The sequence below is a fragment of the Marmota monax genome, unplaced genomic scaffold, assembly GCF_021218885.2.
Source record: "Marmota monax isolate L192 unplaced genomic scaffold, Marmota_monax_Labrador192_F-V1.1 WCK01_AAM20220418_F8-fsc00699, whole genome shotgun sequence".
Lineage (NCBI taxonomy): Eukaryota > Metazoa > Chordata > Mammalia > Rodentia > Sciuridae > Marmota > Marmota monax.
Genome location: NW_026692948.1, coordinates 15,768 through 87,856, shown reverse-complemented (window position 1 = coordinate 87,856; position 72,089 = coordinate 15,768). Strand labels below are relative to the sequence as shown.

The following is a 72,089-nucleotide window of genomic DNA, read 5'->3' as shown; positions in this document are numbered from 1 at the left end:
TGTAAATACCACATTTTTCTGTTTCTTGCTTGGCCACTGCAAGTGTTTATGAGCTATTCAGAGTCATAAAGAGTTGTTCCTGGTTGCAGTTAGTCTATACTCTGATACTTTGAAAAAAGGTCTCATGGACTTAAATTTTAAATCAGAATATTATTTCTGTTGATCCTTCTTTTGCAATCACCATGAAGTAAGTAAATATGAACATGTGATAAGATATCCCATTTCTAAGAGGGAAAAACAATAATGATATGGAGGCTTTGTTTAGTTAAAAAAAAATTGTTGCAGTGTTGAGCAAAATAAGCTAAACTACAAATTTGACTGTCTTGGTGGCTATAACCAGAACAAGAAAGTTGACTTACAGATAAGTCTCTTCCAACTACCCACTGATTGCCACTTCATGTGATTTGTGAATTCTAGGAAATACCCCTTTAGTAGTTACTGCTCAACTTCTACAGCAGGCATTTATTAATTACATAAATTACTGAAATAAAAACATCTTTCATTACTTTACAGAGAAAGACTCTCATGTCAACTGACTGGAGACTGCTGAAATAATCCCTGGGCTCTAAAGTCATTTTCATTAATTCAAGAAGCTTGCCATTTTTCTCTGATAATATCATGTGGCCTTACTGAAAGTCTATTAGCTTTTAAATGAAGCTTTATCAACCTTCTCTGATAATATTGGTTTTAAGTATATAAAGTTAGTAAAGACATAAGATAGTTGAGAAGCTTTTTCTTGTCAGTTTCTATAATAGGTATTTCATGTACATTCTCATTTTTTTTCTTTTTAACATTAAGAAGTAGGAATCACTGTATGCAGAGGAAAGTGTCTCAGAACAAGTAATTCCAAATGCTTTTTGTACATCTGAATCCTGTAGTTTTCCAGTTCCTTGGCTGAATTTTAAAAGAAATCAATGAAACTACAGAGGTTGAGCTCTTTCACTCTGTGTGACTTCTCTCAACATTACCACCCTCAGGTGAACTTGTCATTTCAGAAATCTGTGAAAGACTTTGCTTTGGGAACTGCAAGAATAATTTTTTCCCTGATGGGCCTGGGAGAAAAGTATGAGTCCATCTTATCTGAATTGAAGAAAAGGACTCCAGAGCTATAAGTGAAAAAATGTGTACAATGTACTTGAAAAAAATGAATGAGAAACTCCTCACTGTCTTTTCAGCAGAACAAAATTAATGAGACATGACAGTATTCAATTTTGGGGTAGCGATAAGGTCAGGAACCTATGTTTGGGCTGGGGTTGTGGCTCAGTGGTAGAGCTCATGCCTGGCATGTGTGCAGCACTGGATTCAATTCTCAGCACCACATATACATCAACAAATAAAATAAAGGTCCATTGAAAAATTGTTATTTATAGTCAATATTTGGCTTTTGATTCTTTTTTTTAAAAAAGTTCTTATCTGAAACAACAGATAATTCTGGAAGTTGGGAGCAATTGAAGTCTGACTGGCTAAACTGTCTAGTAAATAGTAGTTAGAGAAAGGGTGTGATGTGATTTCTAATATGCCTATTTTTTAAATGACCTAATATCACTAGAAAGTATCTATTTGAGTTTTCATGTATTTAAATATCAAAACATGATTTTGAAAGGATAAAAGTTTTAGGAAGTAAAATCATGGTTAAAACTTGTGATCCTGATGTCAATAGGTACAATGATGTATCTTGTGTTTTATATTTATTATTTAAGTCTCAGTGGTTACAATAGTAAAGGTAGAAAATACCAATTAAAACAATTATCAGAAACTTAAAAATTTCTCTGTGTTGTTCAGTTTTTCATCTCATTGACAAGAACAACTTAGAGGACCCAAAGTTGATTTGTGTTCCTGGATTCAGAGGTTTACTCTATGGTTGGTGGACTCTGTGGCTTTGGGCCTGAGATGATGCAGAACATTATGGTAGAAGGGCCTTGTGCAGAGAAGTTGGTAAACTCATGACAGCTGGGAAGCGGAGATAGTAATGTGGCACTAGGGACAAAATATAAATTTCAGAGTCATGACCCAAGTGACCTTCTTCCTCCAGCCAAACCCTACCTGCCTACAGTTCGTATTTAGTTCAGTAGTCCTTTCAAATTATTAATCCATTAAGTGAGTAAATCCACTGATTTAGCTTATACTTCTCATAATCTAATAATTTCAATTCTGATCGTTCCTGCATTGTCTCACACATTTGTTTTAGGGGGACACCTCATATCCAAGCCATAACAAGCTCTCATAAATTTCCCCAATTCTAATGTTTTCCTCCTGTATTTATGCATATGTGATTTAACCAATCTAATCCTAATAGTATATGGTAACCTATTTTTGTTTCTATATTAGTTTTCCACTTAATAGTACATCATAAGTAGGTTTCCATTGTTCCAGTACTATTGCATACTGTGGATGAGCCAAAGAAATTTAATTGGTTTTCTGTTATTTAACAATTAAGGCTTCAAAAATATTTATATACATCTGTGTACCATGGTTTTCATATAAATTTCAAGTATCTTTTCAATACGTTGTTTTTGACAGCAAAGGACACGTTTGTACATTTTTTATGTTTCTGAATTTTTATGAATTCATACATATGTATGTTTTCTTTGAATATTCTGCAATTCCTGAAATGCTCAAAAGAGACTTCTGGGTGTTTACTATTTCTCTAAATGTGTCATCCATTTCATAGGGCATGTGTCAGATAGTAGTTTCTTTTGGGGATATGACATTTAGTGTGTATGCACTTTTTTATTGCAGAAGGCTCATGCTGGTGTAATTGAGGTATGAATGCTGCATATTTTCCTGAATGGGAAGGCATACATATTGGTAGGCATTGTATCAGTGCTGCAGATTTTTTAACATCTAATTTTGTTTCCCAGAGAAAAGATCATAGGTTTATATTTTCTGAAATAAGTGCTATGTTTTCTATTTTGAACACCAAACATCTTGAGACCAAATAAACATAAATAAAAGATTTAGAAAGAAGCAGAGAGGAATATTGTGACAATTTATTTGCTATTAATGAGTGCACAGTTCTCTGTAAAATAATCGTGTTAACCAGTACACTGGCCTTCCTGCATCATCAACATTTCCTTAATAGTCTGTCCAGCAATGCTGTATTAAAGATAGCACTAAAGAAATTAGAGTCAGCTCCTAAAGCTGAAATGTTTACATCCTACAAAGTCCTTAAAAAATAAAATGATAAAAACAAGCTTCCATTCCTTTGATCATGCTACTGGATGAAAGGAGCTTGTGGCTGTAAATAAATTTCCTTCTCTTGAACAAACATTCGAGGAGAAGATCATAATGTCTCCACAGCTAGTTCCTTGTGGATCCACATTTGTGCCCTTTCCACGGTTTCAGCCATCAATATCTGATTCAAGGAAAAGGTAATGTAGGGTAACTCTTCTACCGAGGTTGCTAACTGTTATACCAAGGGTTGATATGAAGCAAACAAGGTTTGAATGCTTTTGTTTACATGGATATTTAATTGTTCCTTACTTAATTGTTTCTCCAAGATGGAGTACTTTTAATAATCCATAGTTGTAATGAGCTTATATTGCATGCTTTAAATATATTTATTTAATGGTCAACAAGATATATATGTTAAAACTCTTTAGCATTAGTAATATTCAATTCAACAGTTTCTTTTTAATGTACTCTAAAATAAATGAGTACATAGTGTACTCTTAAATTATAAAGTTTCTCTAATTCGAAATAATGTCTTTTCTCTCACATTATTATTAAAATGGGAAGTATTTATGTTACATTCAACATTTGTTCTAAAACACTAATCAATCACATTATTTATTTTAGGATACATATTCAAAGTTAAATATTTATGTATAGTATAATTGTAGCATGAAGCAACCTCATGCCAAATCATATCATGTCTGACTTTCTAAGCTCTTGGATGGCTTGGGTAACTTTGTCTCAAAATGCCTGCTTCTGCTCCTTTTATCAGTATGTTTCAGGCCAGGCTGCCAGCATTGCAGATGGGGTTGTTATAAATACATTGATGTCACCAGTCAAGGGAATAATTCTACCTAATGAGCAAGAGAAGTGCTAACCAATTTGTATTACTGACAAACAGTCATAAGCCAGCAAGAAGGAAACTCCCACAAAAGATAAATTCCTATTCCACCAATGACTGTGGTTTTTATGATCAACCCTTAAAACTAAAATGCTTCTTCCTTAAATGGACTATGTTAAAGTAAGTGTTTGGGTAATAATCCATAATGATTATCGATTTATTGCATCTTACTGGTTTCTGGTCAGTTACATCTACTTTGGCTTTTATATCATTGGAAAATAAGAAATCACTGCCTGTCATTTCTATTTGATATTTACTTGAACACTTCTAAAAGAACTGAGGAAAGGGATCACATAATTTGTTTTGCAACTGAAATGACAGTTTGGAATTTTCTATTATGTTCAGAAGAAATCATAGAATAATAAGATTTTAGTATCTAAAGGCCATTTCTCAATCTTTGTAAATACTTAGTCCTACTTAGGGTTGTAATATTGAAGGTAAATTGTCTATTCAGAGTACCTCTACATCTGATTCCAACTTTCTAGCCTATACTGTCATGTAAAATCAAAAGGACTAGTCAGTCTATAGATTTACAAGGGCAAAAAAGAAGACAACAAATTAAGAAACTAAAGATAAAATGAGATTTTTTTAAATGTAAAAAGCATGTGCTTGTAACTTTTTATCTGGAAGTAGTTATAGTAGACTTGGTCATTTTCCTAAAGAAGCGGTTATGGGGATTATGATCAGTGGCAAGATGGCTCTTCTTCCACTATTAGACATTAGCCTTTTTTTTTTTTTTAAGCTTTTACAAAGTAGTGAATTGGAATTCACTGAGACTAAGAAAGTTTGAAAGTTGAGAGGAAGGAGGAATGGCAGGAGAAATTTGGTTCATTTTCAGAAGTCACAATGAAAGATCCAGAGATGTTCTGTCCTTGCTCTGTCAGTGGATAAAAGAAGGACACCTCTATTCAAATTTCTTATCTATACTGGGCTTGAGTTTCCTATGAACAAAATTTAGTTCTAATGGATGCCTTGAGTAGAAGGAAGACCTTGAATCTTCACATTTGCAGGAGTAAAGTGTAAGAAATGGGGAAGTGAGTCTTCAAAATGCTTGTTATTTTTATTGTAAAGTTGTACTTCTTTTGATCCCAGATCATGACTTACTAGAAAGGTGATCTTGGGCAATGTGTTGAACTTCCTTAACCTCACCAATTTCATCTGTATGAGGATAATGATTCTTAGTGCAAAGAATTTTTGTAATGTTAAATGAAAGAAAAATCATGCTGGTGTACAGCAGCCATGTATTTAAAATGCTATAATCTACATGGCTACCTGTAATAGTATGTATGATTGATTACTATAACACAAGTACTCTTTGGAAGTGAAAATTTTCATTTTAATTAAATGTTTCTCATTGTTAATATTAGTTATTTGGGATTTTTCCCCTTTTATTTCAACTTGACCCTATATATCAACTTTCTGCATGATTTCAGTTTCCTATATGATTAGGATAAAGTGGTTGGGCTAGGTAATTTTTGATGATACATGAGTAGAAAAACAGAATAATTTTTGAATAGTTTTTGAACTCCAACTTGAACTTTTTAATGTCCACTGCTGAACCAAAGAAATAGCTTTAGTGTTTGCTGATTACAGCAAGAAATGAATTATTTTTAATGCATTCTAAAAAATATGTAGTAGGTTCCTTCATGTGCACCAGTAAGTATGCTTCACAATTGTTTAAACTAATGGGAATTTTTAAATTTGTAACTTTATATTTATTATTTAAAGGAAAGTTTCTGAGTAATTATCCATATATTCTTCATATGCTAGAAACATATACTACTTTCATGGAACACATGCTGATTCACAAGTAGAATAAGGGTTTCCTATTAATATTGTTCTCCATGAAAGAAATTCAAGCAGCTTTTAAAGTACTTGAAACTGTAAAGATAGTGGTCTCATTTTCTGAAAGTTTATTTGATTGTTAATATCTTTCATTCTATGTTACTGTGTTTTGCTATTGTTACCATTTAAGTGTGAAAAATTCTGAACACATTTCTGTTCATTTTACCTAATTTTATGGTGATATGATGCATCTATATTTGCACTTTCAGTCTTTGTTTTGCTAACATCTTATACTTAATTTCTGAAGCCATTAAACAACTCCTCATAAATGGTATGAGATCTACCCTTTTCTATTAAAATGAATGAAAGAGATATTTTGTTATTTTAAATAGACTTTGGCTTCTTAAATAATGACTTTTGAGGAATATACTATAGAATCAGTGCAATGAACATGATGTAAATGTGTAGGAGACAGTTTATGATTTCATTTGAAGAACAGATATGAACACATGAACCCATCCAAATAACACTACGTGGTAGGTCCTAAGGGTCAGAGTAAGTGATGTTTTAAGGACAGTCATGAATCACATAATGATCGGGACATTTTCAGAGTAATGCATTATTAGGCAATATCATCTTCTTGCAAACAACTTAGAATGTGCTTACACAGTCTAAGATTGCTCTGACATCACTGGACAATATAAATGTATGGGTCTACTACAGTGTATGCCATCCTTGATTGGCCAAAACATTGCTAGGTGGCACATGACTTACATAATATATGAACACACATCACTGTCAATTTGAATGTTCATATATATTCATATATATTCACGTATGTTCATATGTATGGCATCTAGAATATAGGAATATAAAGATTTTGCTTAATATTAAGAATAAATCTTTATATGACCTGGATGAGCATCATTATCTTGCATCACAAATCTTTCATGAACATTTGAAACACTGACATTAAATGATATAACATTATTTTGGTCACCTCACTTGTAGCGTTTTAGGAAATATGAAGAATTATCATAGAACATGATGGTAATGAAAATATAATTTTTATTTGCATTGTCCTCAGCGTGAATCAGTTATTTTGCACTGATGAATATTCATTCTCTCAATTTAGGTAACAATTTATAACTTCTTTTGTAAGAGAGACAGTCTCTTTATGCTGCCAAGCCTAACCCTGAACTCCTAAGCTCAAGTGATCCTCCTGCCTCCTCTCAGCCTGTCTACTAGCTGGGACTATAGGCACACACCCTTGTGCCTGACACTTGATTTCTCTCTGCAAAATTACATTTTTTCCTGTAATCTCAGTCCATGTGCTTAGATTCATCCTGTATTTAACCCTGTCCATGTCCCAAATTTGAGACTGAAGAAAGAGACTACAATTATTCATGTATAAAATTATTTAAAATATTTTACAAAATTACCTTCAGACTATGTGTATAAGGTATATAGGAAACACAAATAAATTTCTTGTTTTAACTTCCTTCCCATTCCCAAGGTATCCTGTGACATACATGCAAATATTCCAAAATGCAAAAAGTATCAGGGATCTGAGTTCCAGCATTTCAGATAAGAGAAATTCAACCTATATTTAAATATAACACATACATTTATTTGAATATTTGAGTATGTTTACATAGTATACATTTTTAGTCACATTTTATCCATAATTTGTATAAAGTAAGATAATTATTCTGAGAATATCAGTAAGGAATGCATTTCTTTTTCCATGATGCTTCTCCCACACAGAATATACTACTGCTTCCTTTGGTGGATTATTGAGGAGATGTTGCAGGACATTTGTAGTAATTCCAAATAAGCCCCAATATTAGTATGTATCAAGAAGGGATGACTGAACATTAGAAAAAAAATGTTTAGACATATGGATGCTTGTCACTGTGATTTTAAAAGTTACAAATAGGGAGAAGAGGAAAAGGCAACCTGCATACAACACTCAGTAAAAGTACTGAGATTGAAGAATACCGAACAAGTATATCTGGCACCATGTTACGTTCTGAGAACACAAGCAAAATGAACAAACAGGCACAGTTCCTGCCCTCACAGTTTTAGATCCAAGTAAATCCATTACTGGCAGCTTTGAAGGGACACACAGCAAGAAACATGCCCTCAAATCAACTCTTGATAAGGCTCTTAGTTGGATGTTATTAATGATGCATTTTTGTCTATTTTTGCTCATTATTCTTTCAAAGCACTAAGCTAAGCTGCTTCTACTTTGCTTAAGGAAAATATACATTTTCAAATTGAAAATAGCTAAATTAGTAATTATATAAATATAGCTCTTTTTCCTTCTTCATACTGATGAGTTTTACATCCTATGGCATCCCATTAGTTATTTGATCTCTAAGGTCCAATTGAAGAATATAGACAATAAAACAGCAATTGCATTATATTGTAATATTGTGAATGGAAGGGGCCCAATAAGCAAGTAAACGTGCCATTTAATTAATACTTGGGTGAAGAAGAAGAAGGTTCCCAAGGCATAAAAAATGAGAGGTAAAGGGAGCAGGGTAGGTCTGGAAGAAAGATGAAAGAAAGTTTAGTTAATTCAGTTGTTGTTCATTTTTCTTAATGACCAGCTGAATATTTTTTTTATTGGAAATTGATATGATAAAGAAGTCTGGTTGAGAAAATAAAGAGGTACGATGGTAAGCTAGAGTATTCATATCATCCATCACAAATCAGAAGCATGAATTCTCAAATTAACAAATGTGTTCTCCCTTTGCAGCAAGGTTATTTGGGAGTTTCTGTTTCCCAGCATAGATGCCAGATGGCAGTTTCCACAGATTGTCAGCCCCTGCATGCTGATAGTTGTCGACTTTGTATGCTAACAGGGTGTTAGATTTAACCACTGCAGAGTAACTTTTAATTCCATATATATTAGTGAGCATCCCCTATGTTTGAAGTACTGGACATAAAATTTTAAGCGAAAATGGGTATTTCTTTAGTGAAGTTTGACTTTTAATGAGGCTTAAAGAAGAGAATGGCATTCCAGGAGAAAAGCTAAAGAAAAGTCTGCTATTGTTATACAATCATGGTATAGAAGGCACAAAGAATTACAGAAATATATTTATATTAGATCTTGTATTGTTATTTTTCAGAGAAGATTTCGGTCCTTTCAAGCCCAAAAGTTATATAAAAGAAAGAGTCTGTACTGACTATCCAGAAGTACTACAAAGCATATCTTAAAGGAAAGATTGAGCGCACCAACTGCTTACAGAAACGAGCTGCAGCCATTCAACTACAGGCAGCTTTCAGGAGAATGAAGGCTCGGAATTTATACAGACAAATTAGAGCTGCTTATGTTTTGCAATCATATGGAGGATGCGACAGGATAAACTTAAATTTTTAAACCTTAAGAAGATTGTTATCAGATTGCAGGCACTCCTAAGAAAACACCAGCAATTACGGAAATATAAGAGAAAGCAGCCATTATAATTCAGACTCATTTCTGAGCTTAATTTCATCCAGGAAAGTTTTAGCAACCTATCAGAGAACAGGTTCTGCTGTCATTGTTCTACAGTCTGCGTATAGAGGGATGCAAGCCAGGAAAACATTTATTCATATCTTAACATCTATTATAAAGATTAAATCATATTATCATGATTGTATTTCCAGAAAGAAATTTGTGAGTCTAAAAAATGCTACAATAAAGTTGCAGTCAGTTGTCAAGATGAAACAAGCACGTAAACAATATTTACTTTTAGGAGAAGCTGTACTATTAATCCAGCAGTAGTACCATACACAAAAAAAATGGCTGCATGAAAGAGACAAGAATATGTGCACATAGGTGAATCTTGTATCAAATTGCAAGCTTTTGTTAGAGGATACCTGGTCAGAAAGCAGATAAGATTGCAAAGAAAAGCTGCTGTTTTGCTGCAATCTTATTTCAGAATGAGAAGGATGTGGCAGCACTACCTGAAAACTTTTAAAGCAGTTGTTGTCATTCAGAATTACTATCGTGCAATCAAAGTACAAGTCAATCAGAGGAAGAACTTCTTGCAAGTCAAAAGAGCAGCTACTTGTTTGCAAGCAGTCTACAGAGGTTACAAAGTACGCAGACTATTGAAACAACAATCTCTAGTGGCTCTTAAAATTCAAACTGCATTATTAAATGAAAACTTCAATTCTTCATCATAAATTGAAGAATTTTGGTTATTATTTTGTATATGAACTGCAATGTGATATTAATCATCAGTACCAATTTTCTGATAAACTAAACTCAAGAATCTGCTTAAATACAGCATTTTCATAATCCAAATATCCTATTTTGCCTTGTCATAAGAGAGATATAACTTTTTAGTCAGTAAAGACCAAGCTAAAACATTTAATTAAACATTAAATTGAAAGTAGCTGAAAAATTTAATACTGTAATATTTATTTTAGAATATCAGTAAGCATTTTATCTTCATATCTTTTAGTATTCAAATTTAAAATTGGTTTGTGACTGGGCAACTATCTATATGCATATTTTAAAGCTTGCCCAAAATATTTGGTTACACAGCATATCTAACTTTTACAAAATTTTTATTATCATGTATCCTTCACCTACATATTTAAATTCATTTATTGCAATTTAAAATACTTTTTAAAAAACACATGTTCTAATTGTAGTTTTTCTAAACATAAAAGCTCCTCGAATTCATTTAGTGATGTACATTTAAATACAAAATGTAAATGAATATATTTTCCTTATTATATTAGTTCTCTATAATAAAAGCATCTCTTAAGTTTTAAGTTATAACAAAATGATTTACATCCAACTAGAAATGCTATGAAATGATTCCTAAATTTGCATAATGGGAAATTGTTACCTAATATTGCAAAAGTTAGTCATGTTTATTCACACAAATAAGTTTATTGATGTTTTACTAGGGTGCTAGATAGGGTACCATGATAGATATTACAGATGCAGATATAAATAGAACAAAGCTTTTTCACCCCAGTCTACATAAGAAAGAGCTTTTAAAATCTAAAGTGAATAACAGTAGCCTCCACTTTAAAATAGTACAACTAATAATACTACAAATTAACATTTGAACATTTCACTTGCTAACCTCCCTAAATTACTTGAGCTTTTCAAACTTCATGCTCAATTGAAAAGCAAATGTAATAACATTAACTTCTTTACTGCCTATTATGAGAATTAAATGATCTAATGCTCCATGAAATGCCCAGCATAGAATAATGTTCAAGGAATTTAAATAATCATTTTGTTATTTACTTCCATAACTTTACGAGAGAAATGGAGGCATAAAAATGAGTCAAATATAAGGAGCAAATATATACATGAAACTACTGCAAAACCTTTGTTTTCTATTTAAAAAGAAACAAATGCTGCTATTAAACAACGGAGACAGAAATTACAGGGAGCTCTTCAATAGAAAACAGTGTGTCTATTCCTCTTTACTATGGATGTCAACAGGATAACAGTAGCAGATAATCATTTAGTGATGTACAATGAGTAGCTGTAAATTTGTCCAGTCCTTTGAAAATTCTGCAAGTCCCCACTGGTATGAAAGTGGAAATTCAGGTGGTCAGAGAAGGCTCCAAAAGAGAAGAGTTAGGCAACTGGCAAGTAAACCCATAATCTTTACTATTTAGAAAGAGTAATCATGCTGAGATTTGTTGACCTTTGGAAAGTTCACTATCATCATTTACAGGAACTGATGACAAATTCTTGGTAAAAGAGCAAGGGATGAAAAAAAAAGAAGAAGAAAAAGTTAGCACTGTTTCTACTCCAGAATATTAATATTAGGGTAGTGACTTATTTTAAAGAATTAGTTATCACTAAGATTACTTGAATGAAAAAAATTTCATTAATAACTGTATGCAAATAAATATGTTTGTATATCCACTGTGTATATATTTATATAGTTCAATGAACTCTGTAAAAATTAGTATACCATCACATAGAAATATTTTAAGACTGAAATGTTAAAATATAAATATTTTTTATAAAAATTCCCAGTAAGACTTTCTCTTTTTATATTACTTTACAGACACTCACAATCAACAATTTTATAGGTATATAATTTTATGTGACTTGAACATTTTATATTTAATAAAGGTTAAATATACCTATCTTTAAAATCCTATGTGTTTTAGCAACCAAATAATTCATGCTATATATAGTATGGCATGAATTCTTTGGTTGCTAAAATACATATATATGAATATATTAATAAAATAAATTATTTGGTTGCTAATATACTAATTTGCTAATTTGGTTGCTAATATGTATATATATGTGTGTATGTATATATATATATATATATATATATATATATATATATACATACACACATATATATATATGCACCTTATTTAATTTGGTTTTTTATGAATACCCATTGATTTTAATATTTATCTTAAACAGCACTACTATAGAGTAAAAATTCTTTGGAGATTTTATTGAATAGTACTATTGAAGTTTTTTTCTGAAATTAAAGTACTATACATTTAAATTGTGCAGAGTAGAGGTCAGTCAAATACATACTTAAATGTCTACTCAAAACTTAATTACTATGAATATTCACCAGAAAATTAGGGAAATATCCTTGGAAAATTCACATTCTTGAGTAATTCAATAATTGTGGTCAAAAGGTTGAATATATGACTAGAAATGTATGAAATAAATATAGATCTTAAAATTAATGTTTTGATTGCTTTTAAAGCAATAGTCGCTGATTTTTGGATATGGCCTATGAATATCAGGGGTTAAAGGAAATGACTAATGGTGACATAAAGTAAGGAATATTAGGAAAACTTTGGGAAAGGGAAGAATAGAAAATTATTTCATATTTTGACTTTTGAATTTAACATTCCTGTTAAATGTACATGCCCAATCCTTTTAGACTTTGTATTTTATTAATATATGCCTGTGATAAGCCATTCTTATACCTTTAAATTTATACCTGACTTGATTGTAACTTGCTCACAGTTTTCATCTATCCAGCTCTAAAAAAGCAGTAATATGCATTTGCTATTAAAATTTTTATTATTTAATAAAAAATATAAATGAGACATTATTGATATAATTACACTCATACTATCCTTAGGTAAGTAATAGTGATAAGTACCCTTTATTTATTTATGATTTGTTGTGTTTTAGTTTTTAACTAAATACATTTTTACTTCTAGTTTGAAAATTTATTGCTTTAGGATTTTTATGTTTTTATATCCATTAGTTTTATTTAAGCTGGGTCTGTAGTTCTGTATTGCAAATGTAAAACCAATTTGACAGCATATATTAAACAGATTCAAAGTTCTGCAGTCAAATAGTTTGACATCTCTAGCTTAAGCATACTTTTTTATCAAAGGATTTTTCAGATCCTTTTAATAAATGAATGTTCATTGCAATTAATTTTCAGAGTATTTACCAAATATAGCTAAAAAGGTTTTGGTCTTGAGGTATTATCTCAAATGATTGTTATTTTATAAACTAAACTATGAAAACTTGAGCCCATGGTGTATGCTTTGTCAGTGTTTTAGAGTCATTGAATAAAAGAAGGTACTTGGATAATCTTGACCTTTGTCCATGTCCTGTACTATCGGACTCTGCTGAATGAATTTAACAGTGAAAAATTTCAGGCCCTGAAATGTTTGTTGTTAAAGATGATCAAAATATACAACTTAAAATGCAACATTTTATAAGCACTCCATCTCTCTCCTTCATCTCAATTTAATACTAATTAATACCCCTAGTGAGCCTTTTTGGCCTGACCTGACAGATCACAAGAATTAACATGTTTCACTCATGACTCCTTGGACTTTACGAACTTACACAAATCTAAAACTAAAGCACTTTTGACAAGTACAGATTACAAATTCAGCCCACAGGAGCCATACTGAGCACAGTATAAGCACAGAAGTTTTGCTACACTGCTTACATAGAACTGGGAGAACAGAACAGATTTGTTCATAGGTACTGCAATTATTTGAAATATGGATCACCAAACTGAGCATGCCATATGGAAAGGAAGACTCAGAATTGAAACTCGTTTAAAAAACTTAAACCTCCACTTTTTTTTTTGTTAAATAGAATACTGTTTAAATCTCATTAAGAACAATCTTAGTTTTTTTAAAAAAGGAACTATTCAAACACCTATACAAAATTCTCATCCATATTAACTGAAAAATGAATAGGCTTCACTGTACAATAATATTTAGAACCATGATATGTATCATACCAGTCATTTAATTTTTGGTTATCCAATCAAATAAAAAGAAAGCATCCATTTACTAAGTCTCATTTTAACTAAATATTCTTTCTTTGAGAAAAGTTAACTCCTAAAATTATGTATTGTTTATTTTTATATTCATACTTGCACATGTAATTTGTTTAATCTATTTCCCCAGTACCTTGTATTTTTCTCCCTTCTTTCCTCCCCAGATCCTCTTGCCATAATATAGTAATCTCCCTACTATTATTAGTAGTAGTGGTAACAGTATTTTAATTAATGCATTATTAATACACATAAGAAATTCATTGTGGTATATATGGAAATGAACATAGTGTAATTTGGTAGATTTCATTCCTCAGTACTTCCCCATGGTGTCCCTTCCTCCCTCCCTCTGGATCCCTTCCCTCTACTGTATTGGGCTCCCTTCTGTTTTCTTGAGACTTTATCCTCCTTTATTTTCCTCTCTTTCTCATTCTAATCTCCCCATGTAAGAAATCATTTAACCCATGATTTTTTGATCAGGTGTATTGCGCTTTGAATGATTTTCTCCAACTTCATCTGTTTACAACCAAATGACATGATTTCATTCTTCTTTATGGCTGAGTAAAAACATATATACCATATTTATTTTAACCAGTCATCCATTGATGGGCACCTAGACTGGTTCCATAATTTGGCTATTGTGAATTACACTGCTATAAATATTGACATCCCTGAATCACTATAGAATGCTGATTTTGGTTCTTTTAGGTAAGTATCAAGAGGTGGAATAGCTAGGTCTTAGGGTGGTTCCATTTTTAGATTTTTGAGGAAATTCCATAATCCTGTCCAAATCTGGGGTTTAACCAGCAATGCATAGGCTCATCTTTTTCCTCACATCCTCATGAGCATTTATTGTTATTTATATGCTTCATGGTTATCTTTCTCAACTTAGTGAGAGGAAATGTCAGTGTATTTTTTAATACATTTTCCTCACTGCTAAGATTGTGGAATATTTTTCATATATTTTTTGGACATTGTGTTTTTCTTCTTTTGATAAATGTCTGGTTAGTTCATTTGCTCATTTACTGATTGGGTTGTTTTTGTGGTGTTTTTGAGTTCTGTTTATTCTGGGTATTAATTTTAAAAAAAACTATTTTCATAGATTTTAAAAACTACTCAACTTGTCAGAGGAGTACATGACAAAGATTTTCTCCCAATCTGAAGGATTCCTCTTCATTTCCTTAAATGCTTCCTTTGCTATGAAAAAAGTTTTTAATTTTATTCCATTTCACTTACTGATTCTTGGTTTCATTTCTTGAGTTTCAAAGGTCTTAATAAGGAATGATGTGTCTGCAACCATACCTGTGAATATTATCAGTATGATTTCTTCTAGCAATTGCAAAGCTTCTGGTCTAATCTGTATGTCTTTGATCCACTTTGAGTTGATTTGGGGGCAAATCCATATTCTTCTGCATATGGATATCCAGTTTTCCCAGCACCAATTGTTTAAAAGATGTCTTTTCTCCAACACATGCTTCTGGCACCTTTGTCAGGGATCAAATGACTGTACCTATATGAATTTGTCCCTGTGTGTTCTATTTTATCCCATTGGTCTTCATGTCTATTTTGATACCAAATTCATGCTGGTTTTTTTAAACTATAGCTCTGTAATATAGTTTGAGAGCAGGTATTGTGATGCCTCCAGCATTGATTTTACTGCTCAGTATATCCTTTGCCATTCTGGATCTCTTATTCTTCCATATGAATTTTAGGAGTATTTCTTCCAGTCCTGTGAAGAATATCATTGGTATTTTGATGGGGATCATATTTTTAATCTACATTTGTTTCTTTCTTTTGCTCACCAAGTGAAAGAAGAATCACCAGTGTATCAGAAATCATCTACAGTTACACAAGCCATATTAAACAGTTCAGTTACATGGATTCCTCATTGTCCACTGCTGGTCTTATAAAATATATTTTTTTAAATAAAATTGTGTTAAATTGCCTTCATTACATTTTCTCTTGTTTAATCATTAATGATTTAAGCAAAATGAAAACATCTGCTGAACAGTCTGAAAAATTTTTTACAGACTAATCAGCCTGTGGGTTATTTCTACTGAAATGTATACTGATAACAGTAGTGTAGTTTTTATTCCTTGAAGGAAGGATGGATTTTCATTGCATGGTTTTGTTCTATTTGCATTCCTTAGTTTATATGCTACACTGAGCATGTATCCATATTCATCTAAAATATTTATTAAGAAATATGTACTGTATCTAAACATAAGATGCATTTCCCCACCAAAAAATGTGAAGTAAGCAAAAAGATAAGACAATAAAGAGATTAAACTCAGTGAAAAGGAGAAGACTAAAACATTACAAACACATTAGAAAATATAGTCAAGAATCAAGCAAAATCATGATGTCCCATTCTGAGAACTCTAACAAAACCTTTTTTGAGAAAGATAGGGATGATGCTTATCATCAACAAAGTTATTATAATTATTTTTGTATTTTTAAACCAACTAACATGACCACCATAGTAGATAAATACAATATGTTACTTGAACACTTTATAATCCCTATTAGTAAATGAAAATGTTTTATTTACAGATTTTGCTCCCTGGAATTTAGTATTATCCTCTCTTGAAACTACAATATAAGTGCTTGTAATTTTAACTGTATTATAGACCATATGCATATGAAAAAATTTTGCATTATCTGTTCCCTATTTACTGAATGCTACCAAGTGTCAGGCACAGTACTAACTACTAGAAAAAGTGGCATGTAAAAATTGGTATGAGATTTTTTTTTTATGGGATGGAGACTTTAGACAAAAGGCAGAAGGTGATTACTAACATAATTATATGCAAATATACAAAGGATAGCCCCCTCCATAATGATGATATCCTGTTGCAGTGGAATTTGAGCAATTTGGGTGAGCCAGGCTTCAATGAGTGCTATTTCACATAAAAAGGATAGTTTAGACTTTATTCTGTAGAGAAGGAAGATAGAACATTCCAGGAAGTCATGAAGTTAGCATGATGAAAAAGTAAATAGTAACAATAATATACAAAACAGAACCCCTAAGCAGAGAAAAAACAAAAGATATGACATTAGAAGGAAAATACAGGGAGAATTCTGACGACAGAGGAAATTTATAACGCATTAATGATTTTCGTATATGCCCTTAAAGATATGTAAAATTTTAATAAGCTTTAGGTGTGCAATGGCGCAATCATATGCATACTTCACAGAGGTCACACTGGGCTGGTTGTAGCTAGTAGGGACAGAAGTTGATATATTTGCAGGATGATTAGGAGGTAAAATCTACAGGATTAACTGATTGTGTATCAGAATAGGAAGTGGTAAGAATGACCCCTAGATATCTGCATTACCAAAAAAAAAAAAAAATGGGTATTAACTGTTGTTTCAGACATGTGGTCAATTTGGAGAAGAAATATCATAAAATTTCATTCAGGCATATTTGTTTGAAGAATCTAGGATGAAATATCACATAAACAATTAAATATAAAGGCCATAATTAAAGCCATAGAAACTGAACTAAGATAATTATCTTTTCATAATTGTCACATTGGTTTTGGAGCAAATTTTAAGCTCCAATGGAAAGGTGAAAAGTTGAAGTTTCACCAACTTCACTGCCAAACATACAATGATAAGAAATCTAAGGACAAGTAATGCACATAAAACACTCATTAACCTGTTTTGTATGACTGAAGACATACTTGGTTCTGTGTCTTTTCATATATATCAAAACAAACTGAAAGAAGAGTTTATACTGCTGAAAATGTAATTTGCTAAAGGCAGTTTCAGCCAACTGCTTTGTGGAATCAGAGACAGCACCCTGTTAAGTGAAAACAGACTTGAAAAGGTCTCTAGACCTGAGGCACCACTTCCTGAATGGTTAGGCTGCTGTGCTCACCCTGTTCTTATAATACAATTATGCAAGGGCAGAAGTAACCAAATAATACTTCCTTGCCAACCACATGCCTTCAAAAATATTTCTAATTTCCCTTGTGTTAATTTATCAGTGCTCTGGCACAGATTTATTGATGCTTGAAACTGGCAATAGCCTGGTATATTTCCGATTTGAGTCCTTCACATGTTTATGAGCCATGCTTTGGATTTTAACTTGTATGGGAATATGTCAGATATACCACTCTACACATCTGATATAGTCCCAGGTTACTGACAACATGACTAATGTAATATACAATTGATAGTATATAATATACATCCTATATTGATAATAATGTCAAATGCAATGTCTAATATCTAATATTTTATTAATATCTGACATTTATCTATATGATATATGTAATGTTATATTAATGTATTAGATAGTAGGTATAATATATCATATTACATGCTAATATATTCCTAGGAAAAAAATACAAAATGAAATGATAGAATTATGAAATAGACTGCCTAGAACTACTCTATGAAAAACTATATGATGTAATGATGATTTATTGAAGAAGATGAGCTTGAAAAGGACAGTAAGTGAGTATGTGGCAGGTAAGTGTGCACTAGGGAGTGTGTATGCACACACATACACCTGTAGAGTGTGGGTCTGTAAAAGGGTACCACTTATCCTCAAGCAAGCTCATGACCTTCATGCACATGGGAATGTACCCATGTAAATTTTTTTGACTTTAATACTGAACTGGCTAAACTGTCTTGAGTTTTGCATTATCAGAGATGAAGTCATCTAGTTAGAGCTACTTCAAAAGTATAATGTCTAAGGTTACATTTCTATCACTGAATTTGTTCAGGCAGGTGGTATGCTTATCTGTCAGAAGATACCAACTTAATAATTACTTAACCATAACTACAATGTCATTTGAAGAAGGTCTTAATCCGATAAACGAAATATGAAAAAATAATTGCTCTGATGTTGCAAATGTTGCTTTAAAATCAGGTACAAAATATTTAAATAATCATTAGATTCTGATAGGTATGGTGGGAGATGGTATTTGTTGAGGCAATGGGTAATATTTCACAGAAGTGATGGATAATATTTGGACTGGGTCTTAAGAGATAAATAAGAGCTTGAGAACTGGGAGGAGGCACAGGGTTTGGTAGCAACCGTTTTCTCTGTAGTTTAGGAAATAATTCATCATCCACAGGCAAGTGAAAGATATCTTCTATAACCCAGAAGGTAGAATTTGGAAGAGAGCAGTGAAATTTGAAACAGGAGCTGGGAGAATGAACCAGGTTTCTGACCAGGGCTATGCAATGGGATTGCCTGGAACTATCAGAATTTCCTAATTGCACCCAGTGAAAACTTGGACGGTTTTGTCATTTTCCAGTTGTACGAAATAGCATTGGGACAACAGTGGAGAGAAAGATTGTTAGCAAACTGTCTGCAGCATGTTATTTCAAACATAAGTGGCACAAATATTTAATGTTTATTCCTCACCCTTCCCTTTCCAAACTGGTATGACAACATGCCTGCTATTTGATAATAAATACTCAGGAGATGTAGTATAGTGGGCTTAATAATGCTTCCCCACTCCCCCTAAAGATACCCACATCCTAATCCCTTAAACCAGTAATATTACTTTATATGGCAAAAGGAACTTTGCAGATGTGATTAAGGATCTTGAGGTTATCTGGGATTATTCATTTGGACCCTAGATGTGATCACAAGTGTCCTTTTTAAGAAACTGAAAGGAGATTTGACTGCAGAAGAGGAAGTAGGCAATTTGAAATGCATAAACAGGCTGAAGTGAACCTGAACCAAGGAATATTTGCCAAAAAAAAAAAAAACATTAATAAGCAAATTAAACCAAATAGAAGAAAACCAAAATTATCAGTAACTTGTTTGAATCAACTGCTATTAGTGATTTAGTTAATGAAAGATCTTCTAAGCTTTTTTCTATTCACATCTAAACACACATATATAACATAAAGATGCTGCCATACTGTGCAGACATTATGTATCTTGTTTTTGCACTAAAAATTTTGTAAACATATATATTTGAATGGCTAAATTCTATCCCACAGTGCAGGTACATAAAAATTAATTTAACTGATAACTTTATTGCTGGATGTTTAGCATTCAACATATTTACATTCCAAACAGTACATTTTTGTAACTGAATGTTTGTACATTTTTAAAATCTTTCTTTTTCATTTAAAAAGTTAACTAAATGTATTTTGCCATGTTTTAGTTTTTTCTTATTTTTCAGATTTTCCAAACTGGAATTTCTACATAAAAAGATCTGGAAATTAATTTTTTTCTTAATTGCCAATCTGTCCTTCAGAAAGTTTATTCTGATTTATAACCCTACCATTAATGAATTAAAGTAGGAGGTTTTTAATCTTTGTCAACTTTGACTATTTTAATCTTCACATTTTATTTTTAATTTAATAAACAAAATTATTTTGATTTACTTAAGTATCAGCCAATTTGGAATTTTTTTCCATTTTCTAAGTGGCCAAAGATTTGTTTTTTTCCACTAGTAATTGTTCATAGCCTAGCCATTTTTCAGACTCATAAGGTATATCTACATAAATTCAATGGAGTATTTGAGAATCATGTATACTGCAACCATTTCATTTTACTTTTATTTTTATTTATAGTCTTTGAAAATGTAGATGCTTAAGTCTTAAGCTTTTAAGCCTTTTGTTCATAGTTCCTGTCTTTCAAGCAAGTCTTAGGATGCTATCCTATTCAAATTCAAACATATCTTCACCTATAATTTTTCTATTACTCTCATAATTTTATGTTGAGATACTGGATATTAAGTTTCTCATTATGTGATTGATATTGCATTGAATAGGAGTACAATCATCTTGGAGGACAGAGACTAGATTGAAATAGAAATGGAAAAGATAATAATGAAACAACCTCATAAGGAGTGACAAGGCTTAACGAAATCTGTCATTCAGTATCTTGATCAAATGCCTCAAGACATTTAGGCATGATGTTGATGAACTGAGGCAAATAGTGATGATCAGTCACTGTCAGGGCAAGAGGAGAGCTTGCACGTCTTGATTATCCACTGGGATTGAGCATGTTATCTCTACAAATTCATGCAACAGTGTGAAGAGGAAAAGATTTTTCTGTCTGAATTATTATTTCAGATGGGAATCTCTATAACCTCTCCTACTTGTCTTCCTGCTCTCCTTCACTCTAGTGATTCTAGATTCCTTCCTCTTCCTCAGGCTAGGCATGCTCTCACCTCGGGGTTGTTCCTCTGTCAGGTACACTGTTTCATCAGATAATGACACTTGTCAACCTTCACATTTTTCTGCAGACACTTACTTAGCCTACCTAGCCATCTGACTTGGAGTGTAGCCTCCTTACCCCCAGCACTTTTGATAGCTCCTTCCCTTCACCCTTTTTCCACCTAATTTCATATGCTGTAGTTTAAGGATAGTTACAAATTACAAAATTCATATATTAAGTATGTCTATTAATTATTGTGGGGGTTTTGTTTAGCAGGTAAGATCCAGAGGTCAGGAGACTGTAGATTGCCCAGTGTAGCTTTTAAGTCAACTTCCTAAGCTCCTTAATTCTCTCTTTCTGTACCAATCAAGAATCAGCAGCTGCCTCAAGGGAAAAGCCAATACAGAGCACCAGGCTCATTTTTATACTCCTCCCCATTCCTCTCACTTCTTGGTTCCTCAAGCCTTGGTTGCTATAGCAGCCTCCAAACTCCAATTTTTCTATACTCAACCCTATGAGATTTCTGAAAAGCTCTACTTGCGCTATGCCTGTTAAGGTCCATTCTGTTCTTGGTCTTTTAGCTGAGCTGACAATTAACAAACACCCTAAGAGGAAAATGACACATAAAATGTTGAACTCATCTAAATTAACTTTTCCAGGACTTCAGCTCATTGACTTCCTTGAAGGTTCTCTGCTGCCTTGAAATACGTGTTTTTTGTCTGTTTTCCAGATTTTCTGATCCTTGGTAGAAGTGCTGGTCTGATATTAGCTATCCATCATATCAGGAGGTCTATAAGTCAATTTTTAAGTTATTTTAATTAAAATCTCATTTTTCTGTAAAACAATGACATCCTAAATTATATAGCTCCACTTCACCTCATTTTCAAAACTATTTTTTAATGATTCTAAAGTCTTTTTTAATAATTCTTTCATTTTTATTATCTGTAGCACTTGTAGCCAAACATATAAGCATTCAAAATACTTGAAAAATATCTGAATAAATGTTTGTTAATGTATTACAGGGATATTAATATGCAGTGTTGGCAAGCCTGAATCTTTTTTTTAACTTATCTTAGAAGTTATTCTTTAATGTTACATAATCCTGGAGGCAAACAAGGATATAATAAAACCAATTTTCCGAAATATTTTATTATTTGAAACTTAAAATGTCAATATTTTTATGATGAAAAAAATCATCATAAAATAATTTTGTTGGAGAGCCTAATGCTTTTAATTTTTGTTGTTTTATTTTAATACATGTGGAAATGAGCAAGGTAACAAATTTAAAACAATCAAATCTTCCTATTCCTTAACTGGAAATTTAAAAGAGAAAACTCTTAACTGCTTTGGATGGTATCAGGCCAAAAAGTTGTTTCGTCATTGCTAAGAATCATGCTTGTTTCTGCATTTCCACCAAGTTATTCATTAATCAATGGTTTGTCTCATGAATATTTTATGTGAATTTTCTGAAGAGGAAAAAGCATAATTTTAGTGAATACTATTGACTGTCAATACGTCTGAAAAAATAATTTATTGCTATCTTTGAATATCCTAATGGCATAAAACTAAGTGACTGGCAGGGTATACTTTCTCTAAATATAGGACCACAGAGGTAAATGGTGCCCTGTGTCCTGGGGATCTGAATGTATTTTCTGACTTGAATATTGATTCTAACTAATTTATTTGCCATTCTGTGCAATTGTTAGGCCATCATGTGCAGGCAACATAATTATTTCTGGTAGTACCAAGATGTTTCAAGATAGTTTTCTTCTTCTTTTTCTTTTTTTTTCCTCCAGAAACTTGCACATTATCTTTTTTTAAAAAAATGGAAAGGAATAATTTGCTCTTGAAATGGGATTTTGATAATAGAACACACATTTTCCATGGAGAGTATATTGAATTTCTTTGCAGAAAGGACACTTACTTAGCAGAAGCATCATCTGTTATGGTCTTTGAACTTAGAGTGCAGTGTGACAGAGGGCAGTCAAAGTATCCAAGGTGTATTCCAAGAGACTGGTAAAAAGAGACTTGCACCCATGGCTACTTGCTTCTTTCTATCAGATTGTTATTCAAGAGATTCATCATGTTATAATTTCAGGAATATGTTCTACAAAATGTCTACTTTATAGCAATTGGAAGGGAAACAGAATTGTATTTTCCTCATTTTTTTTTTTACCTAAAAAAATTCCTGAAAGTATTATTTAATTCAGCAAGCTCTCTGAGTTGTATGAATAGCTATTTGCTATTTGTGGCACTTTGATAATTGGATAAATGATCCAATTTATAGGTGCAATATTTAAATATTCAAAAATTAACATACATGTTCTGAGACAAGAAAAAAAAAACGTTTTCTTTTGTTTCTCATTGTGTGTAACAAATAAAGGTTTGGTAACACAGTTGTACAAATCTTTGTACTGAGGAAAGAGCATGTTTATAATTGTTTGAAATCATGTTGTTCATTTTCAGGATCACATTTATGTATAAAAATTTGAACTGGGTTGGGATCGTGGCTCAGTGGTAGAGAGCTTGCCTTGCATGTGTGAAGCCCTGGGTTCCATCCTCAGCACCACATATAAATAAATAAGTTAAATAAAGGTATTTTATCCATCTACAACTAAAATTTAAAAAACAAAACAAACAAAAAAGAATTGAAATCACTAATGTGTTTCCTTATATGATATTAAAAATATATATTCCACCACCTGATTAATAAAAGTTGTTTTTTCCTAGACAAATATTGAGAATACAATAAAATGAGTGAATAATTTAATAGAATCAGGATTTTGATTCTTTTGAAGATATAATAACAATGAAGGCTGGGCGTGGTGGTGCATGCCTGTAATCCCAGCAGCTCTGGAGGCTGAAGCAGGAGGATAGCAAGTTCAAGCAGTCTCAGCAAAAGAAAGGCAGCAAGCAACTCAGTGAGACCTGTCTCTAAATAAAATACAAAAATAGGGCTGGGGATGTGGCTCAGTGGTAGAATACCCCGGAGTTCAATCCTCAGTACTGCCCCCACCCCTACCAAAAAAAAAGGGAAATTATATTTTGTGTTCAATTAAGAATAAACATATTTTTAAAAAGTAATGGCAAACTGCATGTAGTTCTATTTCAGCAACTGTTAACAATGATCTATAGGAACTACCTAAAAACAACATTTGGATACTTTGAAAACTGAGAAAAACATTCATAAGACACATCATAAAATCAGGGTGGAGAAATTTTATGGTATTTAAATGTTTTCGTTATCTTCGGCTTTTAATTTATAAGAGAAAATAACAGAAAAAAGTTACAAACAAAAAAATAGTGTTGGAGAAGTAAATGGCATTGGTGTTTTGTTTTGTTTTTGTTGTTTTTTTAGATAAAAGGAAATTTACTATTTTACTTATTTTTTTATTCATTTTTTTAGTTTTTTTTTTAAATATGTTTTTAGTTGTTGATGAACATTTCTTTTATTTATTTATATGTGGTGCTGAGAATCAATCCCAGTGCCTTGCACATGTTAGGAAAGCACTTTATCACTGAGCTACAACTCCAGCCCTGGCATTGGGTTTTTAAAAGGAAAATGTTGGTTTTATTTACTAAGTATGTTTACTTTCTCTTGTTGGTACCTGATTAGAAAAATGATTCAGTATATGAAATGTTGAATGTTTAAGATCATAATAAGCTTCACTTAATTAATGCTTGTTTTATTAAAAAAATTCTGATCTCTTTCTCTCTAATCAAGGATTCTGTCTTATCAAGAAACCTTAAGGAAATGAAAATGAAGGGCAGAAAAAAAGAACAGTATTTCAACACATCATAAAATCTCTTTTAAAATATGTTTTAGAAAGGATATATTAAATGAAAAAGTCTTAAATGTTGACTTGCTAGAGGAGATGAATCTTATTTTTATGTTTGTAACTAAAAGCCAAAAATGTTTCATTTCTACTTTGGGTGATCTGACATATAGCATAACATTTATTGCATATCTTTAACCTGTTAAAAACAATCTACACATCAAAATATTTGTTTGCAATAATATTGGACTATATTATTGTCTTCATATATGTGCAAAAATTTGCAATCCCATTTGTCTTTATTCTTTTCATTAATTTTAGACTTTTCTGTTACTTTCAATGCAATATACTTGTAATGGCAAAGAACCAATCACAGTAGGAGAGATTTACTTTATTAAATGCAGAAGAGACTGTCCTTCAGACTGTTTAATTATAAAATAATTTTAAATTAATTGTAACTCAAGTGGTTAAAAGACCTAATAATTAGACCATAAACTCTACAACTGCTAGAAGAAACATAGGCTCAACACTCCAACATATTGGTACAGTCATCAACTTCCTTAACAAGACTCCTAAAGTACAAGAAATAAAACCAGGAACCAATAAGTGAGACAGCATCAAATTAAAAAGCTTCTGCACAGCAAAGAAAACAGTTAAAAGTGTGTGGAGAGAGAGAGCCTACAGAATGGGAGAAAATCTTTGCCACTTGCTCTTTAGTGGATTAATATTAAATGTATATATAAAGAATTAAAAAACTTAACACAAAAAAAATAACCCAATAAATGGACAAAAGAACTAAACAGATTCTTCTCAGAAAAAGAAAGACAGGTGGCCAACAAATATATGAAAAAATGTTCAACATCTCTAGCAAGCAGGCAAATACAAATCAAAACTACATTGAGATTTTATTTCACATCAGAATAGCAATAATCAGATTATAAACAATAACAACAGATGCTAGAGAGGATGTGGGGGAAAGATATACTCATATATTGCTGGTTGGACTATAAAGTAAAGCAACCACTCTGGAAAGAAGTATGGATATTCCTGAAAAAATTAGAAATAGAACCATTGTATTAATCAGCTATTCCACTCCTTGTTTCTTATCCAAAAGAACTAAAATAAGCATGCTATAGTGATACAGCCACATCCATGTTTATAGTAGCACAATGCACAATAGCCAAGTTATGGAACCCGTCCAGATGCACATTCCACAGATGAGTAGGTAAAGAAAATGAGGCATATATACACAATGGAATTTGAAACAACTATAAAGAAGATGATATGCATTTGCTGATAAAAGGATGGAACTGGAGAACATCATGCTAAGCGAAATAAGCACACTCAGAAAGTCAAGGGTCAAATGTTGTCATGGTTTGAAGTGTCCCCCAAAAGCTCATGTGTGACACAATGCAAGAAGGTTTAGTGGAGAAATGGTTGTGTTATGAAAGTCTTGACTTAATCAGTGAATTAATCCCCTGATGGAATTAAAGATTGATGGCTGAAGGCAGATAGGCTATGTCTGGAGGAGGTGGGTCATTGGGGGGAGGCTTGTCTTTGGATTATATATTTTGTATCTGATGAATGGAGTCTCTTTCTGCTTCCAGATCATCATGTGAATGACTTTTCTGTGCCACACTCTTCTGCCATGATGTTTTGCCTCTCTTTGAGCTCCAAGGAATGGAGCCAGCCTTCTGTGGACTCAGACTGCTGAAACCATGGGCCCGCTGAATAAACTTTTCCTCCCAAACCATTGTTGTGATCTGGTCTTTCAGTTGCAGTAGCAAAAAAATCTAAAACAAATGTTTTCTCTCATAATGCAGAAGCTAGAAAAAAATAAGGAAAAAAGGTGAGGAGGGATGAAAATAGAAGAGAGATCAGTGAAGTAGAGGAAGAGTATTGAAATGGAAGAAGGAGGAACAGGAAATGGGAGGAATGGTGGAATGAAATTGACCAAACTCTCTTAGGTGCATATATGAATATACCAAAGTGCATTTCACCTTTGTGCATATGTATAAAGAAATAATTTTTAAAACTATAGATAAATAGAAGGAAGACCAGTAGAGTAGGAAAAAAGGAACCAGAGGAGGAAGGAGAAAAGGGAAAGGGAAAGTACTAGGGACTGAATGGAGCAAATTATATTCTAGGCTTGTGTAATTACATCAAAATGAATCATCATATTGTGTATAACTATAATGTACCAATAAAAATTAATTGTGATATTTGCTATAAGGTTAATAGTCAAATTGTTTTTATGATAGTCAACTATCTACCTGTTAAAATATTGTTAAAGGAACATGGTTAAAAAATGAATGGCCATTGCTATTTTTATATTTTATGCTTCCCAAGTAATTCTTTTTGGTCAGAAAATTACTGGGGTCATGCAAATTATATGATCTGAAATTAGCCAGTCCTGCAAGCATGATGACAGTGTCTGTCTCACACAGATCTGTTGCAGACCTGAAAGAGCATCACTGTCACTCTCTTGTTTGAAGTAATGGCTATACTTTAATCTTCTGATTTGTTAATTGTGAGGCCTACTAATTTTAATATTTTGGAGGGAGATAAAAATTTCTGTGGACAATATAGTTCAAAGCTGCCTGTTTGCAAATGTTCAGTGCTAAAGAAAGAAAAGTGTGAAAAGTGCAAAAGTGAAAGCAAGTACAAGGTAAAATGGTGGCATATTCAAAGTTTAGTGGTTTGGCATAAGACAAGGTACAACAAATAAACTGTAAAGGGATGGCTGGACTGGTTCAATGGAAACCAGAAGAGATGAGATTAAAACTACTGTTTGGATACTGTGGACTTATTGGTTACCCCCAAAAGAAGAGACAGCATCCAGTATGAAATTGAGAATGGAAGTAGTTGAGGAATAAATGTAAGGTACAGAAAACCTAGACGTGAACATGATGAGCTTGTCAATAAGTAGGACTGTGAGTGGGGAGATACTGATAAAATAGATCTTTTTTAATAAAATGAAATGAATTTTTTAATAAAAAATATTGAGCATTTGTTCAAATTAAATGAAAGAGGAAGGAAGGACAGAGAAAAAATTTTTCATAGCAGATTTCAGTGGTTTCTTAAAAAAGTGAGGACATTGAGATCAAAGGCACAGGAAGCGCCTGACATTTTGTGGGAGGAGGGACTGGGTTTGTGGCTAGAAAGAGGTCATTTCTGGATTCTGCTTCTTCTGTGAAGGAGAAGAAGTTGGCGGTGAGAATATATTAATATATACTTAATATATTCCTCTTTAAAAGTAAATAAATATAAAAAATAAAGTGCAACATGATAATGAACCAAGAAAAAAACACATAACAAAAACTTTTAAAAAATACACAAACACACATCATAGATATAACAAACAACAGAAGAGCTCAACTCACCTAATACAAGAGAAAATAAGATATCTTGAGGACATTTGGTTTAATGAAACAATTAGGCACAATGAGTAAAATACTCTCAAGTTGGACAATTTATAGAAACAGATAAAATGGTGTTTGCCAGGTGTTGAAAGGCAAGGGGAATGGCGAGCTCATGTTCAATGGGTATAATTACAGTCTCTCAACACTGAAAGAGTCTGGAGATGAATGTTGGTGATGGTTGCATAACAATGTGAATACACTTAATGTCACTGAACTGTAAACTTAAAACTAGGTATGATGGTAAATATTAAGCAATGTGTATTATATCACAGGTTTAAAAAAAAACAGATAAGGGTATAACCAAGTGAAAAAGAAGAAGGAGGAGGGGGAGGAGGAGGAGGAAGAGGAGCAGGAGGAGGAGGAGGAGGAGGAGGAAAGTATTACAAGTATCTCAGTCTTGAGAAGGTGAAAATCTTGACACAAACCACAAAAGAACCAAAGAAGAATTCTTTATAGAGCCTCAATTGCAAAAGGAGATACAGTTCAGTTAAACATATCCATAGTGAAATAACACAACAGTAAATTTATGAAGAAAAACTATGTGACAGGTAAAAGGAAAGGAAATTAATAACTGTCTTTGTCTACTTCATGTGATCAATATACTAGAAAAGATGTGCTTTATGGATTATGCCTACTCTGCACCCCAATATTTTCAAGTGCACAGAAAGAAGTCATGAAAACTTGCCCTATATATTAGGCCATAAGGAAAATATAATTTAAATTCCAAATATAGATTTATTTTAGCCACATTCTGTGGTTATAGCGCAACACATTTAAAATGTAAGCCAAGTAAAAAGGCTGACCACCCTGAAAATGTACAGACTTTCTATAAAGGAATCCTTGGGTCAGAAGGATAGTATAAATTAAATTGATAGAATTTGTATAAAATAATAATAAAAATATTATATATCAGAATTTATGGGATGTAGCTAAAACAGCATTCAAGTAGTAGCTTACAAATAATAAATTAATATAAAAAGAATAATAAATAAATTAAACATCTAAAAGACAGTGAAAGGATAATAAGTAGATCCAGGGGGGGAAAGGAAGAAATTAATACACAGTGAACTAGGTATAAGTGGGCATAGGTGGGTGGTAGCAGAGGTTTGGGTGACTAAGTACCATGTTCTGCTAACTTTTTGGCAATGACTGTGGCAGGAACTCTGAAAAACTTCTATCAATCTTCAGATTAAAGACAAAGGAATAGTAGAATATATGTGTGTGGAGCAACTGTACTCATCAGAAATCAGTGTTAGAAGGAGGAAGGATGAGGGCTGAATAAATGAGTAGCTTGGCCAGATTGAGTGGTGGATTCCATTAGTTTCCTGGAAGTGGGATGAGAACAGGATAACAAAGTTTTTTTATAAAGAAGAAAAAGAGTCCCACACTGTGTTAAAATTAATTGCATTGAGTTGATATGTCATTAGTAATTAAACCATCTTTCAGATTTCATTCAGGCATAATGTGTTACATTTCCTCTATTTATGTGCTTGGTAGATAATGGATCTAATCTAATATTGTTGCTTCAGGCCCATGCACAATGTATGCCACATAAACTTAGAAGCCATGTGCTTTCTTGATTGTATCTTTCATTCAGTTAGAATTGAAGGTCTATTTAAAGAGTATTAACATAAGCCATTGAATATTGATTTCCATAAAGATTCAAATGGAAATAAATATGACACAAACCAAATCATTTTTCAGTTCCCTAATGAGGATAGAATAGTGGTAAATAGTGAACATCAGACTTTATAACTACACTTTTAGTGTTAGAACTGCCAACTAAATATGTATCATCTGGAAGTGCTTTTAGTAATCAAGTACTCTGTGCTCATATTGGTCATTTTATTAGAAAGTATATTATGCAGAGGACATCTTGAATAAGTACAGCATATAGAAAAATGTCCAACTACTGTGATCAGACACAGTCACCAGACATTAATCATATACTTTAACAAGATACACTAACTAGAGACATTACCCAGATCCATGACTGGGTAGAAGAACAGGAGATATAAGCCAGACAATATGACCATCTACAGTAACCAGAGAAAATATTCAAATACTATGACTTGGGTACAGTAATCAAGAGACATTTCCCAGACATTGTGATCAGTTATAGTAACCAGAGACATTAGATAGATACAGTGACCAGATACTATAACTAGAGAAATTAAACACTTACCATTACCAGGTACAGGAACCAGAAAAATTAGCTAGTTACCATAACCAGGTTCAATAACAAGAAATATAAGCCAAAAACCATGACCAGGTTCAATAAATAGAGGGAGAAACAAAAGCCAAACCAGATATTGTGACCAGTTACAATAAGCAGAGTCATGAGGCAAATACCATGACTAGGTATAGTAACACATAAGATGACCAGGTACAGGAACCAGAGACATTAGCCAGATATAGCAACAAGCTCAGAAACCAGAGCCATGAGCAACTCCCGTGAGAAGTATGATAACCAGAGACTATTTAGCCCGATTCGATGACCAAGTACATAAACCAGAGAAATTATACACTTCCTGTGTCCAGGTTCACGAGCCACAGACATTAGCTAGATACTGTGACCAGTAACCAGAGACATTAACCAGATACCAAGGCTAAGTAGAGTACACACAACAAGATAATACCAAGATACCATGACACAGTACAGTAACCAGATACTAAGACCAGACATAGTAAAAAGAGTCATTACCCAGATACTGTGACCAGAGAAATCAGAGACTTTATCAACTGCTATGACAAGATACAATAACCAGAGAATTAAACCAGATATTGTGACCAGGTACAGGAAACTGAGACAATACCCAAGTATGGTCATGAGGTCCAGAAACCTGAGACTTGGCCAGATCCCATGACAGGTACATCAAGCAGAGACCCTGATACCTGACCAGGTACAGTAACCACAGTCATGAGTCACATACCATGGCCCAGGACAATAACCACAGACCTTAGCCACGTAAGGTCCAGGTACAATAACCAGAAACAGCCAGATGCTCTGACCAGACACAGTAAACAGAGACAATACACAGATACCATGACAAGGAACAGTAGGTAACCAGAAATGTTTAGTCAAATACTGTGACCAATTAAAAAACCAGATACTGTGGCCATATACAGTAAACAGAGATAATATTTAAACACTGGGACAAGGTACAATAACCTGAGAGACAAATAAAATAAACAAAATACTACCCATTTACTATGACTAGATACTATAACCAGAGTCTTTTATGCAGATACCTGACCAGGTACATCAAACTGAGACACCAGCCAGATGTCAGTACCAAATAGAGTACTAGATACAATATCCAGATAGATGACCAGATATTGTTCCAATTGGCATTGGCCACATATTGTGATCAGAATCACTAACAAGAGACATTTGATACTGTGATCATGTAAAGGGAACAACATCCAGATACTATGATCAGATATAGTAATCAGAGACATTAGCCAGATATCACGACCAGGTACAATAAACAAAGATAATGCCTACATACTGGGATCTATTATACTAAGAGATATTACCCAGATACTGTGACCAGGTACTGTAACCACTAAGGCAATTGCAGTGACCAGGTACAGTAAACAGAGACAATAATTAGATAACCATGACCAGTTACATTAAACAGACATTAGCCACATATTTCTGACCAGGTATAGTGTGAAACACTGGACAGATGACATGACCAAGTGACCAGAGACTTTAACCAGATTCCATGAACAGGTATTGTTCAAGCTGCCCTGGGCTCAGCCCACCTGTCACTCCCTTGGTGACTTGGCTGGGGATGCCTGGGGCTGTAGAGGTTCTGCCCTGTGCTGGGTTGCACTGGAGAGGTGGCCCTGCTTCTCCATATGCCCTTCACCTCTGCACCAGCTCTGACCACAATGGGTGGGGCCAGCTAGCCACACAGCACCCTTCCTGGTTCCCCAGGCCTGACCTCCAGGACCAACCTCATCCCACCTTGCCCACCTGGGCACCTTTCCTACCTGGAGTTCAGTGTGGGGATTCTGAAGCCTCTGCAGCTACCATGTCCTGCAGCATGGCCATGGTGGTCCAGCGCTGAGTCCCCAAATGTCCCCAAAGGAATGGAGATGAGGGCTGCACCGCTACACCGCAGACAAGGCGGTCAATAGGAATGCAGGGCCGACAATGGACACCTAACACGGGGCCCAGCTTCTGAATTGGGAACCTTGGATCAGGACTACACTGTGTCCAAGCCAAAGGGGGCTCAAAGTCACTGTTCAGCAAGTTTAGGGCCGCTGCGCGCTGGGTGGTTGGCCGTGGGCCCTTGGCCACAATACGCATCAACCGCCATCCCACTGGAGCACTAATCATCCACAAGTGGAGTGTGTGGACATCTGAGCCCAGGAGAGCCAGACCGCTAGGGGGTGGGGCTGCCGAGGGATTTCCACAATGTGTGGGGGTGGACCCTGTTGCCCTGGGCCCCACCCCCAGGGTGCCTTTACAGGTTCAGTGAGGCCAGCGCTTGAGGGCCAGGACATGGGGGCCAGTGTGGTCCTCTTTGTGGAGCTTAGGGCCCCCAGGGCTTGCAGGGATAGTCAAAGTGAGGGCAGGGATGTCAAGGCAACTTCATGGAGTTGCATGCTGAATCCTCCAGTCCTGACACCCAATTCCCCAGGGGAAGAAGGACAGGTCCGAGTTCCAGGCACATATGTGTGGGCGCGCATGCAGCTGTATGCAATGTGGCCTTTCACCTACTGCTTGAGATGCAGGAGCAGGCACTCACTAAGCCTGTGGCACGCAGGTAGCTCAGCTGCCTCAGTGCCCTGCTACAGAGGGTCATGAACCCACTGTCCCAGGAGGAAGGTTTTAGAGATGGCTGCTTGCCAGGCACAAAATTGAGAGCCAGGGCTGGGACCTCCAGGTGCAGGGATCCCACCCTAGGCCTGTGGGACAAGGTTCTGATGGCTGAGTCTGAGCTGGCCCACCATTCTGGGGCGCTGCAGGTGAAGACATATCCGTGCTGAAGGTGGGAACTGGACAATCAGGAGGACAGAGCCTGGCCACATGATGGGGTCAACAAGCAGTAGGTAGACTTGTGAGGGTATTTGACATCCCTCAAGCCATGACAAGTGGATTCTATGTCCACTCTCCTAAGGCAGAGCCATTTTGTCCCCAGTCAGGCAAGCCAAGGGAGCTCCAGGAGACAGGGAAAAGGTGAGACCTTGGTCCAGTGCTTCCGGCCCACTTCTGTCTCATCACTCTCTCTCCACCTTTCCCAGCTCACTGTATAGGGCTCACCCTGCAGCTCCAGGTGCAGCCTGTGCTTCCAGAGGTGAGGGTGTCTCTCGACCTCAGGCCCTGGGTGGGACACAACTCAATTAGTCCTCACGCCCACCCCCTGTGTCCACATGAGATATCAGCCCCTCTGCCCTCTGTCACCCTAGTTGCCTGCCCTGACCAAGCACATGTCCATCTATACTGTCTGGGGCCCCAGGCCCACTGAAATCAAAATGGACTGCCTAGCCTCCTCAAGTGCATAATTCCAGGGGGCTGTCACATGGGACCCTTCCCACGATGCCATGGGTGGGGGGACATAGCAGCATATTTTATCCTAATCCACTCAGGGAGCAAACAGTTATTGGATGTATGGGTCTGATCCCTGACCCCTGGACCTCATTTCCTCTGGTGAGAGGACTGTATTGGGTTTTCTGATGTGATTCCTTTATGGCAGGGGCAGGGGTCTGGGCTGGGACAGGGGGGAGGGGACAGCCAATGACTGAGCCCCTGGAGTCTGACCTCCCATATGAACCTCCTGAAGATCCAGAGGGGATCCTCATTCCTAGGATGGTGCTCAGAGTACACCCTGGAGCTACAAGAGGGCCGACTCCCTCTGTACCCTACACCTGCTGGTCTCTGGGAGGAGACCATGCCTCCAACTTTGTGCACTGAACTCTGCTTCATTTCTACCAGTTCCTTGGCAGAAATGCTGTTCTCTCTGTGCCAAAATGAGGAAAAGGGACTTGAAAACTCAAAAACCTTGAGAACATTGTTTTAATGTATTTAATTACGTTCTGGTCATTTTTCTCCTCAAAATTTGTCACAACGCATAGTGTGATTTCTATCTTGGATATGTGAATTAGATTGCATGCCAATTTTTATTTCCCTGAAGCTTATTTTGCATATATGTATATATGCCAAACATTATATTGTGGGAGGCCGTTGTCGCATGTGATTTGAGTTGCCTCCTTGGCTGGGTGAGAGGCACTCAGACACAGCTGTGTCAGACCTTTCCCCACCCTTCTCCAGGTCCTAGGGCTTGTCCTTGCAGAGGCATGTCTGGCCACTGCCCCAAAGACCCAATCGTTGCCCTGATCTTGCGATGCTGCCCCCCTTAACCTTCATTGGATGGAATTTTCCTCAGAATTTTTTGTTCCCCAATAAAAGTCCACTCCCTGGTGTGTTCTCTGGCATGTGCTAGCCTCTTCAGTAAACCTCGCTACTGCATTAGGTGGCTGGAGGTTGTCGCCAGGAGAAGCCATCCTGGAGCTGGTTTTAAAGGTAATTAGAGTCTTGTCTCTTTAATTTAAAACTCTCTAGCAATTTGCTCACAGTTCGAACCTTCTTTAATGAAGCCAGCGCTGGTCACTGGCTAGATTATATGTTTACTTTCATTTGTGTTCAAATTTTTATTAAGAGTTTTACAGGCAAAATCTGAAAAAGCATAATATGTTTCACATGTATTAGAATGAAATACCATTTTATCTTAAATATTATATGTGAATAGGTCCTATACATAAATATCACTGACTTATAACTGCATGACAATAAACTTTTAGTTTCCGTGCCATACTTGATGGTTAAAGGAAAACCCTAAAACAAGTTAAATTTTGCAGAGTTCATTTAAGCAAGAAAATGGATGAGTGGCCGGATGGTGTACACCTGTAATCCCAGTAGCGCAGGAGGCTGAGGATCACAAGTTCATGCCAGCCTCAACAGTGAGGTGCTAAGCAAATCAGAGAGACCCTGTCTCTAAATAAAATATAAAATAGGGCCAAGGATGTGGCTCAGTGGCTGAGTGTCTCTGAGTTTAATCCCTGGAAGCCCCCACCACCAAAAGTGAAAAAAAAAAAGGAAGGGGGAGAAGAAACAAGGACCCACTGACTTGGCAGCCCAGGACTGGAACAGCTTCAAAGAACTTGGGTTCCCTGTGTGGCAGGACAGCCCCTGTGAACAGGAGCCTCATGGGTTGCAAAGAGCTTGAGTCCCAGGACTCTGAAGTTGATGGCTCAGTCGCTGCCCTGGGCTGAGACTTGGCTGTGTTACTTTAGTTTCCTCCAATCTAGACTTTCAAGTAGTGTGAGCACTAACCTAATTGCAGTTCACAACCTTGAGGACTCAAGTGGGGAGACATTCTCCCACCAAACCTAATTGGATAATAACACAACAAATACAAGATTAAAGAATGAGTAGCATCTCTGATTTTTCACAAGTTATTTTAGAAAAAAATATACTTGAGGACTGTAAATACTTTATATGATTTCCCCTATTTTTGATTCAGAGCAAAATGAAGTGGGCAATAACTGAACTATTATCAACACTGGTTTGAATATAGTAAGCAAAATGACTACCTTTGGAAGTGTGAAGTCAAACATTGTGAAAGGTGTGAATAAGGAATTTCTCAATGATAAATAGTTCTGGGACCTGTATTTTAGGAAAGACCTACAGTGTAAATAATGATACATAGAAAACTGAAGTTGAGAGCTGGAGACACAGCTCAGTGGTAATGCACATGCCTAGTGTGCTGGAGGACCTGGGCTCACTCTAAAGCCATGGAGGGAAAGAAAATTAGGTTGAATATTTTCAAAACTCAATATTCATATGCAATATACTTCAGAATGCAAGATATTTTAGTGTAATGATCATTAAAAAGTCTCATTTCACTGGGTACAGTGGGGCCAAGCCTGTAATCTCAGTGACTTGGGGCTGAGATAGGAGGACCACAAGTGTGAGGCCAGCCTCAGGAATTTAGTGAGGCCCTAAGCAAATTAATGAAACTCTGTCTCAAAATTAAAAAGCAAAAGGGCCAGGAAAGTAGCTCAGTGGTAAAGTGACCCTGGGTTCAATGTTCAGTACTAAAAGAAAAAAAAATGCTCATTTCAGTTAGTTGTGGTGGCACACATATATAATCCTCTAATCCCAGCTGCTCTGGAGAGGCTGAGTCTAGAGGATCAAAAGTTCAGGGCCAGCCTAGGCAACTTAGTGAGAGCCGTTCTCAGTTGTAGAGCACTCCTGGGTTCAATCCCAAGCACCAGAATAAATAAATAAATATACTTATATACATACCGCACATGAGACATTGTTCTATGCATGCCATATAAAATTGAAATAGCTCAATATGTAAATAAAGGAGAAAAAAGAAATGATGAATGCCCCATCACAGAAATAATTTTCACCAGTTCCTGATCTCTTAGTTGATCTTGCACTTCTTTGTTCTTAAAGGAAATCATTAGTGTACTTTTATTACTAAAAGATCAAAGCTATGAGGAACCTCATATTTACTGAGCACATAATTTAATATTTGTGCTTAATTAATTTTTATTAAGCTTATGAATGCTTCCCAAATTCAGGTCAGCACACTTCAGAAAAATAGATTTTAACTAACCTTTAAATCTATGTTCAATACTATCTTCTGAAGTTATTTTCTTCTACTGCATATTGAAGAGCATTGAAAATTGAAAATTTATTTCTTCTATTGTTGAATTAGCTGTACTGTTGGTTCATATTGCTGATCATTTTATATAAAATCACAACTTAGTCATAGGAATGTTTGTCTTCCAAAAAAATAGGATTCCTAAAAGCTGCAATGAAGAATTGTTCTTCCTTTTGATAGATAACTATTCAAAATTAGCTTACACTTATTCACCATAGAACCATAGAAACACTTTTAAAGATAACATATTCACCAACATTTATTGTTATCTGTATGAATAAGATCATAACACTCCTTAATGACTGAGCATTTTAATCTCTGTGATATCATTTGTCATGCCTCATTTCTCTTGAGTCTTCATTTGTTTATGTCTTCTTTATTCTTGATAAGACTAACTAAAGTTATTTCAAAATTTATCTTTTCAAAAAAGGAAAAACCTCCAACTCTTTGTTTCATTGATATTTTGTATTTATTTTTGTTTCTGTATTTTTTCCACTCTGATCTTTGTTATTTTTCTCCTAATAATATGAGGCTTAAAGGTTTTTTTTTTTTTTTCTTCTTGCATTTCTAGTTTCCTGAGGTGCATCATTAGGTTGTTTATTTGAAAGCTTTCTCCTTTTGATGTAGGCTCCTATTGCTATGGACTTGCCTGTTGATACTGCTTTTGCTGAATCACATACAATTCTTTCAAGCTCTGATTTTTCTCAGGCTCAGGGAGTAAAGGGTTTTTAAGGAGAGGATAGGATGAATTAAGCCTGGAGACTGGGCAGGGTCTTCCTCAGAGAGTGTATTTGTCTTATCACAATAGATTTTGACCCCCCAAAGCAAGCTGACAAGAAGAATGTTACAAAGGCCCCCTGAGTTCTGGGAATCAAAGAAATGCTTGACATCCTAGCTATCCAAGTGAGGCCTTTCAGAATTTAGACTCTGCAGGGGAGGCCTTTCCTTATAATTTAAAATACTGAGTAAAAGGGAGGGGAATTCCCCCCATATTTTTTATTGGTGCATTATAGTTGTACATAGTAGTGGGATTCATTGTTACTTACTTATACATGTACATAACATATCAATATAATTTAGAGAATATTTCCCCAGTATTTCCCTTTTCCTTTCCCTCTTTCCTCCCCCTGATTCTTTTTCTCTATTCTACTGATCTTCCTTTGATTTTCAGGGAGAAGGTACTAAAGTATTTGAAAAGAAAGTGAGTGATCTTGCCAAGGACAACTTCTAGAAGGGGATACCCTGTTAAAGTTCAAGTTACGGCTAGACACACTCCTTCAGAGGGTACATGCCATAAACTTTGGCAGCATTCACATGAAAGTAATTTATTCTGAAGGTCTGCAAAGAGCTATGCAAGTTTGGCAGTCTCCTCCTAGATTTCAAGGTCATACCCAGTGGCTCAGGCAGAGACTTTTAATGGGACAGAACCAGCACATTGAGCTCCCACTAGGACAATGCTAAGCAGAAGTGTGGGGTCAGAGCTAGAAACAACACAGAATACATGCTAGGGCACTGACTAATGAAATCATGGGAGCAGAGCTATCACAGACAGTTCTCATTATGGTAGTATAGAGGCAAGTTTGGGATAGGGACTGTTGCCCAAAACCCCAGAACTGTAGACCACATCAGTGCAACAGGGCTGAAGCATGGGCTAAGCTCAACGAAACCACAGGACTATCAAGTTGAACTCCTTGGGGATTCCAATCTCCTTGCTGATTCCAATCAGCAAGACATGGAATTAAATAGATTACTTTGTAGCTTGAGGACTGAACTTGATGCCTGTTACTCCTTTCTTCCCACCTATTTCTCCATTTTTTGGAAAGTAAATGTCTATCCTGTATCAGTTTTCCCATTGTATTTTGGAAGGAGATGACTTGTTTTAGTTTCATAGGTTCACAGCTATAGAAAATTTGCCTTAGAATGATTTAGGCTTTGAGTCTCACCCTTATTCAATTTAAATGACTTTGGACTTGGAACTTTTGAGTTGATGCTGAAGGAAGTGAAAACTTTGAAACTATTGAGATGAAAAGAATGTTATTTTGTGTGTGAGAAAGACATGAATTTGGGGGCAAGCAGAGGATGCTAGGGTTACCCAATCGTAGGTATTCTATGATAGCAAATGAAAGTGGACTAAGACAGTAGATATTCTTGCCTTAGTCCTGATCTTAGAGGTAAAGTATTAAACATGTAACCATTTAGTATGATACCAATTGTAGACTGCTAATGTAAGTTGAATATCCCTAATTACAAATGCTTGGGACCACATTTTTGTTGTTGTTTTGAAGTACTTATATATACATAATGATACACTGGGGTGGGACCTGAGCCTAAACACAAAACTCATTTGGTTTTCATATTCATTACATAAATATTTTCCAAAAATAGTTATATGCACACTCCAAATAATTTTGTGCATGAGGCAAAGAATCATGATGTGGAATTTTCCAATTTGGGCATTATTATCTAGAAAGTTTCAGAAGTATTAGCATTTCAGATTTTGGATTTTTGGATTAGGATTATTCAAATTGTATATGGCCTTTATTGTCTTGGAATAACTCCTTCTATGCCAATTTTTTTGAGTGTTTTTATTATCAAATGATGTTGCTTTTTTCCCATCTATTGAATAATAATGATTTTAAAAGTTTATTCTATTAATGTAATGGGTAATATTTAATGACTGGTATTTATTGAACCATCTCTGAGTCCCAGAAATAAATCACAGATGAGCGAGTCTTATGATCCCTTAAGTGTGCTGTTGAATTCATCTTATATTGAGGAGTTTTGGATTTCTATTCACCAGGGATATTCATCTGGTGTATTGGGTTATAATTTTCTCATAGTATACTTGTGTGGCTTTTTTGTCAAGATAATGCTGGCCTCATAAATGAATTTGGAAGTGCTTACTACTCATCCATTTTTTGGGGAAGGACATGAAAAGGATGCATGTTATTTTTTTTTTAAAGCTTTATAGTTATACAAGGGAGTTGGGTTCATCCAGGTCCTGGGCGTAAAGTTATCAGGTCCTGGGCTTTTCTTTCATAAAAGAATTTTTAATAACTAATTCAAACTCCTTGCTCATTAGCAGTCTGTTGGGATTTTCTATTTGTGATTCAGTCCTGGTAGGTTGCAACTTTCTACAAAGATTCATTTCTTCTAGGTCATCCAAATTGCGGGTATAATTTTTCATACGAGAATTTGTAGTACATTTTGTATTTTTGTGCTATTAGCTGTAATGTTTCTTCTTCACCTTGAAATTTATTTACTTCCATATTTGTCTAGCTAAACTTTTATCAATTTTGTTTATTGGTTAAAAAATCAACTTTTAGGTTTGTTGATGCTTAATAGTGTTTTCTGAGTATCTTCTTAATATTGTTTTTTTGTGTGTGTATCTTTATTTCCTCCCTCTTAATATCTTTAATTTAGTTACTTCTTCATTTTCTAGTTTTTTGAGGTATAAAGTTTGAAGCTTTATTATTTATTTGAGATCTAAATCATGTAGGCATTTATAGTTATATACTTATTTCCCTTACAAAATTCCTTTTCTGCACCTTATATGTTTTAGTATGCTGTGTTTTGATGTTTGTCTGTAAGTGTCATTTAATTTTTCTTTCAATTTTGTCATTGAACTATTAGAAGGTCAGGAGGATGTCATTCATATATTTCTATATATTTGTGAATATATCAACATTCCCTGTTATTGATTTATAGTTTCGTGCTTTTATTTGGCAAAGATACTTGATATAATTTCAGCATTCTTAAATATTTCAAATTTGTTTTGTGGCATAACATATAAACTATCTTGGAGAATGTTGTGTATGCCCTAAGAATAATGTGTATTCTGCTATTGTGTAGAATATTCTATGGATATCTGTTAGGTCTATTTGGTGTAACATACAGCTCAAGTACAAGGTTTTCTTATTGATTTTATATCTGGATGACCTATCTATTGTATTAAAGATGGAGTATGGAAGCACCCAACTATTATTATTATTTTGCAATCTATTTCTCCCTCAAGATCTATTAACATTTGCTTTTTATATTTAGGTTCTCCCATGTTGGAAAGAATGTGTGTGTGTGTGTGTATATAATGAACTTCTTTTATCTCTGTCTTACAATGTTTGGCTGAATTCCTCTGTGAAATTGAATTGTAAACACCACTACTGCCTTTTGGTTCTGTGGAATGGACTGTCTTTTTCCTTCCCTATTCTCTTCTATGTCCTGAATGTTTGTGTCCCCCTAAATGTCACTGTTTCATTCCTAGTGACCACAGTGAGCATATTAGAAGATGAAGTCTTTTTAGGTGAATAGGTGATGGGGTTCCATCCTCAAGAGTAGAAATAGTGCCCTTACAAGGAAAGGCTAGAGCACTTCCTTGCCACTTCCACCTAGTTAGTTTCATCTAGTGAGAAGACGCCATGTGCAAAACAGAGAATAAGCCCTCCTGTGACACCAAGTTAGCTGGTGCCTTGATCTTGGACACCTCAAGAACTGTATGAAAGATATGTCTTTTAAAAATAAGCCACACTGAACAAATTATATTTGTTATAGTGGCACAATGGAACTGAGTTAAGTATATTCAGGTGTTAATATTAAACACAAGGATTACTTGCTTATTGTAACCAATTTCATTGAAATTGAAAATCTGTCTCAACTCAATTTATCTAAATCAGGATCTCAAACAAGAGGAAAGCATTTAATATAAGCCTTATGATTTTATGCAATAAGAGGTAACAATTTATCACCTTTAAGTTTTGTATATTTTTATCTCTATTTTCATCCTAAGATTATAGCTTTTTAAAAATCAAAAATGTTTCTAGCCAAAGTGATTTTAACTAAATAGTGCTGTCTAAAATGTAAAGACATAAAATTACACTTCAAAATCTTGTTACTGAAATTCTAAAAACAGAAAAAAAATTCTTGCAACAAAAACTTATTAAAGCATTATTTGACCTTGAGATCATTACCAATAAGGCCTTTATATTTCTCCACATTATCACCTAGCTTTTTAGGCATTATTGTCTTAAAACAACTTATTCTTAAAGTTCAAAACTGAGTATATTAAAGGTTGAAAAATTGTACAATATAATAAATGTTGATACTCCTCAACTTAGAATGGTGTTACATCCTGATTAACTCATGATAAATTAAAATTATTTTAAGTTGAACATGCATTTAATATACCAACCTATCATATATCATAGCTTAGCAGAACAGTACTCTGTAGTATAGTGATTGCTTACTTTGTTAATCACAATGCCAATTGGATGTGGTTAACTGCTGTTACCCAATACCATAAAAGTAGTCTACCATGTATTTCTAGTTGCAGAAAAAAGATTAAAGTACAATTTCTAATGAATACACATCACTTTCATACTACTGTAAAGTAAAAAAATAAAAAATTTAGAGACTGTCTCATAATTTAGAGACTGTCTTTTTAAAGGAATTAAACAAGTCAATCCTCTTAACTCTAAGTATAAATATAGTTTTTACAGATTTTATTGCATTTTCTGCCAATCATTTTTCCCTAGTTATATAGTAACAGTTATGATAGTTTTATAGTTATATATCCAATTAAACTTCTATTCCTCTTTATGATTTGTTTACATTGTTAAATGTACTAGATTCATATATTTTAGAAGCTCACATGTCATCTTTTTACATTTGCTTATGGATAAGTAATACTTAGTAATTGATTATATTTTTTACTAAAATAAGTCATGACTTAGTTTGGTTTTTAGATCTTTCTGAATTTTATAATTTTGAAGATGGAGAGTCTATCTTTTCATGCACTGTGAAACAGAGTCTCAGAGAGCCCCAAAGTTATGTAGAAAACTTTCAATTTGGAGAATGAGGGACACAGACAAGCATGGAAGTAATTGCATCTAATTTCTTGCATAGATGTTTTATGAATAGGATGCATGGTACTTTGGTTTGCCAAATTTGAATGCAGTGCTTTTAAGATGTGCGGCTCTATCCTCTCAGATTCTAAACACATTAGCAGCTATCAACACAAATTCTAATTTATGAATAAAAATGAGTTAAACAATACTTTAAAATAAAATTGAAAACTAGATTAGTAATAAAAATTCTGAATTTAAGTGCATATTTTAATGAAATTAAGAGTATCTCTTAATACAAGCGGGATATTCCAGGTGACCATCAATACACCTTGTACGAAATGATTGATTTCGCGTTGATGGAGAATATCCATATTTACACACAAATTCAACTGTGTCCCCTGATGAAGAATAAAGCTTTTGATGTTCTTTCCATCTTAAGGTTATGTGATATCTTTCCATGATTTCTTCTGATATTACACATGCATCTGAAAGAAATAAATGAGTATAATATATTAAGTTAGATATGAGTCTTTTACCAAGACTTTGGAGTTTTCAAGTAGAATGTTTTTAATATTTCAGAAATTCTTCCTGAAAACTCTTCCTGAACAAATTCTGTGTGAATACCAGATAGATTAAAATAAAGTTAAAGTAGTAAATGATGTAAGAATTAGGTGGTTAATTTGTGATAATTATATTTTATTACCAATTCTTAAGATCATTTATCATATTAAGAGCTTGGCATTTTAGAGTGTAAAACCATTATGGTATCATGGCTGATCTTGTTTTTCTTTTTTGGACTGGAGATTGAAACCAGGGGCACTTTATCCCTGAACTACATCCACATTCCTTTCTTTTATTATTATTGTTAGACAAGGTCTCATTAAATTATTGAGACTTGCCTTAAAATAGTGATCATCCTGCCTCAGGATCCCATGTTTTTGGGATTACAAGAGTGCACTATCATGACTGGCTGGTTTTTCTTTTATTAAAATATTGGTCAAAAGCCTAGGGATATAGCTCTGTTGGTAGAGTTCTTGCCTTACATGCACAAGCCCTGTGTTCCATCTCCAGCCTCACAAAAAAAAAAAAAAAAAAAAAAAAAGAAAAGAAATATTGGTCAAATGCTACAAATTTTCAGTTATATAATGTATAAGATAGAGAGGGCGTCACATACATAAGCAGTATAAAAGACTAATGAAACTGTTGGGAGTCGCCCTGGCTCAAAAGACTAACTTCCCCATCCCCTGAGAAGAGCCGTACAATGGTGAGCCGTGCTGGCTCACATTATCCTTACCCACCAATCAGACTTAGCCCTGCTAGCTCACATGATCCTTACCCACCAATTAGGCTAGCCCTGCTGGCTCACATGATCCTTACCCACCAATCAGACTAGCCTGCTGGCTCACATGATCCTTACCCACCAATCAGACAAGCCCTGCTGACCCACATGATCCTTACCCACCAATCTGAAAGCACCTCTGCCAACTGTCAAACCCTTCAACCTTTAAACTGTCATAATTGTCAAACCACCCCCAGCTCTATAAATATGCAGAGCTGTTCCTCAATAAATGGACATTTTCTCTGACAACAAGCCTTGTTCATTCTTTCAGAAACAAAAAGTTGGTTATCATAAAAGGTAAGAACAATGAACATACCTTTAATGAGACTAACCAAGAAAAAGAGATGACTCAAACAAAATAAGAGATGGAAAAAAAAAAAGACATTACAACCAATACCTCAGAAATACAAAGAGTCATTAGGGATTATTATGAGAAAATGTATGCCAACAAATTAGAGAACCTAGAAGGAATTTATAAATTTTTAGACACATAGATTCTGCCAAAATTAAATCATGAAAACATATAAACCAGAAGAGATCAATAATGAGTAATGAGATTGAATCAGTAATAAAAAGTTGAGGAAAGCCCATGACTAGATGCCTTTACTGATTAATTTTTTGAAATCTTTAAAGAAGAACTAATTCAATTTCTTTTAAATTTGTTGTGAAGATTTGAAAGAGAGAGAATCATTCCAAGCCCATTCCTTGAGGCTAGCATTACCCCGGTACCATAGCAACAAGAACACAAGATAAAAGAAACTGTAGACTAATAACCTGATGGACATAGATGTAAAATTTCTCAATAAAATATGAGTAAATCTGAATGTGATTCAACAAAGAATCATAAAAATTATTCACCATAATCAAATTGGTTCCATCCCAGAGATGCAAGGATGGTTCAACATATTCAGATCAATAAACATAATACATCCCATTAACAGAATGAAGAATAAAAATCATGTGATTAATAGACATAGAAAATACATTTGAATAATAATTTCAATATCACTTCCTGATAAAAGTCCTGAGCAAATAAGGTTTGGGAAGATCATACCACAGCATCATAAAGACCATACAAGACATAGCCATAGGCAATATACTGGAAATGAGAAAAGTTGAAAACATTTCCTCTAATGTCAGGAACAAGGGTATCTGTTCTCCCTGCTCTTATTCAGTAAAGTACCAGAAATTTTAGTCAGAATAGCGAAATAAGAGAAATAAAGGGCATACAAATTGAAAGGAGAGAAGTCAAATTATTTGTGTCTGCAGATGTTATGTTTATATATATATATATATATATATATATATATATAAACCCAAAGATTCCACCAAAAGACTATTAGAATGGATAAAGTCATTAAGGTAGCAAGATACAAATCAATATACAAAAATCAGTGAGATTTTTATACACCAATAATTAATCTGCTGAGAACCAAATAATAAAAACAATCTCATTCACTAATCTTTACAACAGCAAACAAAACAGCAAAGAACAAAAGACATCTACCACACACTGATTAAGGAAATTGAAGAAGATACAAAATAAATAAGAAACTTTCCATGCTCATGGATCGGAAGAATTAGTGCTGGTAATAATACCTTAAGCATATATTCCTTCAGCAATAATACCTTAAGCAATTTACAGGTTAAAAGCCATTCCCATTAAAATATGAAAGATATTCCTCACAGAACTAGAGAAGAAAATTCTAAAATTCATATGGAAGCACGAAAGACCCTGAAGAGCTAATGAAATCTTGAGAAAAAAAAATAAATACACAAAGGCTGTAAGCATCACAATAACTTATTTCAAGACATACTACAGTACCATAGCAACCAAAACAGCATAGTATTTGCATAAGAATAGATACAATGACCAATGCTACAGAATAGAGACACACTCTCCTTCTCTCTCTCTCTCTCTCTCTCTCTCTCTGTATGTGTGTATACATATATATGTGTATTTATAGATTGATAGATATAGATATATCCATGCATCTATATCTGCTGATTCTTAACAAAGTTTCCAAAAACGAAAACATTTGGTAAAGCACCACCTCTTCAATAAATGATGCTAAAAATGGATATCCACATACAGATGATTGAATCTTGATTCCTTTTTCCATGTACAAAATTAAATTCAAAATGCACACAGGCTTAAATGTAAAACCTGAAAACTCTAAAACTACTAGGAGAAAATATGGAGAAATAAGAAACTGGTTCAAGCAACAATTTTCTGGATAGAACCACAAAAACACAAGAAACAAAAGCAAAAATTGACAAAGTTGATATATTAAATTGAAAAACCTTCTGCACAGCTAAAGAAACAGTCAACAGAATGAGACGAGCCATGGAATGGGAAAAAGACTTGCCAGCTATGCGTCTCACAAAGGGTTAATGCCTAGAATGTATAATGACCTCAAAAAAAACTAAAAAACTAAAAACAAGTAATCCAATTAAACATTGGACAAATGATTTGTGAATAGACATATCTCAAAGAAGTACAAACAGTCAAAAATACATGAAAAAAAAAAACCCACTCAATGTCATTAGCCATCAGGGAAATCAAGATGAAAATTACAATGAGATACCATATCGCTCCAGTTAGAAAGTCTATTATTAACAATAAACCCTAAAATTAGTAAATGTTTGTGACGATGTGAGAGAAAAAGAACACTTACACTCTCTTGGTGGGAATTTAAATTGGTATGATCATTATAGAGAGCAGAAGTTTTCTCAAAAAACTTAAATTAGATATGCTCTATGACCCAGCTATCCTCCTTCTGGGTACATATCCACAGGAAAAGAAATCAGCATACCAAAGGGATATCTGCATGCCCATGCAGTGTTATTCACAGTAGCTAAGATATTGAATGAGAACATGTGTTTATCAATAGATGAGGTTATAAAGAAAATGTAGTATATTTACACAAGGGAATATTATTCTGCTACAAAGAAGAATTGGCTCTTGACATTTACAGCAAAATGGATAGAACTGGAGGACATTATGTTAAGCAAAATAGGCCAGACACAGAAAGATAAGACCCATATATTCTCTCTCATATCTGGAATATTAAAAAGGGTGACCTGAATGTAGAATAGTGACCAATAAACATTGAGAAGGGATATAGGGTGGGTAAATAGAGGTTGGATATGATCATGCTGAGTGTATGCATATATAGAAATATCACACTGACTCCCATTAATAAGGGCAACTATTACATGCTAATAAAAAATTTATATATATATATATATATAATTGTATTTATTAATTATTTTAAAATAAAAGTAACTTATTAATCTTTATTTCCTCACATATGAATATTTGGTAGAGAAGCATTCCACAGAATATTTCTTTTTTAATATGTGAATTATTGCTATTTTACACAGAAAAGTATCATACTCAAGGCGCTGATTTTCCCAGGTCCCATGAGATTACTGAAGTACTTACGTAAACATTTTGGCGGGTTTGACCACTTTCCATTTCTACATATTACTGTCTTGCTACCCTCAAGTTGATATAAGGATTGGCACTGATATTCAACTGATGAGCCCATAGGATATACTGGTAATGGGAATGAAGTGAGGTCTCCATTGTCAATAGGTGGAGGAGGCCCACATTTTCCTGTGGAATCTGGAAAAATATCATTTCATTTATGAGAGAACAAATCAAAATACAGGATAAAATTAAAGCCAGCACAAACATCACTCTAGATAGCATCAAGATTTCATGATTTCTGGTAACAAATGATTGCTCACAGAAATCTTAATCATAGAAAATGAGAGTTACATTTTAAGCTCTTCTTTTCATCTCACTGAAGGCGCATATAAACCATCAACAAATGTATCTACTTTATAGTGATTCAATACTAAAAAATGTGTCAATATATAAATGCTGAACAGGTAGATAGTGAGGACAAACTAAGAAAGTTTCTTATTATATAGGACATTGCGCAGTATTTATTGTGTCCCTTCTGACTTCTTTTTAATTTTCCTTTTTATTACAAAAGAAATAAAAACTCCTTGAAAAAAGTTCAAAGGAAGTAAATTTGTAGAAAATAATAGGGAAATATTGCCTTCCTAATCTGGACAAGATGAGTAAAAATCATTGTCACCTATTCCTTTTTTTCAGGTTTTGTATGTTGGAGTTTTTTAAAAATATTGATTTGTTATATATGACAGCAGAATACATTACAATTCATATGACACATATAGAGAATAATTTTTCATATCTCTATATACAAAGTAGAGACACACCATTCTTGTCTTCATACATGTACTTAGGGTAATGATGTCCATCTCTTTCCACTGTCTTTCCTATCCCCAAGACCCCTCCCTTCCCCTTTTGCTAAGCATTATTTATAATCTTGGACATAATAAATTTTAAATCCCAATATAAGAAGACTCTAGAAGGTGCAGAGAATTCACTCTGGCTAGGAACTTCAGGACTCAAGGAATGGCAAACAGGTTGCTATATGAGTTCACTTTGGGGCTCCTGTGTGTTCTAGATGGAGCACTGGAGAAGGCTGGTAATCTCAGAAATGATATAAGGTAGAGATAAATAAGGAAAAGCTCATGCAGAGTCTCATCCCTTTAACCTAAGGACAAGGAAGGGAGCAGCCTTGCTAGTCTACGAGATCTTTAAAACAATACATGACCTAATCTAGAGAAAATAATAAAAACATCATAAGTCACTGATGACCAGATACCACCCACATATAGGGGTGGCAGAAGAGATCCTGTATGCCTGTAGAGGCCGAATGTGAAACCTGGACTTAAATCCAGCATGGCTGTAATGGAGAACCACTGAAATTTAAATAAAATGGGGGGGGGTGTCTCAAATGTAATACCTAAAATATCAAGTGTAAAATTAAAAATTACTCATCATATTAAGGATCAGAACATTTAAAAACAAAAAGATAATAAAAGAGAATACTGATGTGATAAAGATATTGACAGTCAATGTTTCTTAAAAGCTCAGTAGGGTTTAGAACAGATAAATATAACAAATTAAAAACAAAACAAAATGTCTCACTGTACAGACTGAACAGTTTGAGGATGACAGAAGGATAAATCCATGCACTTCAAGATATAACAACATAAATTACCCAGTGTGAAAATAGACTGAAAAAATCAATCAATGAATCAAACTTCAGAGACCTTTAGAGGAAAAGAAAATGTTGGAGAAAGAAGGAAGAAAGGATAATTGAGTTATCAAACAAATGAACAAACTAAGGAGGAAAAAGTCTATTATATTATATATTCTTCCTTTTAGCAATTAAGTATCATTTTCTCGCTCCTGTAATTGCTAAAAGGAAGAATATATAATATAATAGACTTTTTCCTCCTCAGTTTGTTCATTTATGTTTATTTATGTTTGATGTTTGAAAGAAAATTATATCATTTGGTAACAATGTTCACTGTATGAACAGGACATACTAAAGGGTAAATGGATTTAAATGGAAACAAGATTCTCATGTTTTGATTGAAAATGAAATGCCATTACTAGTAGAGTGGTAAGTTGCAAATATATTATGTATATATTGTAATTCCTAAAGCAATATTTTTAAAAAGAAAGGTAGTGGGATAAGCTATCATAGAGATACACTCAAAACCAGGAAGATAAATCAAAATGAAATTCTTTTAAACTGTTCCCTGAAAATAATGGAAGATATCAGAAACAAGAATGAGAAATAGAGAAAATAAACAAATAAAACAAGAAACAGAAAGCCCAATATTTATTTTAAATATAAATGATCTAAATATACTAGAGGAAAGAGCAAGTAGGGCAAGATAGACATGTAAAGGAGACCTAATTCTGTGGTTTACATAAAACTGACTTCACCATTAGCCAAAGGTAGAATCAAAGTAAAGTGAGAGAAAATAAATTAGGAAAAATTAATTTTTAAAAATAGAAATGGATGATATAATATCTCCATTATTCATTTCCTGAATTCTGAATATTAGAATGCTAATGACCTAATATCCAAACTTATTTTTATAAATATAGTGATTCCCTGGCTGGCCTCAGTCACATATTTTCAAATATACTCTATATACTGAAGATGCCCAAATGTATATTTATATTCTATGATCAGTCTTCAATGACCTATTTTCTGTTTCTCAAAGTAGATATCTCTTGGAGTTGTCAAAAATGTACTGAGTGTCTTAACGTTTAAGATGAGGAATTTTCTCAGATTGTAACTGTTCTATTAATCTGGTTAAATGTGTCTTGAAAAAAATACACCATATTTCTTAGTTCATTTTGCCAGAAAATAAATCTTTAGCAATATCATATTGTTTGCATTTGAAAAAATATAATCCCTAAGAATTACTTGACTTTATTTTTATCAACATATTTTACTCACATTATGTCCTCAAGCAAAGAAAAATTAGAAAATATGATCTTCTACCTTTGCACTGAGGTGGCTCTGTCCAAGTTCCATTTAGACACATCACTTCTACTTCGCCAAATATTTCAAAAGGTTTGATACATTCATAACGTACTCTCTCACCAGACGGATACTTAAGCATCTGGTTTGATATTATATTAGCATTTTCCACTTTGGGTGGATTCACACAGGAAATATCTGAATAGAAAGAAAAGAAAGTATCTCCACCTAGTGTTCATTTTGAGTAGCTAAACAATGAATAAGATTCTGAATACATTTTAAATTGGATTGAAGATTAATAGATACTTTGTCATGAAGAACTTTTCTGATTTTAATAAATTCACATGTAATACAAGGAAAAGAAGATATAGCAATATTTTTTTGTCAGAGCTAACCTTTCATGCCTTTAAATCTCTTCGATATCCTTCACTAGAACACTGATAGATATTTTAACCCCTTAAAAGCCACTGAGAATGAAATATTTCCCCTTGAGTTGAGTACAACAAATATTACAAAGTCCATAAGTGCAACACGAATTTTAAAATTCAACAAAAAATAAGAGTAACAAGATTATATAGCATCACTCTTTGGTATACAATTATCTTGCTCTTTAATTAATATTTTAGCCTCTTAAAATAAAAACTGAAAGATGCCTCTCTTTAGAGAATAAGTCAATAATTAAAAACATAGTTTGAAGAATAATTTGTTATTCTTAAAACACAGTTTAAAGATGTTATGTACAACGATAATGCACCAATAAAAGCAAAAAAAAAATAGTTAAGTAAATCTTTAAAAAAGAGGAAGATTATCAATTAAAAAACTAAAGATGTGGGAAAGTAACAGAAAAGTACAACTATATTTATAGAAACATAGCTTTTTAAATTTATTTATAAGTGCTTTTGGATACTATGATGAACTATGTGTAATTCCTCAGAGAGTTTTAGGTGCATGGTTAGTAATGATAGACTATAGCAATGGTTCCCAAATTGAGGAGTATGTAAAATCTTTTGGGGAACTTGATGAATAATTTCAAGTCATATCTCAAGATTATTTTTTCCAGTAGGCCTAAGATGACCTCAGGAATTTTCATTTGAATTCATAAAAATCTGTTCAAAATTTGATGCTGCTGGTCTAGGGACCACACTCTGAGAACTCTTTGGTATACATTGAACTGTGAGATTAACCACTATATATTTAATTCCAACCTAAATAATTAGATTATTTCTAATCTTAAACTTACTTTGTCTTGGCCTGAAAATTAACCTATACTCATTTTTAAGAATGGTATAGAAAATTTAATATTTCATAAGACACTATACATAAATTTATAATGCCATCAACGTACCTTTGCACATTGGCTTTCCTATCCATTTGCCATTAATACATGTTATAGTATTAGACCCTTCCACTTGGTAAAATTTTGGACATCTGTAAGTCACTTGATCTCCTGACTTATATGATTCTTTCCTTTCTCCTAAAAGCGTGGCATCATCAAAGTTGGGTAAATTAAAACAATCTGTTCCTGAAAGAAAAAAACATGTATTTGTTCACTAAATTTAAAACATATGTAATATTTAATAGTAATATTCTAAAATAATACTTAGCTACCTATAGAACAAATGAATAATGAATAATATACTTCTTACACCTTGGCAAAATATGATGTTTTGACTTCAATTGAACTGTTCTAAATTTATCAAACATACAAGATAAGAATGATGCTTGAAGAAATATTAGTAGTTCTAATGCTTTAGATCAGATTTTTACATTCAAATTATTTTTTTGCCCACACTTGCCACATGTAAATTTATGTATTTCTACTTTTGGCTTCTGCAAATGTGAATTACTTACAATAATTATTTCAAAGTTTTATGAAATATGTATTTTGTAGTGACATTGGTGATGAACTGAGCATGAGATGGATGAGTAGGGGCCAGTTTTTCTAGGAACAGAGAGAGATAAGAATTCTGAGAATGTACATTAGAGGATGCTAAATGTTTACACAAAATGATGTGACAATGAAACAATTTGGTTCTTACTGTCAAACATTTTTTAATTACTAGGTTATAATTCTCTGCCAAACTCAAGAAACTTCAGGTACCTTGTAAAATTCTAGAATAACAGCTTACTTTTTTATTTGTACCACTTATACTTTGAATGAGGGAATCTATCACACATATTATAAAATTAAATACACTGTACTTATGCATTCTGGCGGGGACGACCATTTTCCTCCTAAACATTTTATAAATGCAGGTCCATCAATCCCAAAATCTTCAGAACAATTGTAAATAACTTCTTGTCCATATGGGTAACTGTCTAACTCATGAGACACAACACCATTAGGAATGGAAGGTGGAGGTTCACAAGGAAGTCCTAAAAAATAAAATAATGAAAGAATGAATCCATGTTTTACAACTCAGAAATTCAATTTTATAGGTCAATTTTGATATTTCACAGTTTTTGAAAAGAAATAATAATAAATAAGCTATTATAAAGTCACAGAGAATGTGCATAAAGGCTTCTTAAGTCCACTTTTCTCATGTATGTCCACCTCTCAAACTGTAAAAACATGAGCAAGAAATTGAAATAAAAAATGTTGATGCTTTTAAGAGATCACCAGAGCTTCTCTAATCAACCATGAGTGAAAAACAGAAACATACTCAGAATTAATAACATTGAATAAATTGATGAAATGGATTTACCAAGTATTGTAAGACATCAGAAGGAACACTGTAAGAAAAATATTTTTAAAATATTTAAAATCTTGTTTGCAAAGCAAACACTACAAGTTACATAAATTTAAATTCACTACATGTTATATTCTTTTAAAAAGAAATGCCAAATTAAAAACTGACTCTATAATGAACCAATAAAATTAATAAAAATAGAATTGATTCAATAATGCAATAGTATTTTAATGGTAAAGTATTTAAATGATTAAATACATATGATAATCTATATTATTCTATACCCTGACTTTGACAAAAGCATATTATATTCAATTATTTGTACTCTCAATTATTTAAGTATTTGTATTCTCAAATCAGAATTCGAGTTTTCATGCAGTCCTCACCTACACACTGAGGTGGAGGACTCCATTTGCCCATGTAGCATGTTATCTCATCTTCCTCAGAGGTTGTGAAACCATCTTCACAACTATAATTCAGTTTAGTGCCATGTGCATACTGTCTGGATTCAATTGCTTCTTTCCTTTCTTCTGAAAATCTAGATGGACTAATTCTTCCATGGTCTATGTCAGGTGGTTGAGAACATGAAAGTTTTTCTGTATGAAAAACAGAAATCAAAGGGTCAAAGATAAATAAAATGTTTAAATTAAAACTAAAATCAAGTACTATTTAAGCCTGTCATCAAAACATCTGTGCTATCCTCTTGCCCAATATCTCCCTTGATTTGTGTCTCTTATATTATATGAAAAATATTCATAAATAGGAATTTATCTGCTAGTTACATAATATCCCAAAGTGTTGTCCAATTTTGTTGACACAAATGAAAGATGGTGACTGGTTTATGAACCTAGATCATAACTTACAGTTTTAGTATCAAGTGTAATAGATAGAGAAATAGAAAAGGTCCTCATCTTTTTCATTTACATAAAGCAGAGGGGATTATTAACTTCAACTGAAAGCATGTTATAAAGCAAATTGCACACTACTGACCAACACAGCGTGGTATTGACTGCCATCTTCCATTTTTGCACACAATTTCTTCTGCTTCCTTAATCAGATAATTTTCTTTGCAAAGAACAGATACTTTTTCTCCATCCTGATATTTCACTGTGGTTTTCATATCTTCAGCATTGGGAATCTGAGGTGGAGGTGGGCAGAAGTTTATCTCCACTTCTAGAAAATATTAAAATTAGGTTTCTTGAATAAAAAATAGTAATTTACATATATTAAAATACTTTACAAAAAATAGAAAATTCAATAACTATGTATCACAAAATTATGATGTAATTATGTTCCATATTTATATATATGTTATACTTTTCAATTTGGATGGCAGTTAATATTACCTATTTTGATGGTCCTCCCATTTCTTCTTTTTTAAGCAAACTCCTTTATTTACAAGAAACTTATTATTTGTACTCTTTAGATAATCTTAACTGATTAATACATTTTTAATCACAAGTATTAAATAAAGTATGCAATGAAGGTGATTTTAGAAATATACATGAACAAATGTATTGGGACTATAATAAAACCCTTTTGAAATCTACCAACAGAAGCTGATTAACAAGAGTAAAAATTTGCAGTCAGTTAACAAACAATTTGTATTGCTTCTAGATCATTAACCATAATTACAAATAATTTACAGTGTGCCATTTGAAGTTTCAACCTTCCTGAACTTACCATTTAGAAGCACACTCACATTGCCTAGGGGTATATAAATTGAGGGTATATATCCAGTTTAATGACTACACAGTTTAACTGTAGTTACACAATTAGTAGGGTATAAAATACCCCTTTGCAAACTTATATCTCAGTTCCCATAAAGCTAAATTCCTCAGATATATCTTGATGGTTTATAATGTGAAGATGAACTATGTCCCTTTTGACTGGGGGAGGGCTCTGGATGAATCTGAAAGCAATTGGACTTCTGATTTCTTGAGCTTGCTTTCTCCTATTTTACTGTATTTTTTAGTTCATTAAAAGCCTTAGGCAAGTGTACACTAGGAAATACTGTAAATCTTTTCAAATGTGTGTTATGCTGTTAATAGCTCCTGGAGATAGTTTACTGAATAAACTTGATTCATGATTATTATTTACTCCAAGGTTTCTGTTTTTGTTTAAGGCAATATAATCACATTTTATCACTAATGTTTTCTAATTTCTATTCTTAAATATTTTGACATATTTCTCAATGTTTTCATTATATATTTTCATAAATTTATTTTCCTCAATTATTAATAATGTTTAATTATTCTTCCTATTTTCCTTATGTATGTTCTTTTTTGGCTTCTAGATTGTTTTATATATGCTTTTATTTTGTTCTTTGTTTTCTAATGTATGTTTTAATGCTGTAAGTATATCTGTATTAAATCTGTTCCATAGATTTCAGTTTATACTACAATTACTGTCATTTAATTTAGAGTAATTTTTGGTAATAAATAATTGATAATGAAGTTGTTTGTTTTCCAAATTTTCCAAATTTGCAAGATGAGCATTCAAGATATCTAATTAGCACTTTCATTACTTTAATTTTTACTTTTAGTTTAGAGAAAATACTTTAGGAAGTTGATTATTTAAAATTCATCTAGATTTCCTTTATCACACAGATATGATTAGTTTTTTAATGACCTGGCTACCTTAAAAGTAGATAGTGTATACCTTAGGGTAAGTGTTTAAAAACTTGGAAATAAATATTTTATAACTATAAAAGGGTTACTTCACAAGTCCAAACAAATGTTGAACATATGTCTAAAAATATCAAAATACCTAAAAAATAGACAGAAATAAAGAAGAAAAAGGCAAATCCCTAATCCTACATATCAATATTGACACCATTCATGCTATGACTTACTGAAAAAATAGGTAAAGTTTTGAAACAATATGGATAAATTTGAAAACCACTATTCACTTTAACCTTATATTACAACTAGAATATATGCATATTTTTAAAAAATATTTATTTTTTAGTTGTAGTTGAACACAATATCTTTATTTTATTTATTTATTTATTTTATGTGATGCTGAGCATCGAACCCAGGGCCTCACACACAAGTGCTCTACTGCTGAGCCACAGCCCCAGTCCCATATATGCATATTTTTATGTGAAAATGGAGCTATAAATAAAATAGAGAACATACAGTCAAATTTTTTTAAAAAAAATCATAGTACTGAAATATTGCATAGTTTCCAGAGAACAGAATTAAATAACTACACAGTCTGATAAGAATAAGTTATCTACAGAAAATAAATATTTGGAAATGAAAGAGCACACTTCAAAATAATAATTGTTGATCTAAAGGATAAATCACAAGGAAAATCAGAATATATTTCAAAGGGAATACAAATTAAATATAAATTATATATAATATATATACATAATTTGAGTTTATAAATAAATACATTTTAAATAAAATAAAATACATAGATATTCATAAACATATTTATATGTCTCACTGTGGGACACAGCTAAGGCAGGTCTTTAAAAAGTGGAAATTTGAAGTTTTTATTTCAAATGTATGATGATTGAAATTCACACATTAATTACTAACTTAAAATGGTAGCAGTGGTCTATTAATTTAGCTCAGTCATAAAATGCTTGCCTAGTGATGGAGGTGCAAGGCCCTGGATTATATCCCCAACACCATGCACAGAAAAAATGAATAAAATAAAGGTGAATGGTAATAATAAAATTAAACTCAAAGTCTTTAGAAGGAAGAAAACAATAAACAGAAAATTGACAAAATTAAAAACAGAGAAGAGAGAAAGTTATCAAAGCTTAAATTTGAAACTTTAAAAATCTAAATCTGAATGAGAGAAAATGGAAAAAATAGGGTGTTAAAGTTGGTTACTAAAATTATTAATAAAATTGAAAAAAAAACTGTTATGATTTGGCCCCAAACTTCCTATGTTGATGCAGAAATGTTCAGAGGTGAAATGATATGTGACAGCTCTATCCTAATCAAACCATTCCAGTTTGAGTGGACTAAATGGTAACTGTAGAAAGGTGGGGGAGGTGTGTCACTAGGAATATGCCCTAAAAGGATGTTCACCATCCCTGTGGCTCCCCACTCTTTGCTTCCAAGCTATCATGATTTAAGCAATTCTCCTCTGCTATGATACCCTGCCTCATCTCAGGCTCAGAGCAATGGATTTGGCCAACCATGAACTGAACCTCTGAAACTGTGAGCCCCAAATAAACTTTTCCTTCCCTAAGCTGTTCTCAGGTATTTTCATCACAGCAATGAAAAGCTGATTAACAGAAAAATGATAAAGAATCATGATAGAGCACAACATATCAAGAATGTAACAAAGGAGTGACAGATCAGGAATCCTCAATCCTCCTTTTCCCCATAGACACTGGTCAACAATACATGAACCAATTCTCTTTGAGAGAAATCTACAAAGTGGTTGAAAGGCTCTTAATGCCAGGTGAGCCCTAAACAAATGCATCAAAGCCAGTAGGAAAATTCATATCTTTCCATATCCTCTCCCCCAGCACAGAGCTACACAATTGATAATAAAGTCCAGTTTCCAGGCTTTTATTGGGCAAAAAAAAGAAGAGTGGAGCTTGTGTCAAATGCTCTGAATTTTCTGAAATTTTGTGTCAATTGTCTCAAAGTCATGATGCGATGGAATATACTTCAAATGCTCAAAGACATGCCCCCAGTGATGTGCCTCCTCCAGTCATATCTTACCTGTTTTTAGTCACATGCCTATATAAATTCTTTTTAAGCTGGAAGTACAGTACAGTACAGTACAGTCAGTAGTTTTTTCATATTAATAATCCATTAAATGGATTAATCCACTGATTAGGTTACAGCTCTCATTACCTAATCATATCACCTCTGAACATTCCTGCATTTCACACACATGGGTTTTTTTGGGGACAACTTATCTAAAACATAAAAATAAGCAATAAGCCAAAGAAGAAATCAAAAGAAAATTTAGATAGTATCTTGAGACACATGGAAATGAAAATATAACTTGCCCAAACATACAATTCAGCACAGTAGAACTGAGAATTACATCACATCATGTACGAGTAGAGTTTTTCCTCAAGAATGAAAGATTTAAGGGCTGCAGTTGTGGCTTAGAGGCAGAGCACTCGCCTAGCATACGTGAGGCACTGGGTTCAATCCTCAGCACCATATAAAAATAAAATATGTATCCATCTACAACTAAAAGCATAAATGTTTTTTAAAATAGAATGAAAGATTTAAGATTTTTATATGTATGTGTGCACACAAACATGTAAAATTCACTGTATTATCAATAAAGAAAATGTATTTAGCATTTATTCAACACCCCCCAATGATCAAAATTTCTCAGCTAACTAGGAACAGAAAGAAACCCCCTCAATTTGATAAACAGCACCTATGTAAATCCCAAAATAACATGACACTTATGGTAAAATATTGAATGAAGAGTGCTGAAATAAATCAGTACTTTCATAATAATTGATTCTTTTTCATACATATTGCTTGAACAACTGGCTATCCATACAGAGAAAAAAAACAACTGCTACTTAATCTTGTACTCAAAATTAATATAAGGTGATAAAACTAAATTCTAGTACTATAAAGCTATAAAGCTTCAGGAAGAAAATGTAAAAGAACATGTGTTCTTCACTGCATGTAAATTGTTTCCTTTTAAAAAAATTATCTCAACATATATTATATATAATCAGAGATATGATAAATTATGATATAATTGTGTATTAAGAATTGTAATGCAAACATAAATAAATAAATAAATACTACCAAAATAAAATAGAGAAAGAAAATTATCAAGTTAAAATATATGCCTTACATTTCTTTTTTAAATTGGTATGGCCATACTTCCTATATATTGGTATGGCAGAATTTCAAAACTATTGAAGCTAGTCCTTATAATTATAGAGAAAAAGATATAAAAAACTGAAAGACTAGAATGCTCTTTGCTATTCAATTGGAATTGCAAGTGTCAATACAACCCAGAATTTTCAAGGCAGATAGAGACAAAAATTACCTTCCAACTTCAAAAGAAATTATATCAACACATAGCTAAATTTTTAAAAAACACAAAATACTACTTCTATAAGTGAGGAAAAATGTAATGAATTTTAGAAAACATTGTACACAAGAACTTACTTGTGCAGGTTGGTTCAGGGTCCCATCGTCCATTGACACAGATTGAATGTTTCTGCTCCAACTTTCCCCTACATGGGTAACTGAAGTTAAAATTATGATTATATTCATTTTTATCTGATTGATTTGCTTCATTTGCAGTTAGTCTTGGTGCTTGACACTTCTCAAGTTGATCTGTTGCTATAAAATGAAAATATTTCCATGAAAAGACCAATTATAAGAATCAAGTCAATATAAAGTAGCTGTACAGTCAATGTCAAATGAAATTTTGATTTGTGCCTTTAAATTCTATCAACCAAATTATTCTTGGTCACCACTGCATGAGATGGCATTTATGTCCTATCTTTGAACTATTATAGAGAATACCTGTCATAAAGATATTTTGTACTTTGGTAACTGAAAGAGCACAAGAGACTCATTTTCTCAGAAGATTTGCATACTAAATAGTTATCAAAGAACTAAATTTGGAAAAAAAATTAAAAACACTAGATTTGGTCCCATATTTGAAACCTGTGTAAAAGATTCATATTCATTTGTTTTCCTAATTGCAACCACCACTATATTATCTATAATCTAGAATCCTTAAATATTAAAATAAAAACATCATCTATGGAAATGTAATATAACAAGTTGTTCATTTAAACATATTTTTGAGAGTAGTAACATAATATAATAAAATCTATCTAAAATATATTTTATAGGACATGAATAGTTAAGCAGATTTGTTATATGATCTGAGAGAGAGAGGAAATACTTGGAATAAGAAATTGTGTGCTTTCATTAGAAGTGTAGCTTGGTGGTAGAGGCTTTCCTGTCATTTCCAGGCTCTAAGTTCAATCCCTACATCATAAAAAAGAAAAAGTAAAAAAGAAATCAGGTGCTTTAAAATCATAATCTCTCTTTTTCCATTCTTAGAGTCTTTAAGAAACTATTATGTATACCAGATCATACTACCATCAAATAATATTATAATACCATAACAAGAAAATTTTGCTGACTCTGTTATGAGTTCAATAAGTACTACAGAAGCTTTCAATGTACCATATATTTCAATAACTCAGGGAAGATGAGAGTTCTTTTTGAAAATGATAAAATGTCTGTATTGGTCTCTGTAAATATTTGTTATTAACAATTTGAAAAGCAGAGTCAAGTGAGGATAAACAGAGCAAAGAAAAATCAGTAACTACCAAAGCACAGTAAGTTTGTAAACCAATCTTTAAAAACAATGAAATGGGAAATTTAAAAGCACATGAGGTACTTGAGAATTAGTCTCATCCTTGGGGCTGGTCCACAGTGTTGAGAAAGGAAAAACAAGAGGTAGAAACTAGAGGAACATCTTTGGTCAAGGGAAACTGTTTGTGCCCTGGATTTGATCGGTTTCTGAAAGGATTTCTTTGGTTTTGGGAGTAAATAAATATATTGAGAAGCATGAAAAGCTAGAGTGGTGGAAAGTACAAAATGAATATTGAAAGGGTAGAATTATAGACCAAACTATGAGAGCTGGAAGGACTTATATGAAGCAGACTATAGGCAGTTAGCAGAAGATGACTCACAGGATGAAAAACTCTGAGATCAGAAGAAATAATAATTGTAGCACAACTTTGAGTTTAATTAAAATGAAAAGTTGAGAGTTTCTGCCGCCTAATATTAGTTTTCCTCCCATATGAAATCAGATAAAACCATTTGTGTATGAAAAAGGACAAGGATAAGGTGAGGTCCAAAAGGATTGAAGACACTTTATTCACAGAAATGTGTTTAGCAAAGAATGTTAATAATCAACATAATTTATTGTTTCATTTGACAAAAACTTAATAAATGCTTCTGTATGTCAATCCATCTTAATGTCATGAGAACAAAACAAAGGTAATTCCTGTTCTGGAGGAACTCTACTCTGTTCTGAGATTAATTATGTCTAGAAATCCAATGAATAAATAAGACTGGATACCCAGGACAGACTTAAAATGAAGGACCCAGAGAAATCTAGGAAAGAACTCAGTCTAAGAGAAAAGTGAAGAATCTTTCCTTTGGTCATCAAAGGCTTGATCACCAACAGGGAAAGTGTGAAATCAATCAGTGATATTTGATTTCTGGCCAAACACCAGATATGTAATGTTGCTAAGTTACTACTAACACCTGTGCTGCAGCTCATGAACTTCAGCTTGCTAACTTTGTATTTTTAATTTTTATTGTGGGTTGTTCAAAACATTACAAATTTCTTGACATATCATATTCCACACTTTGATTCAAGTGGGTTATGAACTCCCACCTTCACCCCATACACAGATTGCAGAATCACATCAGTTACACATCCATTGATTTACATATTGCCATACTAGTGTCTGTTGTGCTCCGCTGCCTTTCCCATCCTCCCCCCTCCCCCCTCCCCACCTCTCCCCTCCCCTCCCCTCCTCTCTCTCTACCCCCTCCCCACCTCTCCCCTCCCCACCTCTCCCCTCCCCTCCCCTCCTCTCTCTCTACCCCCTCCACTGTATAACCCTGAGGGTCTCCTTCCATTACCATGCAATTTCCCTTCTCTCTCCCTTTCCCTCCCACCTCTCATCCCTGTTAAATGTTAATCTTCTTCTCCTGCTCTTCGTCCCTACTCTGATCTTAGTTACTCTCCTTATATCAAAGCAGACATTTGGCATTTGTTTTTTAGGGATTGCAGCTTGCTAACTTTGAAACTGAGAATTTATCCTTGTCAGAATCTCTGACAGAGAAAGATTCTTATAGGAAAAGCTAGTAACAAGTGGGTATTTTGTGGACTTTATTTGTTTTCCGGGGCTTGAAAGACAGAGTGCCATATAGAACAACAACAATATCTATGTAGAATACTCATATTTTTTGGAAAGGAATATTCACATTTTAATCATGTGATTAAGTAAAATCTAGCTTTACACTTATAAGGTAAATAATATTAATAGGGATAGAAACATTAATAAATTCTATCACTACTTTTATTTATTTCTTCTGGAAATTCATATTAAATGCTGAGCAATAAAATTCATTATAGTTAAGACTAGACTTTTTTCAAGAATATCTCTAATTTTATGAATAGATTGCAAATATCTTTTCCATAAAACTTAAACTTCATTAAGTGTGAATTTGAGGAGGGCAGTCTTACCAACACACAGAGGAAGTTGGGTCCACATTCCACTAATACATGTAATTGATCTGTCTCCAATCATTGTAAAGGTTTCTATACAATTGAACTCCACTGAATCCCCATGGTGATAAGGAGGGTCAGAAGGCTGGGCAAAGCCATGGTCAAGTTCAGGTATAGCTCCACATGTTCTCTCCTCCTCTATGTAAATTTCACAAATACATGTTGATAATGAAGACACAGTATGTATGTTTAAATAAATACAAAAATATTTCAGTTTAAATTTAGTATTTTTAATATATTACCAATACATTTTGGCAAGGTTGTCCACGTTCCATCAACACATTGAATTTTATTAGGTCCCTTCATCAAAAATCTAGGATTGCAATTATATTCTACTACTACATTGTGTCTATATTCTTCTTTCTTTGTTTCTTTAACTTCCCCATTGAATAGTGGAGGAGGTGGACCACATGACTGTACTTGATCTATAGTAGAAACAATGGTTAATGGTTAAATAGTCTATCTTGCACGTAAAAAAATCCAGAAAAATGGAGAGAATGCTTTTTTAATTGATCATTTTTTCATATGATTAATTGTAAAATTCTTAATTAAAAATAAATTTTTACATTATATTCATATTTCCAAATTGGATTAATTCTACTATAGTAACATTGGAAATATTTTAAAGCTTTGAATATTTTCAATGATGTAGATATTTTGAAGATACATACAAACTGTTAGCAAATGTGGTTGTGTAAATTATATTAATTTTTAATTCTATAGTAACATTTTATCATAATTTTTTGAGAAAGTATCATCAATGAGACAAGCATTTGATCAACATCTTTAACTGATTTTCTAATGTACTCCATTGAATTAACTATAAACTGTTTAAGTATTGTTTAGATATACTCTGTGAAACTTGAGAGAAGTCCTGTACTATATAATATGTCCAGTATTAATGGTAGCAGTGTAGGAAAAATGGAAAGTAACAAAGTAAATCTCTCTAGTCTCAGCCACCATATTTGTATGTATGAATACTCCCAATACATATTTCAAGAAATAATTGGTGATTAAATTCTTAAATAAACTAGTTGTGCTTTCTGCCACATAGCACATATCAACAACTTCATTAATTAGATTACAGATACGGTGGAAGCCAATAAAAAATTAATAGAAGAAAGAAAAAAGGTTTATATTAAATATTCTAATCATCATATTTACAACAGAAAGATAAATATTCACCTTTACATATTGGGATATCCGGGGACCATCCAAAATGGTAGCATTGTACTGAATCTGGTCCAACTCTTGTAAGTCCTGATCGGCAGGAAAATTTCAACAAATCTCCAACTTTATATTTATCTTTCTTGGGATCAGCCATTAAGAATTTTCCCATTTTGGGAATCCTGCATTCCCTTTCTAAAATAAAAAATAAAATAATCATTGACAAATTACATTTTACATTGTCATTTTAAAATGAGGTAGGTGTTCAGTGATGCATATACAGGACAGTATCAGACAAATCCTCTTCCTGGAAAAAATGTTACAGATTAGTTTTATTCACTGCCTAAATTTACTCATCTAGGACTCTGAGAAATATGGTGATATTGAATGGCAATATATCTGTCCTGAAATTTAACTTGCAAATTCAACTAGTTTTCACTGAATCTGGCTTATTATTGATATTTGTAAAATTTATGTCATATTTTTGTACCCTTAAAACACGGAATTATTCTCATATTAAATCAACCTGCTTTGTATAAATTTTAAATTGTACATTTTTTAAAAAACTGGCTTTTCTGTTTAATATAATTGAGAAAATAGATTATATTAAAAAGCATCTCTAATGTATTTGAAGTTAGAGTAACATTAAAAAATTATATAATTAATATATTACAAATAAAGAAAACAAACTAAGAAATAGTTCAAAGTCAAACTGATAGGTGTGTTGAATCCTTACATTAATATTCAATTATTTTATTATAATTTTTATTAATGATTATTAGTTATTTTAATTCAAATGTGGAATACTGTATAAAATTCTCTCACATTTTTTAATTTTTTAAAAGTAGGTAACACTAGCAAATAACATTGAAAAATCATTTTTCTTATTTGGAATACCTCTTCCTTACAAATTCATAAAATTAAAGGCTGCAATTATAAAATTAGAACCATGGTAGAAAGAAAATGTATACTATCGAAATTCAAGTACCAAAACATTTATAAATTTAAATGTACAATAAAAACTATTTTTAAGAATAATGCTTTAAAAACTAAAAGTTTTTTCTCTGGGGCTGGGGATGAAGCTCATGCTTAGCAGGTGTGAGGACCTGGAATCAATCCCCAGAACCCCAATTAATTTTGTAATTCTTTTGAGTATTGCAGATTACTTGAGAAAAAAACTACACTTGAAGGAGAGTCACTGGGATTCCACTCCTTGAATTATATTACAATCGTCTACATTAAAGTCATTTTGTCTTTGGAGGGGGTTTCAAGATGGCAGACTAGAGAAGCCACTCTTGTGGCTGCCCAAGGCATGAAACCAAGAAAGCAGACAGGTAGCTTCTTAGCAAGGTGGGTGTACAAAACAAAATAAAACAAAAAAGGTTGGGGGAGGCTTTATTGGAATTTAATGCTCGACATTCAAGGCAGATCAGGGACTCAGAGGTTGTATAAAATAAAATAAGGAAGAAATCCCCAGCTCCACAGCCACTACCACAGCTGGAAGAACCAGCCACAGTGGTCCCTCCATGACCAAAGTGGAGTGATAAAGGAATTAAAGGAGCCCACATTTGGGGTATACTTGAGGCTTATCTAGATATAGAAAGTTTAGAGATCAAAGACACTGCCCAACTAAGCTGAATGGGGTGCTTCACAGTATGCTTGTGTGGGTAAGAAGCCACCATCTCTCCAGACTTTATGCAGAGGACAGAGGAAAGAACCATTTTGCAGCCATGGTGTGGTGGCCAGTAGCCAGGAGAGCTGATTCCTGAAAAACCCGAGTTTGTCCCAAAATACAGGCCTAGAAAACCCACACTCATGACATAAAGTGTGTCTAAGTGACCAGGAGAAAATCAAATGTGGAGAGAGGTTTACACAGAGGAGAACTGGTTGTGGAAACCCAATTGGCTTTCCCCCTCTCCCTCTAAACATGCTGCTTTCAGAACCAACTAGAAGAAACATGCCTAGCTAGGAATTCAAAAGGGTGAGGTGGGAGAGAGTGGGTTTGGAGACTGAACCCAAGACCAGGAAGCATGGAATCAACAGGTGATGTAGTGGACTTAATATTGGCTTCTCACCCACATGAGTGGAACCCAGGGGAGATCCCTGGGGTGCAGTCTTCCAACATGGATTGACGATTGCTGATCCCTGGAGGTGCATGATTTAAAGTCTCCAGACCAATTGGCATTCAGTAAAGAACCTAGAGACCCACCTAAATCTAAAACCCGCCTTCAGGAGTTCCACCTATGGGATTACCTCTCTCTCCCCAGCAATCCCACCTAACACTGCTGAGAAGGGAAGCTAAGAATCTTTTGAACTCCAGCAAACACAATTGTTAATTTTTCTTTTTTTTTTCAATAGTTAAAATAATACATCTTTATTACATACTAACAGCATTATTTTTTTTTCTTTTTTTATTATTAGTTGTTCAAAACATTACAAAGCTCTTGACATATCATATTTCATACATTTGATTCAAGCAGATTATGAACTCCCATTTTTAATTCATCAAGATCTTTTTTTCCCTTTTTTCTTTGTTAAATTGTGACCTTGAGTTATTCATGGACATTTATACATATTCATATTTGGTGTTTTTTTCCTCATTTATAACATTTTTGAAACCAGTTACTTTTCATGGATCAGTATTTTGAGGACTAGGATGTTTGATTACTATATTTCAGTTTTGTTTTGTATTCTTTTAATTTTGTTTTTAATTTTAAAAATTTTTACCTTATATATGTATTTTTTCTCACTTATCTGTTTCTTTTTATTTTCTTTCTCTCTTTTCTTCTGCTAACAGCCAATCTCCATTGTCCTCCCTTCCACTCTTCCTTTAAATTTTTACTTCTATCTTCTCTCCCCCTCCCTCATAATCATCATATCCCACATCACTTTTGTTCTCTCCAGTCTACTATTTGAAATTGTAAACCCTTTTGCAAACATACTGTTTTTACTGTGGGTGATAATTGATCATATAATTTCTGTTTATTGTGACATTTAGCATTGTAGATGTCATAATAGGAACTGTCTGGTTTAAAGCTATATATTGTTTGCATTGGTTATTGTGATTATTTGCTCCCATTTAAACAGTGAGGTACTGGAAACCTTCAGGGACACTACAAGTTCACAAGGCAGAAACTCTGCTGCCTCAGAGCCATATTGTCCCATGGGTAGATACATAAACAACATGAAAAATCAAGGGGAACAAATAGCCCCAAACAAACCAAGGTATTTCAATAACAGAATCCATCAACACCACAGTAGAAGAAATGTCAGAGAAGGAATTTAGAAAATATATAGTTAAACTGATCTGCAAAGCAAAGACAATATAAGAAGTAAAATCAGAAAGAAAATACAGGAAGTAAAAGATCATTTCAAAAAAGAGAGATTCTGAAAAAAAATCAAGCAGAAATCCTCCAAATGAAGGAATCAATAAACCAAATTAAAAATTCAATGGAAAGCATCATGAGCATTTTAGACCACTTGGAAGACAGAGTTTCAGGCAATGAAGACAAAATATATAATCTTAAAAATAAAGTTGACTGTGGAGAAAGATGTTAAGATATCCTGAACATAACTTCCAAGAAATATGAGATAACTTGAAAATTTAAAATTTATTGGGATAGATAAAAGCTCAGAGATACAAACCAAAGGAATGCACAATCTCTTCAATGCAATATTAGAAAATTTCCCAAACTTAAAAGTTCTTTTGTGTGTGTATATTTATTTTAGGCTGTTTTATATAAATTCTCTATTTCATCATATTATAGAAAGCATTGCCCTTAACAAGAAAAAAATGATTTTGACTGTTGAGTACTATCAAACTGCTATATCTATACAGAGATAGTAACTAAATGTGTGGTTTAAAGAGAAGTGTGAATGGACAAACCCTGGATGAGAAATACTTGTCTTTGTCTAATAGTTCAAATCATATATTTTAGTGCTGATGAACAGAAATGTTAGTATAGATATTTTTACTCTAAGGTGTTTACTACTTTAAGATTTCTGTAAGTCTGTTTTGCTTAAGCGGTTTAGGATATTAATGTAAACATCTCCCCATAGACAAGAACTCCCAGACATTTGAAATAAAGTTGTATATCTGTCAATCTGTGTGCAGTTTTATGCTACATGGCTGAGGCAAAAATACTAAGCTGTCATTTATTCACTCAATATATGGAGACTTACATCTCCTGGAAATGTGATTATTAGTCTTCATAAAATTCGCAATAAAAAGCTACTTTGACTGAATTCGTTTCTATTGCTATATCTCTGTCACTCTTACTTTCTCTTCTCTTCTGCACATCTTCACATTTTCCATGTCTAGTGACAGTGGAAAAGCAATGAGAATCATATATTCATAACTCTCATTCAGTGCTCGAGATTGAATCCAGGGCTTTGGGCTGGGTAAGCACTCCAGCACTAAGCTAATGCACCAGGCTTTTTTGAAGATGGACACTTAGTATTGTAAAAGCTTCTGGCTGCACACAGCATGTATCTGCTTATAATCACATATATAAAACATACTAAAACTATTTTTATTAATTGGTTTATTATGTGCCTTAATTCATTGGATTTTGGATTGGTTCTCTGATACTGCAATGAAAAATCCAGAAAGCAGAACTGAGTTTGTGGGGTTTTTTTTTTATCACTTTCCCCTAACTTATAAAAGAAATTGCTTGATATCCCAAATGGATTAAATTTTAGTGGATGCTCAATCCTGCCAATCAAGTCTCAAGGTGTGGTATCTTCTACTACCATTTAAATTTAAGCCTTTGAACATTACACGGTGTTCCTCATCCTCTTTCCCTCATGCACTATTCAATCTCAATGCCCTTGTCTCATACTTCAAAATACAATAGAATCATCAGTTTCTGATTCTTTTCAGCATTAGATTTACACACCCATGTTCTTTACTTCCTCTTGTTACAAAATTGGATGGCCTTATTGGCAACCCTTACCAGGATATCCAACAGGAGCCCCATATTGCCAAATCCACCACATGTTTATAGTCTTCTAATTGGACATATCAAAGAAACTACAATAATGTAATTAGATTTCCTTGGCTGCATTGCATGACAGAAATATGGCAAAAAAAGTTATATGGACTATTTAGCCTACTAACCAAAACAATCCTTTGTATATGGCCTACAAGAGGCATTAATTTAACTCACTGCTTTAAAAATAGATTATTATCTTTAATGTTGAAAATACTCCTTCCTCCCAGTTTGTTAAATCAGGAGGAACATCATGATTTCATGTTGTTCTTTAAAAATATAGGTAATTCACATAGGTAATTCAAATTTCTAAAAATTAAACACATGCCGATTTATTTTTTTATATTGAAAACAAAAAACAAAAATTTCTGAGACAGTACTTACCATAACATGTGGGTATATGTGACCATCCATTGTCCTGACATACTATGGATCCTTTGGCACGCTTGAATCTGTTTTCAAACCCAACATTACATTCATAGTCCAACTTGTCATTGAGTTTAAACCATGTGGCGTTACTTTTGGTTTTAGCATTCTCAAATGCTGGCATATCACAAGATTCTAATGCATAATAAAATTGAGGATTTTATTTCTATTGTAATTTAAATGACAATACTAGAAAATCTCACCCCAAGAACACAGACTTTATAAGTAAATATGTGATTAGAATTAAGTACTGTACAAAAATAGCCTAAGACCAATGATAAGTCATTTTTCTGAAAGTTACAATAAATTAAAAATGTTCCTTCATAACCTTTTTCTGATTACTTAAACTCTCTGAAAAGTTCACTTTAAAAACTTTTTAAAATTCTATTTTATTTAAGCATTTACCTTATGCTAGTAATAAAATAGTAATAAATGCTAGTAATAAAATAAATATGTATTACTTGTTTTAGAAGACTGGAATGGCATTTTGAGAATTAAGATGTCAGACTTATTAGTAGTTGTGACATAATAGAAGAAGTGTGGATTGATTAACAAAATATTAATGTATTTTAAATAAGATTTTCTATTTCTTAATAAGAAAGTTTCATAATGGATTATTTATCAGAATTTAGCATATGATGAGTTTTATAAAGCAGTAATTTGTATCATTTTTTAGCTAGATGCTGTAAGCATAGAAATTGTAAAATAAGGAATAGAAATTAAGAAGTAAGAATGAATATCTTAGTCATGTCATTTAAAGTATGTTAAGTATTGCTTGCAAAATATTACTGAATAACTTTGAGTTTAATAAGATAAACAGAAATAATCATTCCTAGAAAATCTTCATTAACCTTGGGTATTATAGCAGGAAAATCTTTCAACATAGCAAAAACTGGTATCACCTTGAAACACTCCCTCCTTTCAAATACCTAGATGTTTATGCAGATGTTTAAGGGGGGAGGTTTTTCAGAAGTAGACCTATCTTACAATGTCAAACATATAAGTTATAAAGGTTAAAATATTCTGAGGTTATATACCAAGGCTCCATATTTTCACTAAGAACATTACTTTTATGTCTGGGATCGAAGCCTTTGATATAAGAGGTTGACCACCTAAAACACAGTTATACCTAACAGTGACAAAGATCTCAGCTAAAATAAATGAGTCAGCACCAGAATACACCTGAAGCTCTCTGAGTCACTTCTAAATCATTGTATTCTTTAAAATGTCTGTCAGGGGAGGAAAGATGTACTTATGTTCTACCATACTAGCAATTCTGAGAAAAAAAAATGATGACATATACTTTTCATCAAATGTTTTTGTTTGCCTATTAAAATGAAACATAGTCACATCAAGAAAGAATAAAGTTTAACGTTTGTATATCATCAGGATAATGATACTAATATAATAAACCACTTACTAACACAGGAGGGTTGAGCTGACCATCCATCTTGGAGGCAGGTAATTGATCCCGATGTGTTACCATCTTCAGTTACATAGCCTGGTTTGCACTTATATTGTGTTACTTTATTTAGATTATATATAAAGTCAGATTCAGAAAGAAACCCATTCTTAATTTCTATATCATTTTTTGAACATGTTTCTAGAAGGGAACAGGATAAGGAAAAGACAAGCACATGTAATATAATTATATAAAGACTCTAATAATATGACAGTGCAAAAAATAATGAGCCATTTGTGTCTAAATTTCTGGAATAATTATTAATCATCCAGGTTATTGTGCTACAGAAATTAAGCAATGATTTTCCAAAGATATTAAATAAAGGTCCTTTATGAAATGTTTTCCTTTGGTAAGAAGGTTACAATTAAACATTTATAATCCTTTCTGAGAAATTATAAGAAGTTTCAATAAAATTAATTACAATAATGTAATTCTAATTACAATAATGTAATTAGATTTCCTTGGATGCATTACATGATAGAAATATGGCAAAAAAAAAAAAGTTACGTGGACTATTTAGCCTACTAACCAAAACAATCCTTTGTATTCGGCCTACAAGAGGCATTAATTTAACTCTCTGCTTTAAAAATAGATTATTCTCTTTAATGTTGAAAATACTCTTTCCTCACAGTTTGTTAAATCAAAAGGAACATCATGATTTCATGTTGTTCTTTAAAAATATCTCTAGTAATTCAAATTTTTAAAAATTAAACATATGAAGATTTATTTTTTATATTGAAAACAAAAAACAAACAAATTTAGCTAAAGGATTTAGGGGATGAATGAATCCAGGATCCGACAGCATGCCATAACTCCATAGGCAATGTGTTTATTTTCCCTTAGGACTTGCTTTAAATCTGAAAATACCCAAGCCTCATCTAGCCAATTGGGGTTCCTGAAATCAGGTAATGATCTTAAAGAATCTGTCAGCATAGTTACTACTGGCTCCAAGAATTTAAAATGTCATCATAATTGTGTGCTTAAAACATAATGGATGCATAGAGTTCAAAGAAGATGACAAAGAGCAACATATTTCTTGATGTTCTCAGGCTAAAATGATGATTCCTCAAATTACATATAACTTAACTTGAAACTAAAAGTTGACATCTGTCAGTTATTAGGTTTCTTCCCATAATAAAGCTTCATGTGTATATAGATTAAAAAGGAAACAAAAATTTAAAAAAAACATTAAATATGTTTGACTGAATGATAATAAATCATTAAATAAAACATAAACTGACACTTAAGTAGTGCTGAAAGGGAAATTTAGCATTAAATAGCTATAATTCCATTATTAAAGAATAAAAATCAATAATTTGTTCACTTTAAGAAATTAGAAAG

The 72,089-nt window shown here is 33.3% G+C and overlaps 1 protein-coding gene across 1 annotated transcript; it reads right to left on the bottom strand.

The window, feature by feature from the left end:
- Nucleotides 1-43,236: 43,236 nt before the first annotated feature.
- Nucleotides 43,237-70,889, bottom strand: LOC124097735 (complement factor H; the record flags this gene model as incomplete). Its single annotated transcript, XM_046452301.1, has 13 exons — nucleotides 43,237-43,475; nucleotides 47,778-47,960; nucleotides 50,740-50,916; nucleotides 52,064-52,240; nucleotides 52,921-53,094; nucleotides 53,795-54,004; nucleotides 54,399-54,581; nucleotides 59,540-59,716; nucleotides 62,661-62,840; nucleotides 62,945-63,127; nucleotides 63,888-64,064; nucleotides 69,245-69,421; nucleotides 70,707-70,889. Coding segments are annotated over 13 exons (2,390 nt in total), but the record flags the coding sequence as incomplete, so codon positions are not given.
- Nucleotides 70,890-72,089: the final 1,200 nt, after the last annotated feature.